The sequence below is a fragment of the Mirounga leonina genome, unplaced genomic scaffold (assembly GCF_011800145.1).
Source record: "Mirounga leonina isolate KUSES-001 unplaced genomic scaffold, KU_Mleo_1.0 Mir_153, whole genome shotgun sequence".
NCBI lineage: Eukaryota > Metazoa > Chordata > Mammalia > Carnivora > Phocidae > Mirounga > Mirounga leonina.
The window spans coordinates 11,895,783-11,967,871 of record NW_023270387.1 but is presented as its reverse complement, the minus strand read 5'-3'; positions in this window follow the sequence as shown (position 1 = coordinate 11,967,871).

The window sequence follows — 72,089 nt, the reverse complement described above, 5'->3', positions numbered from 1 at the left end:
CGCTATCTGGTGGCACAGAGACCATCAGCCACGGCTGCTCCTTGTTGTGAGCAGGAGGTCAGCAGTCTCTTGTCCCAACGAAGCTGGCCTTGTGCTTCTCCTCAGACAGGTCTGTGTCTTAACGTGGATGTTTTCACATTATTCTATTCGGAGAACCAGACTTATAGACGATGAGTGGCTCGACGCCGTATGGTTCTGAAACCCCATCCTGCCCTGAGGTGCCCGCATCATTCAGTGGTGGAAAGAAGACGGTGTGGGGAAAGCAGCGAGGTGCTCAGAGGTTGTCCACTGAGTACAACTTGTCCCTTGAGCCCCGTGTCTCAGCTCCTCCCCGCCGCTCTCCACTCACCTGGCCCAGGCGGGCCTGCCTCATTCTGTAGGGCTCCGATCTGTCCGCATTTTAACAACCTCATACCTCAGTCGAGATAGAGTCTGAAAAGTTTAATATCATGTCAAACGAGAGAGCCAATAAGACTTGACATTATTAATACGATGTCAAGGGTTTTTTTCCAACTGCTTAGGGAAAAAAACATTGTGTCCCATTAAGTGTAGCTCCTTGCACTGAGAAATATTAAGTGACTTTTCAATGACTAGCAGCTGGAAGTATTAGTTTTTCTTCATAAGCGTTGATGCCGTCGATTCCGAGAGGCCAATTGAGGACCTCTGACTAAGATGCTAGATGAGGCCATGCAATCAGAAAAGCTTTTAGGTTTCCCTGGGATCTCTCCTTAAGAGGGGCTATGTATGTGTATGGAAATGGGGATGTGAATTATTAAAAGATTTAACTACATTTGGCCAAGTGAGCACAAGCTTCTGTGCTCCCTCTGTCCATTTAGCCCCAGGAATCGGGGAAAACAGGGCCTCCTGCGCCTGTCCAGCTGCCCCTGCTCCAGCCCTCGGCGGCCTCTCCGTGTCCCACTCTTCCTGCCCCCTCGGGGGAGTGGGTGTCAGTGCTCACAGCTTTTCCTGGCCTCAGCTCCCACTGGGCTTCTGGGAAGGAGGTTGTCGGGGAGCTGTGCTGTAGGGGGGCTCTGTTTCCCTTGGCCTGGGCCATGGTCGCCTTTCAGCACATGGCTTTCCATGCCGGCTCCCCTTCCCAGGAAGGGCTCAGGCTTTACAATAAGCTGGCATGACTCATGTCTGAGTTGGGAGATGCTTCTCACAAGTGCTGGCTTTTCAGGAATGTGCAGGGGAGCTGCTGAAAAGAAAGCTCCAGAGGCTCGGACCTGTGCTTCCAGAAGAGTCTTCTGGCCGCTCACACCCAAAGAAGACTGCCTCATTGGCTCCCACCCAGACTGCCTGGAAGCCGGCCTTTTCCCTAAGCTTCCCTATGCCCAGAAAAGCTAATTCTGGATTAGTTACCCTCATTGCCCACCCCACCTCAACACCATTTACCTGCTCACCCCATCGCTTCTCTGTGGGATGACCTGTATGGTTCCCAGGTGTGACATCATTGCAGGGAATATGCCTGTGTTTCCATTCTCAGGAACCCAGGGGGCTGGCAGAAGAGGCCGTAGAGGGCTGGTGCTTATTTATGTAAGGCTGGGGTATTTATTGTAGGGTTGCATTCCTTTCAGGAGATCAAAAGAAAGGCAGGGACAGCCAATAGAACGGTGCTTATTTACTCTCTTCTGATGTTCCATTCGACATACTTCCCCTTGCCCTTTGCCCCGACCCATTCTGCACCATCTGGGGGCACTGGATGTCTGGGCTGGCAGATGGAAGGCAGCTTGTGCTTCTGAAATTTCACCCAACACTTGGGAGACACCCCTGGGGAGAAAGCCCTTGGGATGACCCTCACGGCACCTTGACACTCACACCCCAGCAGTGGCCACCAGTAGAGCTGATGAGAAAAATCCATCTGTGGATGGATTCCTCCACTCCACATGGAAGCTCTTGGGATTGGGAGATTTGGCCAAGGGCAAAGGAGGCTCAGCGAGAGGTTTGTCTCTTACAGCATAAATGGCAACAGCCCTTGCTTTCTGTTCCCACAGATCTCGGGAAGAGAGGATGGAAAGAAAAGGGGAAGAGGGACGAGGAAAGGATGAGAAGAGGGGAGGGAAGAAAAGGATGATGATTGTGGAAGGGACTTAGACCAGATGCTAGGCAGCATCTCCCAACTCACAAGATGGCGGTCTTGATGAGGCTGCAGAATCCCTTTGCTCTGAGCTCTTCTCTTCACCTCAGCTCACACCTACCAGGGCCACACCAGCCCCTTTCCTTTTCTGGGACATCATCCCAGAGGTTCAAATAGCTGACTCTGAGGTGATAATTCCAAGAAGAAAGGAAAGAAGTAAGGGAACCTTGGATAAGGAATTCGCTATTAACAGGTCTGCAAACCTGGGTTACCGTGGAGGCAGTGTGGTATCATAGAAAGGACAGGAGACTGAAAACAAGAGCCTCCACACAATGGGTCAGAGGCAAGTTCATCTCTGCCCTGTAGGCTTTGGTGTCACCCTCCATAAAATGGGGGAAAAAAGACCTGCCTGGACCTGCATCACAGCTGTTGTTATGATCAAGTAAGATAATAGAGACAAACACCTTGGGGGGTGCGGAAGGTAAATCACTTTTAAAAAATATGGAGGATTCCTCTTCTTATCAGCCCACCTTTCTACCCAGAGATGAAGTGAGAGTGTCCTCCAATGCTGGGAGGTAGAGCCAGATGATATTTAAGATCCCTTCCAACTCTGAGAGTCTATGAAGATATTCTCATCTTTCCTCCATTGGTTTCACTTAACCTGCTCTTCACCTGAGGCAGGACAAGGAAGCAGTACATGAGCTGGCAACGCTCCGTATACTTACAAGAAAAATTAACATTAGGGACCCATGCTACAGCGTGGATAGACCTTGAGGACTAAGTGAATTAGGCCGGTTACAAAGGAGAAATACAGTAGGATTCCACTGGTGTGGGTACCTAGAAGAGTCAAGGGATCGTGGGGATGGTTGCACAACGGAGTGAAGGTACTCGATGTTACCACACTGTACACTTAGAATGGTAAGTTTTGTGTTATGTATATTTCGCCACAACAAAAACAAAAACAAAAACTGGCATCAGGTCACACAGCTATTAAGTAATAAATTCTGGTTCAAAACTAGGACTAAGCTCACCCACTAAAATGCACTGTAACAACATGACCCGCCACAGTCCCTTGTGGTCGTTGGGAAGCCTATCCTGTGTGCCGTCTCAGGGGTGAGGGCAGCAAGGCAGGGTTCAACACTGGTGTGAGGGGCTGTCAGTACCCCTAGGTACTCAGTGATGTGCATTCCACAAAATCTGGAGTTCCGGGAAAGCGCTAAGCCTGCACCATCGCAGCTGGGTTGGCCCCATACCTTCTCAGGCCCAGCAATTGGAGCCGTTCTCCAAGGCGAGTGGAGAATGGAGGGAATTGTTTCTCACTCCCCCTTGCTGCAGCTCAACCTTCCTTCACCTTCCAGCTTTAATGTCTTAATCAAGTGGCAGATGAGAGGAACTGATCCATGCAAAGGACAGAAGGTTCGACAAGATGTGTGGAACCCACCGCTGCTCTCATCCCCCGCCCCGGAGTCACCGCCCCACCAAAGTGAAAGACAGGGGAGACAGAAAAAGAAAGAGAAAAAGGCGAGAGAGATTTTGTACCCTTAAGCCTCCACTGCTGCAGTTCAAAAGACCAATCTTTACTGAAAATAAATTTAAAGGAGAATTTTTGATGTATATTATGGTCTCTGGTGGTAGACAAGAGCGCTGCCGGCGGTATATGGAGTTATGCAAAGCCAAAGTGGGATTACTTAAAAGTGTCTGTAGTGCTTTGATTAACTGGTGTGTATTTTATTTTTTATATGACACAATCACAGGCCTACATTGATAATATCTTGCTATTATTGTTTGACACTTGAATCTTCCTTTTTCCTATGACTTGGAAGTGGCCTTTGTTGAGTCTGGGGTAGGGGGCAAAGGCTCAAGATGATCCCAAAAGGGATAAGATGAAGACATACCCACTCCAGATTTTTTTTTTTACTGCCATGTATAAAGGCCTCAGGACCCGTCACAGAAATCTAAGAATTGGGCAATCAGACGTGGTGACTCAAGTTGCTGGGCATGCACATGGGCTATAAGAGAGTCCAAACTACCTTCTGTAGTTCCTTGTGTCTGGAAAATATCCCTCCATGAATATATCCTCTGGGAATAAGGCTCCATGCCAGTTATTAAGCCCCAAACCCACCTTTTCATGTTTTGCTTTGTGATGTTGGGTTGAGACTCTGCAACTTGCATTTCTCCTTGGCGGGCAGGATCTTGTCTGGTCCTGCCAGTAGGAGGCGCTAGACGAGACTGGAAAGCTGGGGGAGGGGAGGAAGGGTTTGCTCCCTCCTATTCACTTGCTATTTCTGCTAGCGTGGCCCCAGGAACATGCTTGTTTCCAGTCTCCAGCTTCTTATGGCTCTCCCAGTACCAGCCTCGCCACACCCCCTCCGAGACCCCCGCCCTGCTAAGCAGTGAGTCCCTCTCCTTGGGAGTTCGAGTCCCAGCTGTGTAGAGCCCCTTCTCTGAACTCCAGATACAAGCAGCAGAGGGTCACACCCTTACCTCACAGTTCTGAGCCTTGGGGCCCCTCCATCAAGTTCCACGTGTATCAGCAGCACCCCCTCCTTCATGATCTAGATCCCAGCTCTTCAGGGTCCCTCCTGGGAGCTTTTAATTCTGACGGCCCCAAGCTCTGCCCTTTGTTCACCCAGACCTAGCTAACAATTGTTTGCTTCCATTGAACCATTCTCCTGAAAAACCATTCCTGTTGAAATGCCTAGCGTGGTTTCTGTCTTCCTAACTGGACCCCAACAACACAAGCCCTTTGAAGCTAAGCTGTCCTGAGCACAGAGGGAGACATTTCTCTTGTCCATGAGGCGAAGATGATGCAGACCAGGGCTTGGGTATGACTGGGATGCGTTCCCCAGGCTCACAACACCCAAGAGGAGAGGCCCAAGGAGCCACACCAGAGAATAATTCTGAGGGTAGGAAGGGCACTGATTCAGGTGGCTAGGAGACCTGCAGAACCTTCCCCACCCCACGTGGAAAGAAGCGAAGGTGGGACAGCACCTTTAAGAGGAGGCGAGGGAAAAGCCCATTCAGTACTTTGCTCTGGGAGCCCTTTCTGACAATGAAATGGGCCTCTGGAATGGATCTTCTTCGCCTGTAGACTGGGCAGGGCGACTGTTTGCCTGGCTGGCTCTCCCCAACCGAGTCTCCTGCCATCCCTGTGTGGAGCTCACAAGGCCAAACTCAGAGACTATTTTCCTCCTAATTTCCAGAGATCTCTCAAGTACCAGACTCTCTCTCTCTCTCCCCTAGCTCCTTCTATCCCTGTTTGATAGCCTCGGAGCTCACATACTCACCCTGGGGACTGGTCTGAACCCTGGGCAGAGCATTCTGCTGTTGATCCCATCATCCTCATCCACCGGTGTCTAAAACTAGGAGCAAAGTTACCATCCCTGCTCTGCTATCAGGGTCAGTATTTGAGGGCAGGAGCACCACACTCCATATTCATGGCCATGACCTTTCTGCCTCCCCAGGTATCCTGGCATGAACTTGGGGCTCCTGGGGGTCCTTTCATTTCTCTCCAAATTTCATTCAAACTCACAAGGGGGCCTCTGTTCTTAACACAAACCTATGGCATTCCTTTAGCCCCGAGCTACACGGTTTTCTCACTCACTCAGGTAGATCTCCTTGAGCAGTAGTGAACTTGGAAGACTGGTCTCTTACCGGCTCTTCGACTCCTGGCAAATGAATTACTCTGAGTGCCAGCCTCCTCCCTTGAAAATCCAGGTGAAGATTGTCTATTTCGCAGGGTTGTTGTGAGGGTCAAATATGATAATATATGTGAAAGCATTTTGTGCATAGTGAAGTCCTGCACGATTGGGAGGTAATATTATTGCAACAGTTGCTGCCCGAGCTGCTCACTACATTAGTATTATCTGAGTCCTCCTTCTGATACTTTAAACTCATTTCTTTTTCCTTTGTCTGGTTGGGTAATGGCTGTAGATGTCTCCCTGGGGCTCCAGCCACACTGATAGAAGAAGGCTGAGGCGACCGTGTGTCTCCAGCTCCCGATTCTCAGAACCCCCTCCAGGCCCCTGGCCTGCCCAGCTCCCCAGAGTATGGTCTGGGCTATCCCCGGGGGACCGTATTTTCAGGCCTATCCAGTTCCCACTGTGGGGCCTCCTCAGGCCAGGCTGACAGGAGCCCAGCCGGCATCTGCATGAATCATAACTGTTTATGGCCCATTATGCAGGTCAGGATGGCTGCCAGAGGCCAGGGCCCTGACCTCATAGATCTCTGGATTATTTATTGCCTTTGGCTTCGTGGGCTAATTTGGGTCTTTGCCCAGCCCTGGGGAAATGGCTTCATCCCCCTTCTTCCCCAAGGGCTAGGCGAATTCCACTCTTCATTTTTGATCTCATAGGAATAATTGATAGAGAGGGAGAAAAAAATCGAAGCACCCCAATGTGCTGTGTCCTAGACTAAGATCTGCAGTTAAACAACAAGCACATATTAGAGGCGGAATGCCAGCCTTCAGTGGAAATCCTCACCTATGGGAACAATGTGAGTCCCTTACCCTCAATCCAGTCCAGCCCACACGCTGAAACGCTACCAGGCGGGGGGGGGCATCAGATCCGGGGAAGACTGGGGAGGTAAACGTCATCAGGGGCTATTTCCTAGAGAATGTCCATTTTTCTTTCTTTTTAAACATGTGCTTTACAGAAAATTGGAAAACGGAGAAGTAAAAAGACGAAAAATATCACCCATAACCCCTATGTGAAGATAACCACTGTCTACAGGTTGATATATGTCCTTCTAGACATTTTTTGATGCATATATTTATATGCATACAATTTTAATAAAAATCAATTATTCTGGGTGTACTATTTCATAACCTACTTTTTTCACTTAATTTCCTATGTCAATAGATATATATATCTTCATTATTTTTAATGACTACTAAGTATTCTCTTGTAGGAATCTAAAAGAGAATGTGTAATTTTTTTCTTCCCCGCCAGTCCTCCACTATCAGACATTCCAGGCATTTCCGGTTTTGTGCCACCTTAAACAATGATGCAGGGAACATCCTGGCACTCACCTCTTCATGTACACTTGTGATTGTTACTTTAGGATAAATTCCTAAAACCAAAATTGCTGCAGTCCAAAAACTGACATGTTTCACGGCATTTACTATACTCTGTCAAATCCCCCCTTACATTTTGCACCAAGGTATACTCGTAACCAGCAGAAGAATGTCAAGTTTTAAATTTGGCTCCAAAGGTAGGGAGAGATGTGCATTGAACAAAGGCACAAAGGAGACAGATTTGGCATGGGGGAAACAAGTAGGAGGCAGAGAGATGGGGTGGGAAACAAGGCATTCCCTTTATACAACAACAAACATATATTTAACCCTGACTGAGCCAGGCAGTACGCGCAGGCAAGGAACAAAGACAAAAAGACCTTTGAGAAAGCCACAAGAATGGGAACTAGAAGGAAGATGGGTTTGGTTACCCAGAACCTCTGTGTTGGGGGGACAGAAAGTATTGGGGAGGTCCCCAACAGTGAGGGCCTTTGAAAACATGGCTGCGGGAGGGTGAGGGCCTGGTTCTGAACGTCCATGGAGTGACGTGGAGGGGTTAAGAATGAGGCCTGGAGTCACAGATACCTGGATTGCAATGGCAGTTCAGCCACTGTCTAACCATAAGACCCAAACAAGCAATTTCACCTCTAACATCTCATTTCTTAACTCTATTTCTTAACTGTCATATCAGGACTGTCATCGCTACCTCATTTGGCTGTTGTGAAGGTCAAATAGGAGAAGGCCTGGTAAGGGTTTAGCATGAAGTAAGTGCTCAGTAACCGTCAGCCAGCCTTCTTGTGTTGAAAGCAGGTAGGGAGCACATAGGTGTGGGTCTGAGAAGTTATACTCGTCCCACATTCGGTGACCCAGGCAAAGGCTGGGTCCAGACCAACCCACATCCTCCATATAGCCGATGGGCCCCCTTCCTGGGGACCTCATAAGGGTTGATGTGGGGTGGTCCAGCTTGTCTCTGAGAAGGCAAAAGAGCAAAAAGAAAGAAAGTTGAAGAAAAAACTAAGAACATCCCCACCCAAACAAGCCCATGAGGTTCTGAGTCAAGGTCACTGTGTGGTGAAACCCTGCCTATTCCCACCTGTCACAAGGGGCCTGCTGGCCAAGCCTAGCAGAGGTCTCTCCAGAGGCTCCCATCAAGTTTTTCATGCAACAGAGGCGACCAGGCATCCCTGTGAGCCTGTGATCTCCCTATTTGTCCAGTGACTACCTGTCAATCTCCCTCAGTGTCACTTCCGATAAACAACTTGGAGACAGTGACACCTTGATACATCAATTCCATCCGCGATTCCCCTGACGGGCCTCCCAGCTCCCGACTCATCGGGGGTGATTCATGGCTGGGCGTGAGCACTGACGGGCCCTTCCTACCTGGCCGGGCTCCGTGTTGGCCTCACGCCGTCACCGCCGACCCCGGGCTTCTCTTCAGACCGGGCTGGTTTGACCAGTTCTTACCCACTACCTGAGGAGGAAGGGGATCTGTTCATCTGTGCATCCGTCTGTCCATTCATCCATTCAGCAAATGCATGCAGGTCAAATCCAGTGTCAGCAGGAGACTCAGAGAGGAGGGAAGAGGTCTGAAGTCAGTATCACTAGACTTGGATTCTAGAACTGGCTGTGCACCAGTTTCCCCACGGCTCTTAGAAAGTCACTTAACTTCTTGTAGATGGTACGACTGCAAACCTCTCTGCTCCACCGATAAGACAATACGTTAAACACTCATAGAACGTTAACCTATGGGGTTAATCTAGGGGAGATCTTCTAGAGTGTCAGATTTAACTGCATTAATATTCATCCATTGAACAAATACTTATTAAGTGTTCATTATGCACCAAGCACTTCCAGTATTGGGGATCTACCAGTGAACAGGCAAACACAACACCCTGCACTCATGGCGCTTACGGTCTAATGAGAAAAAGAGATAGATAGTAAGTGAAATAAATATATACAACAGAGGATATTCTGTAGTGGTAAGCGCAAGGGAGAAAAATAGAGCTGAAAAAAAAAAAGCAATAGACAGTATTCGGGCTTAATTCTGACTCTTTTTTTTTCTTTAAAGATTTTATTTATTTATTTGAGAGAGAGCAAGGGAGAGGGAGAAAGAATCTGAAGCAGACTCCCTGCTGAGTGTAGAGCCCAACGTGGGGCTCGATCCCTCAACCCCAAGATCATGACCTGAGCCGAAACCGAGTCGGACACTTAACCAACTGAACCACCCAGACCCCTAGTATTGGGGTTTAATTCTAAGTGGGGTAGTCAGAATTGACCCCATGGAGAAGGTGTCTGAACACCAAGGAGGTGGCACTTGCATGAGGTGAGGGAGCGAGACACACGAGGTTCTCTGGGCAAAGTGTGTTCCAGGCGGAGGACAAAACAAGTAAAAAGAGCCCGAGGTAGGAAGGGCCTGCTGTGTGCCAGGAGTCGCGGGTTCCACGGGGCTGGCGAGGAGCACAAACAGGAGAGGAGCAGGAGGTCAGCTCACGCCAGGCCTCGTCGGAAGGGAGTTCGGATTGTATCCTGACGGAGATACTGGAAGGGTTTGCCCAGAGGCGTGATGGCGTCTGATACGTATTGTGTGATCTTTCTGGTGCTGTATTAAGAATAACAGAGGGGCGCCTGGGTGGCTCAGCAGGTTAAGTGTCCAACTGTTGGCCGGTTCGGGCTCTGGATTCTGTGTTTCCGCCCCCGCTCTGCTGCTGAACCGTCCGGCACGGGCAAAAGCAGAGCCATGCTGTGGCCCGACGGTGGTGGAGAGAACAGGCCCCATTCCGGCTCTATGTGAAGGTAGAACCAACAGGCGTTGCGGTCAGGTCAGACATGGGGTGGAGGCCGAAGAGAGGAGTCCCGTTTGTGTTTTTTTCAACCTGAGCAACCGGACAGATAGAATTGCTTTTAGCTGAGGGAGAAAAAAGGGAGGACGGAGAGCAGCAGGAGTTGGGGCATCTAAGTAGTAGGAGAGAGGAGTCTGGAAGAAACCGGGGACCTGAGAGTCTCAAGTATGCGCTCAGTGCCATAGAGCTGGTTCATGAATGCAGTTAAATCCTTCAAGTCTGAGCTTCCCCCTCTCTTGCTTCTGAACGCCTTTCCATTCGCAAGTGGGGAGAGCAAGCCTACTGTGATGCATCATTTGTTCATCAGAGTGGAAATCAGGTGCTGGAGGAACCTTGTCTGTACCTCCTCCTCTGTGCAGAGGTGACAGTGGAGATTGGAGGGGGATGGGGCACAGAGGGGACAGGTAACCCAGGTAACTCTCTCCCCAAACGGTGAGGGAGCGCTGGCTCTGGATGTTTGCAGAATTCTGCCCGTTCTTGCTCCTCAGAGGTAGGGACCCCCAAGACTTGCTGCAGTGGGGGTCTGGGCTCCACCGCAGGGCAGCCCCCAGTGACCAGGAGAGGGGCGATTATGTGGGAGCCCCACAGCAGCCGCGGGGAGCTGGAGAGAGCCGCGGTGTTTATTTGGGTGGCGAGCTGCTATTTAAAATCAGGCTTTGTTTCTGAAAATGAGACGCTGGGGCTACATTTGGTGGATAAAGACATTTTGTTGAACTTTCAAAATGGGGTATTTTCCATTTACACTTATTTCATGGAGAATTGTAAGAAAATGAGATTGTAGACGTGTCTGTGATATGCAGTAATGAGTGATGTGTCTTTGAAGGTAAAAATATCTCTAGGATATTCTTTTTCTTTTTCCTTTTCTTCTTCTTTTTTTTTTTTTTCTCTCCTCTCTCTTTCCTCCGGGCCTCAGGTTGGATGGGTTTAGGTTTTGTTTTGTTTTGTTTTTTTTAATATCGAAATGGAGAGTGTCTCTTGTGGGAGTATAGAGTGTTCTCTGCCCAATGTTTGTCTTAATAAAGGTTAAAAGAAATGAAATAATATTAAAAAAGCTCTCAGGAGACAGGAGCACCAGATGCTTCCAACTCCCTGGGTTGTTGGGGAAGGCGGCAGGATGGCAAGTCTGGGGAGCTAACAGGGCACATGGATCCTACCAGCACCCCCACCCCAAGGCTGAAAACCCCAGGGAACAAAGGAGCAAAGGACTAGTAAGAGGATGATGATGGGAGGAGAAAAGGACAAAGGGATGAAGGGGGAGCCAGCTCCCCTCCCGAGAAGACGCTGCCATCTCTCTCTCTCCATGTTCAAGGCCCTCTCCTTCCCTAGGGACTGGCATTGCAAAGGGTGTGCATCCCGGAGGAGTCAAATTCGACATCTTTCCCCCTCGTTGCTCTCTACCTCCTCTTAATTGCTTTGGAAGGAAACCAAGAAAAGAGAAACTAGAAAGAAGAAAAACATTCGGCTTGATTTTCTTGGATAAGAACTTAGATAAGAAAATCCATTGGTGTTTATTGAATAAATAAATGAATTAATCATTAGCCTATCAGCCACTATATCAAAGAACCGATACTTGAATCAGGAAATGAATCAGTGAATTTAGCATAAACTCTCAGATTTCTTAACCTCCTGGTCTTGAACACGAACCTCTTAATCTTTGTCTATTGACAAGGTAGCCTAAAATATATATATATATATGTATATATATATATATATACACATACATATATATATATATTTACTATCCAAGACCTGTCTCATGCAAAGCCTGCATTCAGCTATGTCCTCATAAAAATACTAGAAAGACCCCTATATTTTGTGCACAAGTACTTTGTAATAGAAACAAAAATTTTAAACAAGGGAAGGAAATATTTTCCAATGTCCTGAGTTCAAAGCAGACACTGCATAACCTGGCCACAGGGCAGGGTTAAATTTTAGAGCATTGCAACTTTTGAAGTTCCTTTCAACTGCGCTTTCCTCCTCAGCGTGTTTCAGATAAAACTACCTTCCAGCACACCACTTCTGACCGATGTCATGGGGTATGCTTTTCTTCGAGGTGAGCTCCTCTGGGGCCCCATCTATGTCTTCTTCTCCTTGGGATCTCCCAGCTCTCCAGTGCCCAGGACCTTGGTGACAACATGGCGGCCATTCACATATGCATCTCAAATTGAATTCAACCTAGTCATGTCCAGAGCTCCGGCTTGTCTCCCAAAGACCATGCTTCATTAAGCTACAGCAAATGTCAATCGATGGTCATTTGTAAATAGCAACTTTGTTGTTTAAGGCCAAATACTCTGGAGTCATCCTTGACTTCTCCCTGGGATATGATTCATAAATTCCACTGGCACTGGTAAACCAGCCTAAAAGACATGGCAACTTGCCAATTAACTGTTCCTAATAACGTGAAGTAGCCAAGGACTCGACACATAGATCCCGTTAAGAGAGAGCATCCTGCATTTTGATCTGAGGGCAGTAAGAGCATAAGGAAAAAAAATGAAGAATTATTTGTTTCTGAGAGCATAATTTATATTCAACAAACTGAGAAGGGGCCACCTGGGGGTCAAATATGAGTAGGAAGCCAAAAGAAATTCCCTGGCCTGGGAAGAAAGGACCACATGAAAGCAGAAAATGAGCCAGAGGTTCCAGATGGCCCAGAGCAGATCATTTTTGTGAGCTTTACTGGGGGGAGGATGGGATAACCTCCTTCAAGACTCCATGTCTGTGTAATGGGGGGCAGCGAGTGGGAGAACAAGGTGGGAGAGAGGTGGCAGGCAATGTGTGAGGGACACTTAGAGTGCCCCAACTCCTTTTCCATCCCTAAAAGCAGGGATGACCTCCTTCCTTGATGTCATGCCGTGTGGGTGAAGTTGGGCCTGAAGGCTAGAGAAAACCGAGTGTCAGAGAAGAAAGGGTGACCATCTCACCCAGCCCCCCATCTTTCAGATGGGGAGACCCAGCTCAGAGAGGGGAGAGGAACCGCCCTGCCTGACATCACCTCCTCTTTGTAGCACTCTGTAACTTCCCACCTCCTGAGGCCACCCTCACCCAGGGGAGCAGGGGGATGTTCCAGAAAAGCACACCACATCTCCATTCAAGTCTTCTTTCTTTTTCCTCCTGCCTTCCAAACAAGTCCTGGATTTTGAAAATATAGTCTCCAGCCCTGACAAGTTTGAACACTGGAAGAATGGGTGGGGGAGGCGTAGTGCGCGGGGATGAAGAGCCCTCCCTGAGGCAAGGGGTCGGTCCCTCCCTACTTAGAAAGGAAGACGGACAGCCAGTCTGGTCAGGGTTCCCAGATACCAGCCATCGAAGGAGCACTTGGAGAGCCTGATAAAAATGCACTCACTGAAAACTCCCGACTCCAAACATCCAGTATGTGAATCCATACTTCCACTGGCATCTTAGCTGGTCCCTACCCATTGTGTTGGGGAACCCTGCCCTAGACAGGAGCACCCAGATAAAACCAGGGCAGCCTGACCTCTCACCTGGTGTCTGGATGTGTGTGGGGGGTGGAGGTGGGGGAGCTGGTTTCTTTTGTCCATCCATACGGTGGGCAGGAGACCCCACTCACTGCTCCCACCTCCCCAGTGAGTCTGTGAAGGCAAAACCAATGGATCAGGAGAGACCCGGGGCTCCTCTGAAGATGCTCTATCTATCTGAGGTGTGATTGATTCAGATTTTAATTATTAATCAGTTTTATCCTTCCGTCCTTGAGAGAAGGCTGCTCCCAAACAGCCCTGTGCATGCCCCAAAGTGACTCCTCACCCCACGGTCTACCTTCGGCCAGCCCGTGCAGGATAGGGACCTCAGCAACTGACCCCCATTCTGGACCAGCCCTTGATTTAAGGCCACAGGGGAAGTAATTAAAGATAATTGAGGCTGCAGTTTCTAAATGAAGACATACTGCCACCGGGGCGGTAATTAATCACCTCCTCCCCCCTTCCCATCATTCCCTCCGCCCCAACCAGCATTTGGTCCAGCCCAAACTGGGGCCTTCCAGGCCCACGCACGGGCAGACTTCCAACTGCCCCTCGAACCTCGTCGTGGCTGCCATGCTTTAATTACCAGCATGGCTTATCCACAGTGCCCCCTGCTTAGCATCGTTTCCAATGTGCACTGAACGCAGCAGAAGGCACCCATGGCTTCTGACCACCTCACTTCCCCGAGTCTACTATGGAACATTCCAAAAAAGATAAAGGGCAATGCTCCCCAGTTGGTAAATGTCAACCATCTAGGTTTTCAGCACAAGCCCTGGGTTTTACGTGCCCTTCGCTATTCTAAGCTGATAACATAGATAACCCATCTGGTCATGGCCTGCCTTCCCTCCCAGGGTGGGCAAGGGATTAGAGCTGTTGTAACGCTGGGAGGCTCAGAGCTTGCAAAAAGCCTTGCGCTCTGAACAGGGGGACAGTTACTTAAGTCCGCCAGGCTCTGGCACCGCGGGGCGGTGGGCTCCCAAGTGGCATCTAATTACAAGGAGGCTGATGGCCTCCGTTGAAGGCACTGTCACAGGACCCAGGTCTCGGCCCGCTCATGTCCCACCAGCAGTTGCACTAAAACAGAAATTAAGCGCGGTGTCATGGCCATTTAGGGCATTAGGAACGGAAGGTGCTCGGGAGCTGCTTCCTGGCCCCTTGCCCACCTTATTAACAAGATGCAAACAAGGACCAGGGCTGGGAGAGGGAAACAGCTGAAGAGAAGAAGACCTTCTCTGCAGGCAGAGATACGAGGAGAGGAAAGGGGATGCGGGGAGCCTGTGTCCCAAATCACCTTGGCTGAGAAGGCAATTGGCTTGATAAATGAAGAAAAATCCTCAACCTCTGGATGAGACCGTTTAAGGAATATTTTCTAGGTTGCGAGGTTTCTCCAAGTCTTGAATTTCCACTCGAACCACCCCCGCCCCCAACAGGTGCACAGACGCACCAGTGGGGGATGGGGGGAGGCATCGGAACAAATCAGCATTCTTCAACACCCACTTCTCATCATTTGTAACTGGCTTGCCACCTTCAGGCTAGTGGGTCCCTGCAAGGCTTCGCCAGCCTGCCAAGTTCTCTCACTCTGAGTCTGGGGAAATCCTGGCCTTGGCCACCATCTTGCCCTGGATACTAGGGCTATTTCCTCAATAAAGACCACAGGCCCCAGCGCTGGAGGATCCAGCGAGAGCTCACCTGTCAGCCCCCGCCTCCCACATGCAGCCCGATTTCCTCTCTTCCGTCACCCTGACCTTTATTTCTGGGCCTTGTCCTGGCTAAATGACCGAAGGGCTCCTCCTAGAAAAGGTAAAGCCAGACAGGTTTGAGCAAGGCGGCAGAGAATGAATACCGTGGCCCCCCTCTGCCTCTTGTTCCCCTCAGCCCCGCTGAAACGTGCACCCCACTCCAGGGGTGCTGTATCACCTCCAGCCAAGACAGGCTGGGGCTGGAAGGCTCCCAGGAATCTCTACACAGCCAACCCAGACCTCCCATTTGCTGCCCTGCTTTCTTTTTTCTTTGCCAACAGCTGTAGCAGAGGTGAACTGGGACATGGGAAACACCAGCTCCCTTTGGATAGGGGGAAAAAATTAAAAAGCCCGTTTTTCTGTCCTGTCAGGTCTATTTAAGTATTTAATGGGGTGAGATAGTACCAATAAATTTAACATGGCACAATAACTCTGATGATGTGGGCCACAGACTAATAAGCTTCCATCCCAGGGACAGAAGAGTGATCTTGCCTTCGCTAGATCTTATCGGGTTTGATTGCTTTGTTCAGATATTAAAAAGGTTGAGCAAGGACTTTCGGGCACTGCCACAAATCTATGCGCAACCTCCCGGCCAAGAGAGATTGAAGCCAGGCCTCGGAATACAAGGCTGTTTATTTTAATTGACAATTGAGAGCAGTGGGATAGGTGTCGTGTGGGTGGGAGCCAGAGGGGGGCCTGGTGACCAGGTGGCTGGACTGTGTGCGGAGGAGGGTGGGGCGGGGGGGGTTCTCTTTCTTTTCAAAGCAAAGCTTCAAATCAGAGGGTCTATCCAATTGAGTGTCTGCTGATCTGCTACTGAGGCTTCAAAGAGTCTCTTCCCCACGTGTCTTGAGCAACGAGACAGGCCATTGACTCATGTGTCACCAGTGATTTTTGTCCTTGCCTTCCATGGGGTGAGGCCCGCCACAGACTTTTCCCAGCTATTCGTGTCCGGCCCCGGGTTGCTGCTCCCATCTGCACAGTCTGTCCTCTCCTTCTACAGATTTATGGGGCTTGTCGCTAAAGCTCTTTGAGGTCAGAGACCACATGCTCTGCTTCTAATTCCCCCACAGCGTGCAGCAAAGATCAGAACTTCAAGTGGGATATACATACTTTGGGCGTAAGTGCAGTAACTTTCCACTTGGCATAGAAGCAAACATTTCTAGGTTAACATTTATATATTAATATAAATGTATATTGTGTGTAGTATAAAAGATATAACTAGGGGCGCCTGGGTGGCTCAGTGGGTTGAGCGCCCGACTCTTGGTTTTGACTCAGGTCATGATCGTAGGGTCATGAGATCGAGTCCCGTGGTGGGCCCCATGCTCAGCAGGGAGTCTGTTGCAGATTTTCTCTCTCCCTCTGCACCCCTCCCCACTCATACACACAGGTGCTCACTCTCCCCCCGCCCAAAATAAATAAAAAATAAAGTTAAAAATAAAGTAAAAGCTATAATTAATGTGCCACACATCATTTCACAGATACTATTACTCAGAATGAGGTACATGTAGACTGTACTTTTAAAAGTCAAGTTCAGCTAAATTATTACATAAATAATCGTGCAGGGAGTATCCAAATGAGTAAAGTTTGGAAAACACTGTGTTAGCTGATTTACTAGTTGACTGGTTAGTTGGTTGACTTTTTTCCCCTCCAAGATTTTATTATGAAAAATTTCAAACATAGCAGAAAAGTTGAAAGAATTATATAGTGAACACCCATATACCCACCACTTAGACACTACAATTAACATTTTGCTATTTGTTCATCATGTACCTGTCCGTCTAGCCACCTCTTGTATCCTCCATCAGTCTAGCTGATGTTTTCTGGATACATTTCAAAGTAAATTGCAGACACCAGTACACTTCACCCTTAAACAATTCAGCATGTGTATCATTAGAGTTCAACATTTGTTTATGGTTCTTTTTGGGGGGAGTAAAATTTACATACAATGAAATGCACAAATCTTAAGTGCATCATTCAATGACTTTTGATAAATGCATACACCTGTCTAACCCAAACCGTAACTGTACGGAACATAACCATCACCCCAGAAAGTTTCCTCATGCCTCTCCCAATGAAGCCCCACTCCCATCCTACCACTGTTGTGATTTTTTCATTGTATATTCGTCTTGCCTATTAAAAAGTTCATATAAATGGAATAAACCATAATGAACTCTTGTGAAAGGCTTCTTTCACCATGTAGGGCAAAATATTTTTGATATTCATCCATGTTGATGCATGTGTCTGGGGTTGGTTCCTTTTCATTGCTGGGTTGTCCGCCTCCCTATCCATCCTCCTGTTGATGGACACCTGGACTGTCTCCAGGGTGGGGGCTATAATCAATAAAGCTTCTATGAATGTTCTTCTACAAGTCTCTTTGTAGATATACATTTTTACTTCTCATGGAAAAATCACTAGGAGTCATATTGCGGATCATAAGGTAAGTGTATGTTTCATTTTAGAAAAAAAAAACAAAACACCAGTCCTTGTTTTCCACATAGTTGTACACTGCCACTAGCAAAATATGGGAATTAGAGTTACTCCCCATCTTTGCCAACATTTGATATTGGTCTTTTTAATTTTAGACATTCCGGCAGATGTGTAGTGGTATCTCATTATTGACCATTTTTTTTCATGTGCTTACTGGCCATTTATAATCTTTCCTTAATGACGTATCTGTTCAAATCTTTCGCCCGTTTTTTGGGTGTGTTGTTTGTCTTTTCATTATTGAATTGTAGCAATTCTTTATATATGCTGAATACTAGTTCTTCTCAGTCTGTGGCTTGCATATTTGCTTTCTAAATAGTGTCTTTTGGTGAGCAAAAGTTTTCTATTTTGATAAAATCTAATTTACAATTAATTTTTTTTTTAAATCTATGGCTATTGCTGTCCATGTCCTGAGATAACTTTACCTACTCCCAAGTGATGAAGATTTCCTAGGTCTTTCCTAGAAGCTTTAGAGTGTTACCTTTTACATCCAGATCTATGATCTTGCTTGAATTAATTTCTGTATACGGTATGAAGCAAGGGTCAAGGTAAACTTTTTTTTTCATATAAATAACCAGTTGTTTCAGTAAATATCTTCAAAAAACTTTCCTTTCTCTGTTATATGGCTTTTGCACTTTTGTCAAAAATCAAATGACTACATAAGTGTAGGTCTGTTTCTGGACTCTCTGCTCTGCTACATGAATTGATGGCTTTTTAAGAACAAATTCGTAGAATGTTAGAGCTTGAAGAAAACTATAATTCTTTAATCTATTGGTTTGTAAACTTTCTTAGATCCCAGACACCCATTAAGAATCTGATGAATATTTTGGGCTATCTTTAAAGAAAAGGATTTCTCTAAAGAAATTGCACATAGATATAAATGTTTGCTCATGATTTTAGGGGGCTCATAGACCCTCAAAGCCTTTATCTCAACCCTCATCTTTTACAAAAGAGAAAATTGTGGCCCAGAGATGTGATTTGTGAAAGGCTGCAGAATTTAGCTAATGACAGAGCTCAGGCTAAAACACAGAGCCTTTAACTCTGCTGTACTGCCCCCATCAAAAACGAGTAAGTCATTGTCTCTATGATCCAAAAGCTGGTCTTATAGTGAGGAAGCCAAACATGTTCACAACTAACTATAATAAAAAGTATTGTCAGATAAGAACCAAACCAGAAGTATGTGCCGCTGGAACATAGAGATTCTGGGTAATCAGGGAAGGCTCCATGGAAAAGAAGGCATTTGAGCTGGGCCAGTGAGATGTGGAGAAAGGATGCTCCAGCCCAGGGTATTCCAGGAGGAACAAAAACTCTGGAGTGGAAAGGATGAAGCGCCTCAAAGCTAAAATCGAGTCTGTGTAGGTAGGAAGCAGTGGACATTGGCATATTAATAAAGGTATTTTGATGGTCATAATAATGCTGCTCACATTCCCGCTGATGAAAGACAAGTCAGCAGCTGGGAAAAACTTGCTCTGGGTTGGTATTGTTTTTACACTCCATCCCTGAAGCTATCACTATTATGGATTGAAAACTCCGTATTTCTTGGATGCAAAAATTCTCACCAAAATACTAGCCAATAGGATCCAACAGTACATTAAAAGGATTATTCACCACGACCAAGTGGGATTTATCCTTGGGCTGCAAGGTTGGTTCAACATCCGCAAATCAATCAACGTGATATAATACATTAACAAAAGAAAGAACAAGAATCATATGATCCTCTCAATAGAGGCAGAAAAAGCATTTGACAAAGTACAGCATCCTTTCTTGATCAAAACTCTTCAGAGTATAGGGATAGAGGGTACATACCTCAATATCATAAAAGCCATCTATGAAAAACCTACAGCAAATATCATTCTCAATGGGGAAAAACTGACAGCTTTCCCCCTAAGGTCAGGAACACAGCAGGGATGTCCACTATCACCACTGCTATTCAACATAGTATTAGAAGTCCTAGCAACAGCAATCAGACAACAAAAAGAAATCAAAGGCATCCAAATCGGCGAAGAAGAAGTCAAACTCTCACTCTTTGCAGATGATATGATACTTTATGTGGAAAACCCCAAAGACTCCACCCCAAAACTGCTAGAACTCATACAGGAATTCAGTAAGGTGGCAGGATATAAAATCAATGCACAGAAATCAGTGGCATTCCTATACACCAACAACAAGACAGAAGAAAGAAATTAAGGAGTCGATCCCATTTACAATTGCACCCAAAACCATCAGATACCTAGGAATAAATCTAACCAAAGAGGCAAGGGATCTGTACTCAGAAAACTATAAAATACTCATGAAAGAAATTGAGGAAGACACAAAGAAATGGAAAAACGTTCCATGCTCATGGATTGGAAGAACAAATATTGTGAAGATGTCAATGCTACCTAGAGCAATCTACACATTCAATGCAATGCCCATCAAAATACCATCCACTTTTTTCCAAAGAAATGGAACAAATAATCCTCAAATTTGTATGGAACCAGAAAAGACCCTGAATAGCCAGAGGAATGTTGAAAAAGAAAAACAAAGCCGGCGGCATCACAATTCCAGACTTCCAGCTCTATTACAAAGCTGTCATCATCAAGACAGCATGGTACTGGCACAAAAACAGACACATAGATCAATGGAACAGAATAGAGAGCCCAGAAATGGACCCTCAACTCTATGGTCAACTAATCTTCAACAAAGCAGGAAAGAAAGTCCAATGGAAAAAAGACAGTCTCTTCAACAAATGGTGTTGGGAAAATTGGACAGCCACATGCAGAAGAATGAAACTGGACCATTTCCTTACACCACACACAAAAATAGACTCAAAATGGTTGAAAGACCTCAATGTGAGACAGGAGTCCATCAAAATCCTAAAGGAGAACATAGGCAGCAACCTCTTTGACCTCAGCCGCAGCAACTTCTTCCTAGGAACATTGCCAAACGCAAGGGAAGCAAAGGCAAAAATGAACTATTGGGACTTCATCAAGATAAAAAGCTTTTGCACAGCAAAAGAAACAGTCAACAAAACCAAAAGACAACCGACAGAATGGGAGAAGATATTTGCAAATGACATATCAGATAAAGGGCTAGTATCCAAAATCTATAAAGAACTCATCAAACTCAACACCCAAAGAACAAAGAATCTAATCAAGAAATGGGCAGAAGGCATGAACAGACATTTTTCCAAAGAAGACATCCAAATGGCCAACAGACACATGAAAAAGTGCTCAACATCGCTCGGCATCAGGGAAATCCAAATCAAAACCTCAATGAGATACCACCTCACACCTGTCAGAATGGCTAAAATTAACAAGTCAGGAAACGACAGATGTTGGCAAGGATGCAGAGAAAGGGGAACCCTCCTACACTGTTGGTGATAATGCAAGCAGGTGCAACCACTCTGGAAAACAGTATGGAGGTTCCTCAAAAAGTGGAAAATAGAGCTACCATATGATCCAGCAATTGCACTACTGGGTATTTACCCCAAAGATACAAATGTAGGGATCCGAAGGGGTACGTGCACCCTGAGGTTTATAGCAGCAATGTCCACAATAGCCAAACTGTGGAAAGAGCCAAGATGTCCATCGACAGATGAATGGATAAAGAAGAAGTGGTATATATATACAATGGAATATTATGCAGCCATCAAAAGGAATGAGATCTTGCCATTTGCAACGACATGGATGGAACTGGAGGGTGTTATGCTGAGCGAAATAAGTCAATCAGAGAAAGACATGTATCATATGACCTCACTGATATGAGGAATTCTTAATCTCAGGAAACAAACTGAGGGTTGCTGGAGTGGGGGGTGGGGTGGGAGGGATGGGGTGACTGGGTGATAGACACTGGAGAGGGTATGTGCTCTGGTGAATGCTGTGAATTGTGCAAGACTGTTGAATCACAGATCTGTAACTCTGAAACAAATAATGCAATATATGTTAAGGAAAAAAAAAAGAAGATAGCAGGAGGGGAAGAATGAAGGGGAGGAAATCGGAGGGGCAGACGAACCATGAGAGACGATGGACTGAAAAACAAACTGAGGGTTCTAGAGGGGACGGGGGTAGGAGGATGGGTTAGTCTGGTGATGGGTATTAAGAGGGCATGTTCTGCATGGAGCACTGGGTGTTATGCACAAACAATGAATCATGGAACCCTACATCAAAAACTAATGATGTAATGCATGGTGATTAACATAACAATAAAAAACCTAAAAGAAAAAAAACTAAAAAAAAAAGAAAGAAAGAAAACTCCGTATTTCTGGGTGTAGTTGGCAAAGCAGTCTGAACCGTCCTCAGAGTAAAAAAGGGGGAGGAAGGGAAAGGAAGCAGTTGGGCAGAAAGAATTCATAGGTTGGTGTCAGCAGACCCCCAAGTTGAAACCTGTTTCTCAAATTTGCTAATTGTGTGATCTTGCACAAATCAAGGAACCCTTCTGACCTCCCGTTTCCTCATTTGTAAAATGGGGCTGATCCTAACACCTACCACATTAGGCTGTTGCAGTGTGTCAAAGAAATAAAATATGTGGAAGCATGTCACCCTGGGCAGAGAACTGTGCAAAGGGGAGAGTCTTCATTATTATAAAGTATTGCCTTGGGCCTCCGCTCTAGGAACCCAGATGACTGGTGCTGAGCAGTGACTGAGGGAGGCGGTTGGTGCCAGGGGAAACAAAGACACTCATACTCATAGGCAGTCCCTGAACAATGCTTTCCCTCCCCAGAAGCCAAGAGCTAGGTGGGAACTCCAACTTTACACACATCGATACGCTTCATGTTTGATGTTCCCATTCAAAGCCGTCCTTGAAGTTTATTTAACTGTATCTCTACTGTGTCTCAAATTGTTCCATTTTCTCTAAGCACACTGCTGACAACAAAGACAGAGGAGTCCCTCTGTCCACAGTCCCCTAATCAAATGTGTGCCAAGATGAGAGAACTAGAATATGCCAGAAGCTCCACCCCATCACAGTTCCATTTGGTCGGGAGCCCAAAGCAAAAGCCATCATGGAAACTGGCCTGCTCTGACCATGACAAAGAGAAGACTGGTCTGAGAGTTCACTGAATTGGGGTTTTTTAGCCTGAAAAAAGAAAATGAAGAGTGACTTAATAGATGTTGGTTGATGACCAGATGTTCACTAAATCCACTGAGAATAAAAAAGACAGCACTTAAAATTCAGCTTGGGGGAATTTCAATTAGGCAGCAAGAGGACTTTCTTAACAGTAAGTAGTATGAAATATCTTTGACTGAGGGGTGATGGAGTCTTTCTTTGAGTGTAGGGTCCCGTTCAGTTGTTTACTCATCTCTATTTTTAGCCCTTTACCTCATTCATTCTTTTCACAATCATTTATTGGCCAAGCTCTGCACCTGGTACATGAAACACCAATATGAGTGCAAATAATTTTCTGTCCTTGAGACACTCTCCCTGGGATCTTCTTGCAAGATGTAAAATTTCTTTGAAAGGTATACAACAACTCGTAACACCTTAATGCGAATACATTTTTACATTTCTCAAGTTACCAGACTTGGCATATATTGCAGGGGATGGTAGAGGCTGATGAGAAAGGGAGGGACATTTTTACGATTTGGGATTCCATTGGTTCCCTCTTGCCTGCTATCACAAATTACCACAAACCCAGTGGCTTAAAACAGCACGTACTTATTCTCTTACAGTCCTGGAGGTCAGAAGTCTGAAACCAGTTTCACTGGGCTAACATCAAAATGTGAGCAGGACTGATTCTTTCTGTCAGCTGCAAGGGGAGGATCCCTTTCCCTGACATTTTCAGTTTCCAGTGGCTGCCCATGTGGCCTGTGGCTTCTTCCTCTGTCTTCAAAGCTCATCATTTCAATTCTTCTGTCCTGCCTCTGATTTGGACTCCTCCTGCTTCCCTCTTATAAGGACTATTGTGATTACATCGAGCCCATCAATCTAATCCAAGATAATCTCTGCATCTCAAAATCCTTAATTTAATCACAGCTGCAGAGTCCCTTTTGCCATATAAGGTAATATTCACAGGTCTCAGGGATTAGAACATCATCATGTTGGGGGTGGGGCTATTTGTGAGCCTTCTACAAGGACAGAAAGACTAATATAGCGACTTTCCCTATTTGGTGGTTGTACCCAGGATTACCCCTGCCACTGTATACTGCTGAGGTCAGTATGGGCTATGGGAGAGCATCTTGCCCAATGTCACATGTAGCTAATGCTGGCAGAGTCACTGGATTTACCCTGTGATATGGCCAGCCCTGTCGGGGAGTATATCACATAGCTAAAGGCAAGGTAATGGACAAAATAACCCTTTCATATCCATTCCAGTGTGATAATGACAGCTAACACTCCTTAAGCATTTATTATGTGCCAAGTACAATGCTAGACACTTTATATGTATTATCTTTTAAAGTCATTATTTTCTAAGTAATCTGTGTCCATAATTTAAAAAAAAAATGTAGCACTAGAAGACTTCATGAAAAAATAGCAGTCATCCAATCTACTCCTCCTCACCCACTCTGTCCCATAGAGGTAACCTCTCTCGGCTCTTAGTAGTTTCTATTGGCATTTACCTCCAGCTTTTATTTTTTTTTTAAAGATTTTATTTTTTTTATTTATTCATGAGAGACAGAGAGAGAGACAGAGGCAGAGGGAGAAGCAGGCTCCCCACGGAGCAGGGAGCCCGATGCGGGACTCGATCCCAGGACCCTGGGATCATGACCTGAGCCGAAGGCAGACGCCTAACCGACTGAGCCACCCAGGCGTCCCTACCTCCAGCTTTTAAACAACATACTTATATTGATATTTCTTGAGTTACCAGTTTTAGACTGTTCCTACTAAATTCCTTTTACTGCATGTGAGGCATTTGCTCTCTAATACCCTGTCACCTTCCTCCTACTGTCTCTCCCCTATCCTTCTAGTATAATTATATCACAATTTGGGGTTAAATTAATACTCTGTGTTTATACTTTTGTGACTACATAAGTATCGTTCACTGCTGAGACAGGCAGTTTGCCATAATTATGTGTCATTTCTCATACATTGTTTTTCCTGGAGTTTGTAATTGCCTGATTTTTTTTATTTGGTGTTTTGTGTGAACCAATTTCTCTTTTCTCCATCCAAATCCTCCAACTGGTTGATCACCTAGCAATAATTTTCAAAACATTTATATTCACCTGTGTGCATAGTTTTAAGAAATAAATAGTAGTTAAAGACTCAATCAGACACTTGATTCCTACTCTTCCCACAGTCCTCCATTCTCCCATTTCAGTCTGGACCTTTCCTCTTGAGCCTGGGCACAGGGCTATTTCTCCAGGACTTTACTTTTGCCATTTTTCTGTACTGAATACCCAAAGGCCTTTCCTCAGAAAGTGTCAGGCTTTGGATTTGAACCCAAGTTTGTCTACATCAAAAACCCACACCCTTAGCTACCATGTTATATGGCTTCTATAAGTCAAGTATTCAAAAGAGTGGCTTTAGCATTTAAGCAGGAGATAGATGCTACCTGAAAGTAGTCACCATTGGTGGTTGTATTGCTTTTCAACTGTGAGTGCTTTTCAACAAAGTGTTAGGATTTGCTCTTCACACCTGGAATAAACAGCATGCAAACAGAGATTTTTTTTTTTCTTAACCTCGCAGACATTTCCATGTGAGTTTTTGCCACTTTGGGAATCCTTTTTTCCTACTGTAAGGCTTTGCTTGGAAGCAACATCTGGTGTCTGTGGGGTGTTTTTTTTTTTCTCCCTGATTTACTTATTTTCTCTACCTTTCCCTCAAGGTCTGGGAAGACTTACAGTGAGCATATAGACTGCCCAACCGCAGGGGCAATGTAGCTTCTATCCGAACCATCTACCCTTCTGCCCACCACCCCTCACTCCCTGTACACTCACATACACACACATACACACACACACACACTCCCTGAGCACTTGGATCCAACCCTGTTGAAGACAAGAAGAAGGGTCTGGTCAGTGTCCAGTGATGTGAGTCCTACCAACCTGTCTGGACTGGACTCATGAGGGTGAGGGGCACAAGGAGGAGGACGGAGACTGAAGAGTTATGAGGGAGATTAGAAGCTGCCCCAAATATTCCTCGATGCCATTTTGCACCTTCTCTTCTTCATGCTCCCAATTCCCGCTCAAGCAGAGACCTACACCACGAAGAAGCCAAAATTGCCATCAGATCCTACCATCTACGTAGGTGGAACCACAGAATCCACAAAAGGCATAAATCCTTTCAGAAGCAAAACCCCACTGATGCAATGCCACTGAAGTGGCAGGGCCACAGAGTTCTCTCTCCTACTTTTTCCCTTGCTCTGTTTTCCTTTTTCTTCTCCCTCCATTTTTGTTTTCTCACTCTCTCCCCCTTTTTTTTTTCTCTGGTGCTCCTTCCTTCAAAAAAAAAAATAGAAAGAGAGAAAGAAAAAATGAAACAAACCAGCCACCCTCTTGTTTATCTGTTTGTGCTCTGTGCGTGGAGCTCAGGGACGTCCCCAGAATAGTTCACTATGGCTTTTCTGTTTAGCTCGACTGCAGTATAGCAGAGGTAATACAATCATGTCTCAGCTCCATATGGTCTCAGAGGCTGACAAGCAGAACAACCTCTGCTTTGTTTGTGTTTTACTTATGGTATTATGTGATCCACGTGGGGCTGCTGAGCTAGGTTTCTCCCGCAGGACAGATCAGAGAAGGAGCCAGCCTCCATGTCGTCTCTCCCCACCCCCTTCCACTAACACACACACACACACACCCCACAACAGCAGCTCAGGGCATGGTGCAGACAAGGGGATGGTGATCTAGCCCAGAGCACACTGGGGGCACACAGGGTAGGCCGGGTTGTGCGGGTGAGAAGAAGAAAGTGAAGTAAGATTCATTGAAAGTGTGCACGTATTTTCCTCTGTATGTAATCCTCATTCGGCCTTTGGAATATATATGGTTGTCCCAATTTCTCTCAGGGAGAACAGAGGTCAGTAATCCCACTTGGCCTTTTCCCTGTTGAGTGGTAGGCCCAGAACTGAACCTTTATCTGAACCCTAAAGGCATTCAATCTACTACAATGTCTCTGTCCACAACGGGTGGGCGGCTGGGGTTCTTAAGAGCTCTTCTTTTCCTGACAAAGAGCTTACACGCTATGGGCAATGATGCAGGGTTGCTCACCACCCTCCCAAACTTGAAACAGAACATGGTTATGTAAGGTCACAGGGCTTAACATCATCTTTAGACACACTCCAAGCAGGCATGGGCCTCTAGCTATGGGAGCAAATGAGGCACCGTATCTCAAAAGCATTTCGAAGACGGTGAGATTTCAGGACAGCATCCTTACAAAGTGGTGTCGTCATGGCTGCAGCGACAATAATGGGATTTTACCTAAAAATGGAGAGAGGATGACTCAGTGGGGACGAGTTAAGAAGATATTAGAGATGGAACAATGGAAGAACCAAGCCACAAGTAATTACTGAGTATCTTCAAAGTGCTAGGTTAAAAAAAGAAAGAAAGAAAGCATGTTGTGGACAGATCCACTAAATATATAGCTTAGATTTTTTTTAACAAAAGAGAACCAAGAATAGGTACAGGAAGTTGTACAATTTTGGCATCTATGCCATATAAAATAATAACAATAGCTAATGCTTGTTCCATGCTCTCTCTGAGCAGATTCTAAGTGCTATTCATTCACTATCTCATCTCAGCCTTGCAATCCCCCCTGGTATAGATGCTCTTATTAACAGTACCTGGCACACAGAGGTGACCGATAAATATTTGTGGAATGAATCATCACCCCTCTTTCAAGGCTAGGAGACTAACCCAGAGAGATATTTCACAACATCGCTCAACTGGAGAGGGGTTGAGTGGTAATGTGAACCTGGACAACATAACTCTGCCACCTGCCCACTCAACCCCGGCCTGGCCCAGTCTGCATTTGGAAGCACCTCATTCTACTGCCTCTCCATGAGGCATTTGCACTGTGTTTCCCACCTGAAAGCAAGCCCGAATTCCTCATCAGATTATGTGATCACATTTCTGATTTGAAATAAATAATCACCCTAGGTACAAAAAGTGGCAAAGGGACCCTGAGTGGCCCCTGCAGTGAAGGGACCCTACTGTTGAAGAAATGAGAAAGTGGTGAGCCTCGCTTCTAAGGAGAAGCAAATAGTTTTACTGGAGAACATTGAGAACGGCCCAGGCCGTGGGCACCCATCAGCTAGGGAGACCGAGGATGGCACCTGTCTAGTGTGGGCCAGAAGAAGGGTTTGATAGGGAATCTCTCTGTTATCAGGGCCCAGGGGGGCGGGGGTGGCCCAGCTCAGGAAGTGTCATGGTCCTGGCCATGAGCAATGAGCATCTCCTCCTTCCCTCTTGGTCTTCAGACCTCAGGCCTCAATCTCAGAGGCTGATCCTACATCTCACCTTTGTATCTAGAAGCAGTCATCAGTTGTAACTGTGGCCATGGTGACAGCTAGCATTCATGTGAGCACATCATACGTGCTAGTGACTTCACATACATTTGCTCATTTGTTCTTCTCATCCCCTTCATGAGGGTCAGTTTTATGAACCCCAATTTGCAAAAGAGGAAACTTATATATTAAAGGTTAAAACCAAGGTTCCACAAAATAGCATCTGGATAGGAATAAATAATTATTATGGGTAGCATTGAAGAAGAAAAGGCATTTTTAAAAATCATGCTTGGGGGCTTAAGTGTGGGAGAAAGTAAGGAGGGAGCGTTCCATCTTTTCCCTCCGGTAGAGGGTTATGGGGTGGGTGCTATGTATCCGAACATCTGTATTTTTTAGTACAAACTAATTGAACCACCTGATTCTCCTCCACCATCTGTCTCTGAGACTCACTCTCCTCCTCCCCCCCCACTCCCCAGCAGCCAGTCACTATAGCAGCCTGGAGCCCAGAATAGTCCCTAATTTCAGCACAGCCAAGGAGAGATGGCTTTGCACTCTATGCACCCACGGCCCTGTGCTTCTGAAAAAGAGGGTGCCTGGCATTCTTTCCTTCTACAAATATTTATTGAGTACCTACTGTGTACCAGGCACATTTCTAGAAATTGGAACAGATGAGTGAACAAAGCAGACCAAAACCAAACCACAAAAAAACAAAAACAAAACAAAAAACCCCTGCCTTCATGGAGATTATGCTCTGCCAAAGAGACTTAGAGTGTTCAGAACCATTCATCCACTCACCTTCCTCAAAGAAAAGTCAGTCCACAGGAGCCCAGAGATAACGATAGAGCTTCCTAGCGCTAAGCAACTCAAACGGGACCTTTTGTGACATCCTCCCAGCGCCTGCCCTTCCTTTTGTGCCAACAGGGTAAGACAAACAGGGGTGAGTGCCCAAGTCTCCCTAAGTCAAACGCCGCCCCGTCAGCGCCTGTGGCTAGTCCCTCTCCAGACTTTGCACACTGAGCCCTTGCCTCTTCATTGGTTTGCATCATAAATGTGTAATGCCAGTCTAAGAAAAGCACCCAGCACAACCTGCTCTGCCTTGCATCCATAACAACCTTATCAAAGGGTTTTTTTCTGAGCACGGAGAACAGAGAGCCCTCCAGGTTTTGATTCATAGCAGGTGAAGGCTGGATGTGCTGAAAGCTGATTGAAATCAGCGAGGTCAACAAAATACAGCAGAGAGTGCACAATAATTGGGAAAGAAGCATCGCTTCCTTGTGGGTTTTTTTTTTGTGATCCCCTACACTTTCTAGCTCCTGCTTTTAAAGGGAAGCCTTTGTCTTACACACTATATTGCATTGCTGTGTGGTTTATTTGTATAAACTTCGGGTTTTACTGACCCACAATTTCCTCTCCCTTTGTCCTGTAGCCAACAACACATTTTGGTGGGGGGTAAGGGGTGGGGATCGAAGGGAGGGGGTTTTGGACTCTCTGGACTTTCATGTCTGGAGGAAACATACACACACACACACATACATGCACACGCACACACAAAAAAACATGCCCTTCCATTTTATTTTAGGAGAGGGAAGTCGACTCTCTACCCATAACCATTTGATGCTGATAAGAGTTACTGCTTATCAAGAGTACCATTCTGACCACCTCAAGGGCGAGTGACTAGAGTGCATTCAAAGTCTGCAACTGCACATCCTCACACCCATTCACACCCTCACCCTCCTCCCTTTCTAGAGGTGCAATCTAGACTGAAAGTTCTCTGAAGGCAGGAGCTTTGTCTTGTTCAGTCGACCTGAATCCTTAGGACAGAGCTCAGCACATGGCCTGGGATAGATAAATGTCAGTGGAAGGAATGAATGCTCAGCCAAGATTGCACGGTGTTGCCAAGGCTCTCCTGGACCTCTGCGACACAAGGAGACAGGAATCTGTAGGTGAGCTTTACCCGTGACAGGAAAAGAGCAAACTGTCCCATGGCCACTGCACAGAGGACAGGCTGAGACTAACCTAGAGCCTCGGAGAACACCAGCAGCAGGGACCTAAATGGGAAGTGACATTCGTCAGGCTCTCGGGTCAGGAAGTGCCTTCATTAGTGTGTGTGAAAGTGATGTTGGTTTGGAGCCTCATCTAGACTGGCCCAGGGAATTTTATCCATTGGATTCCATCCCTTCAGAAGGAACTCGGCGTCCTGCTCTCCAAACTGTCGGTCATTGTCATCCCATCTCACTATCTGTCCAAAAAAGTCTGCTGTCTATCCTCACCCCCTTCCCGTAAAGACAAGGCTTGGTGGCCTGGATCCCTGGCCCCATAGCAGGACTAGGAAGTTCTCACAACCACCTTCTAACCCTTGAGACTCAATAGTAAACACCAGAAATAAGATTCTTCTCAGATTGAAAGCCTTTCCTGCTGGCTTCCAAGGGACTCTAAGGCATGTGCTGCCCCCCATGTAAGGAAAGTGAAGGGGTCTTCATCACAGTAGAATGCTCACTTCCTCATCTGTCATTCGGAAGAAATTGAGTCAGGAAGCTCATACCTCAGTCTCAGCCAGATAAACAGCCAGTCTTGACAACATCTGTCATGGGGACCACTGCAAAACCCTCCTAATGGATCCCTCCCTGTGCTCTTTTTCAAACCGCTGTTTTGGAAAAGTTTCAAAACGGCAAATATAGAGTTGTCCCATGACCCAGCAATTCCACTCCTAGATATATACCCAAGAAGAATGAAAACATATGTCCACACTCAAACTTGTACATGAATGTGCATAGCAGCATGGTTCCTAATAGTCAAAAGGTGGAAACAACTCAAATGTCTACCAGGTGACGAATGAATAACTAAAACGTGGTCTCTCCATGCAACAGAGCATTATTCAGCAACATGGAAAGGGATCTTGAAAACATTAGGGTCACAAAAGAAGCCAGTCACAAAAAGCTACATATTATACACACAGGCAAAGCTATAAAGACAGAAAGTGGCTTAGTGGTTGCCTCGGGAGGAGATTGAGGGCATGCGGGGGGTGGGAGTGGATGTTAGTGCTAAAGGGTATAATGTTTCCATGGGGGGTGAGGAAAATGCTCTAAAATGGATCGTGATGATGGTTGTACACTATAAACGGGTAAATTGCATGGTATGTGAATTATATCTCAATAGAACTGTTACCAAAAAAAAAAAAAAATAGAGGGGGGTGGAGATTAAATCTGCACATTTTCCTACCAAAGTCTTCACTGGCTTCCCAGCAACCAAAAATAAAATCCAAGTCCCTTGGCCTGCTACAAAAGAAGTCCCTTGACAACTTGGTTCTACCCTATTTTTCAGTCTCGTCTTCCACTCCCTTTGACAGGTACCTAGACCCTGAGCCTCCAGGCTTCTCTTCTTCTGGAACACAACCCACCACTGCTGCCACAGGAACCCCAGCCTGTGCATCGTGTGAATGCCCACCTGCAGTGCCTTCTCCCTGCTGTCCACAAACGCTGGTTCATTCTTCAGGTTCCAAGATGAACATCGCCTCTCCCATGAAGCCTTTCCCAGCTTTTCCAGGGAGAGCTTCTCTCCCTTCTGGGCCAGCAAGACATCCTGTTTATAGTCTATTCTGGTGCTTATCACATTTTATTTTAATTACCTGTCTACATAGTGCCTTCCCCACTAGCCTGGACCTTGGGCACTTCAAGGACAGAACCGTTGCCTTATTTATCTTTGTACCCTTCTCTCCACCCCATTCCCACCACGTCGCTAAACAAAGGCGCACATGCATGCGCACACACACGCACACACGCACGCGCACACATGTGCACATGCAGAGACTTGCACAGTTAGCACGGCGCTCGGCAACCCATAGAAGTAGTTAACAAATGTGAGAGGGATCATAGTCAATGTCCCCAGATGTTAAAGGGAGAGGAAGAGGGAACACAAGCGAAGACAGACTCTGGCCCGGGAAGAACGAGGTTCGAATCTCATCCCCCTCCACTGTGACCAAGCAATCTTAGTTAGCAATTGCACTTCGATTCTGTCCCTCACAAAAGATATTACGTAGCTGGGTGGTCTGATCATCATGTTCAATAACAAGAGCCGATGGGTGACCCTGTGCATGTCACTTGGGTTACATATATTAATTAGCTCATTAATCCCTGCAACAGCCCTTTGAAAGAGGAATTGTTGAGCACATTTCACAGGTGAGGGAGCTCAAGGCATTGGGAGACCCGTCCCTCTGACCCCATAGCCTGAGCTTTCAACCGCCTCAGAAATCTGCGTGGGTAAACTGGTGGTTGCTCCTGAGTTTTTAACTTTCTTCCAATTTCCAGAGGACCCTGGAAGGAAATAGCACTAAGTACCACTCTAGGCATATCTTCCTGGCTTGAACTGTGCTCAGTTAAAAGTGTTCTGCCTTTCCAAATCAGTTTGCGAAATCCCGATTTTACTATGAAGCGAATGTACATGTGTGAACTTCCATTCACTGCTCTCTGCGCTGCCGAGCCTCACTCATCTTAGGGCCCCACACAAATGCAGCATCCTTTAAGACCTCTTCCTACACAATCTTTCTCTGTATCTTGAGGCCTTACATGCTGCGCCACTTCTTTTAACAACACACCTCTAAATTTCACCTTCCGTTCACAGACAAAATTGTCACTTTATACCCCTACTTCCCTCTCCTTTCTGCCCACAGAGCTGGTGACATCCTGTGGTAGACTCCAGCCCTGCCACTCTTTTATAACGACATTTGCTTACGTTGCCTACGGCCCTACCCAAGCACCAAGACAAATGCATTTGTCAGAGCGCTGCTGCCTGATCTCCGGCCCTAACCCTGCCCTCCTGGACACTCCTTCCTTCTTCCTCAGACCTCCTCTACGGTATTCCAGTCCTGTCCCGGCCCTCCCCACCCCCCACTCCGTCCCCACTCTCCCTCCCCGGGCCTGCCTGAGGCTCAGGTATAGCCCTAGACTCTCCTGCGTCTCAAGCTCCAGCCCTAATTTCTTTCCTTTGAGTGTCTCCAACTGCCTTCTGGACATTTCTACTTGGATAACCTCAGTGTCACTTAGCATCCAATCTATCTAGACCCCGTGAGTGCTACTTTGGTTTAAGATGAGCTGTGAGTATCTTGAGAAACTATACAATACCTCTCCCAGGTGTCCACACCTCCAACACTAACCTGATCTCTATCAGAATGTCACATTCTTGTTTATTCCACCAACCAGGTCAGCAGAGATGGAATGTTCACCTTTTTAAGGAGTTATCTGTATGTACACCTAGGTCTAGATCTTGGGATCAGGACTGGATTTTGTACCAGAACCCTTTCAACGAACAGTCAAGAAATCATTTTCCAGTGCCTACTCTGTGCCTGGCACTGTGCTGGATATTTCTTGAGATACGATGATTGCTACGTAAAACCTATCATCAAGCAGATTACAGCATGCACCATCTCAAAAATAGCATAGCATAAAACCAGACTCATTATCTTCCCCCATGGCTGACGATCATTTTAGTCACCCATGTTTATAACTGGGATTTCGGCCTGTTGCTTCTTCATCTGCACGCTTGCCCCAAACCTGATCCATCCTCAGCCCTGCCGGTCCCTCCCTCTTCCTTAGCATCCCTTGCACCCAATCTTCCCTATTCTCCATTGTGGCCTGGACAATTAGGCCCTCGTTACTTTGTGTCGAGCTATCTGCACTGAGATCTCCCCTCTGCAAGCCTTCCCGCAACCTCTTCCTCCTCTAGAGGACCTCTCAAACCTTCCAAATTAATCCTCCTCAAACATGATTCCAGGAGCTCACTCCCTATTCAAAATGGTCACCACCTACAGCAGCTTTCACAAGCTGCTGCTTGTGGAATCCTAAAGTCAGGAAAAACCACGTGGGCCTTGGAGTCAACACTCCTACCATGGTCTTCCTCCTTCTCTTGAATTCATCTGAGAATGAGGAACTCACTCCATCTCAGGCAATCTATTTGGTTGTTGCCCTATCGGGTTGACTTGACTATCTCCTGATTCCACCCATCAGTTCAAGCAATCCACTTTCACTCACCACTCTCCTCCATCACTTGTCTCTAGCTTCCTAACCATCCAGAGACTTCCTCTGTTCTCAAACTCAACTCCACCCGGGACCCCCTTCCCACCTCCATCAGCTTTAGTCCCCTCAGCCTCCATGTACTGGGCAAAGAAAGGAAAAGGGCAGGGGGCTGATCGGAAAAGGGACATTGGTCTCTGCGATGCCCCAAAGAAAAGTACTGCCTCTTCCTCCCCTCTCTCTCCTGGTCGATGTCTGATGTGTGTGTACATGTTTTGTGTGTTCCTATGCAGCTCAGTTCAGCTGGGTTCAGTTTTCTGTGTTTAGCCGGTGCTTCTGAGGACAAAATCACACATAAGCCATGAGACTTTTGCATCATGTTTAAATTGTTCACTAATACACCAACCACATTGGAACAGATCCACTTTTAATCAGGAAAAACTCTTCGAGTCATGTAATATTGCACGCACACACACAGAGTGCTTAAGAGCAACATTTAGAAATAGACCCTCAGGTTAACACTAAAATAATGAAAAAGTTGAGCTGGTGTTTACTTCACTGATGATTTCATGTGAATCTGCAATACTCTAGACCAGTGGGTCTTCACTGGGGGCAATTGTGTTCACCCGCAGGGAACATCTGTTAGTATCTAGAGACATTTTTGGTTGTCACAACAGTGGGGAGTACTCTGGGCATCTAGTGGTCAGGGATATTGCTCAACATCCTACTGCACTCAGGACAATCTCATCTCCAGAACAAGGAATTATCGGGCCCAAACGAGGGTAGGTTGAGAAACGCTGATGTCCAGCTGCTCAGCTATTGTTATCTTGTCCTCTGGCCTGCCGAGACTTGAAATCCTGTGTGGTGGGGACCAGTGAGAGGGCTGGGAGGCTGCCAATGGAACACCCACTCCCAGGGGACGTGGAGGTTTGTGGTGTGACCTTCCGTCTGCGCCCTGACCTCCCGTGCCCCAGGCCAGCCCACTGAGATAATTAGGTCAGAAAAGCAGGCACTCGGCAGAGTACCAGCTGCTGTGTCTGGGCCAAGTCTCCCCCGGGAGTGGGGGTGGGGGCAGGAAAGAAAACACAGGCAGGGAAGACAAACGACAGGGTAGGGAGTCGGGGGGGCGGGGGGTGGTGGAGAAGTCCGGTAAGGAAGTGTGGGTTGCATTGTGATGGCAAACCAGAAGATTCCTTAGCTTCCAGCAGCTAATGATAAAGCATGTCTCCTTACAGCTTAGCAAACCTTACAGTTTGCAAAGTGTGGTGCACTTGTTACCTCGTTCATTCTCACAACCACCCAGTGATGGGGTGCGGGGGGGCCATCACCGCCACTGGCGTGTTTGTAAAAGGGGAAACCGAGTATCAGGGAGACTCCAGACCTCAAGGGGAGCTCGACACTGGGTAGGTTCTCGAGAAATAGTTAAAAGAGGGAGAAAGGGAGGAACAGAGGGTGACAGAGACAGAAGAGGAAAAGACAAACAAGGCCCTGAATGTGGAGTCGCGATGACTAGAAAGTCTTCGAACGTAACAGATGCTCATTATTTGCCTTTTAGAAGATGACACCTGTATTGGGAAGAGGAGAGCAAGGTTTTCACAGAATGCACTGGAATGAAGTCTAGATTAGGAGCCCAGAGTCTCGGGGTATACCCCACTTCCCCCGTACCTGACCGGGGCGCCTCCCCATGCTGGACCAGGCTCCCCTGCAAAGGGGGAGGATGGCTCTTATCCTCTCTGGGGCTCCTTCCAATTCTTGAATCTCTTCCCATGGCCACAGCCTGTGGCAGCTGGGCAAGGCCTGGAGGTTTGTGGCTCCTGTTCTAGCTCATGCTTGTAAACACACTGTGATTCCCAAAGCCCTGTCACAGGCACCCCCTTTTAATCCTCACTGAGACTGAGGACCACAGAGCAGGAGGGAAGAGAGGGTACATAACCCCAGAAGGAGCGTTGGGTCAGGAATTGAGAGATGCGCACTCTCCCCCAGTTTGGCCCAGTCTCTTGCTCTGGATTCTTCCCACACAGAGCAGTCCAAGGGCTACTGTTTGAGATCAAAATAGCGTCTGGTCTCTGCACCTGGACCCAGAGGGTCCACATGACCCAGACCCCACCTATCATTCTGACTCGATCACTCCCGGCTTCGTCCCTCGCTCTAAAGACACTGGCTTGCTCTCTGTTCCTTGAACACACCAAGCCTACTTCCTCTCTGGAGAGCTCTTTCCCCAGATATTCACACGGTAGCTCCTTCCCATCATCGGGTCCCCGGTCGAACGTCACCTTCTCGGAGAACCTTTCCTAACCGTATCGGCAAAAGTAATCCCAGTGTCCCCACCTCCCCCTTCCTCACCTTCCAGCTTCTGCTGTTGCATTTTTTCTTCACAGATTTGGGAGGGATCCCTGCTGGTGTGCCCTCCCACGTGGAAGGTCTTTCCGTGAGAGGGGGTAACACCGATAGCCTCTCCCCAGCCTTCACTCACTTCTCTGCAGGGCCAGTGTGTCTTAACTGATACGGCTCGGCTACTCCCTCTTTTTGGGGGGCACCTGCTCATGCACAGGGCCTGAGCATTGGTCTGCTCCGGACTGAGAAGTAGGCTTCAGTGGTAAAGGCTTTGCCCCGCTGCGGGGCAGCCTGTGATTGACTGACTTTGTATGGGACTAGGGGTGCTGGTCTGTCTAATCCTGGGGTGTGGCGCCAGGAAGCCCACTGTTGCACTCCTGAGGCGCATCCTCCAACCTAGCTTTGATGGGCCATAGCGCAGGTGTTTGGGCCTCCGCTGGCTGATGCATGCATCCGCTCTCCAGTGGTGCAGAACTCGGGCTAGGTAGAGCTCGGTCATTAACGGGCTCTGCTAGACCACAACATCTACCTCTTCCTGAAATCGTCATACTTATTGGTTGATTCATTTATTTACACGTCTGTTGTCTGCCCCCCTGTGCGCGCGCATGCGCGCACACACACACACCTCCCTCTCCCTGCCATCCCCTACAGAATGTAAACTCCTTGAAAGCAGGAATAATCTCCGTTTTGCTCAATTATCCTGTGCCTGGAACAGTACTTGGTTCAAGCAAAATTCAAAAAAGATGTGTCGAATGAAGAAAAGAGACTTCTAGATGCTTTGGCATTGCGAGACCCCCCCTGACCTCGGCCCTGGGGTGAGGAGTCCCATTAATGACTCAGACGAAATTTCCAACTTGCCCAGAAGAATGGGAACTCAGAATTGGATTCAAGTTGATCTGAAGAAATGTTTAGAGCACTCCTTATAAACCTGAGGTGTAGATGAGATTCGTATCTACGAAATGTGACTTCTCTAAGGTCGGGAAACGGAGGCCTACCAAGGTTCTGTTTTTTTCTCAGGATTTCAGTCCCCACTCACCAGTCACCAAGCTGTGGATTGCGGCCACTTTGCTCTGTACTCTCCTTCTCCCCCTGCAGAGGCGAGTTCTCGCCTCTCTCATCTTCATTTGGAGAACCACCGAGTGCCAGTTACCCAGCCCTTGCCTTTCCCTGGGTCTGTCGGTCCCTGCCAGGTTTCAGCTCCATTCAGTGATAGGCCCCGAGGACCTTTCGGACTCTGCTAGGCTCTGAGTGGACGCTGAGTCCTGCATGGGGCACAGTCTAAAGGTGGATGTCCTAAATTCAGTAGCTGGCAGGCCTGGGTCCACCGCGTGCTCCCCAAGCTTCAGCTGGCCCTGCTCGTGAGGTCCCAGGCAGTGCAATGGGCCCGTGCTCTGCTTTCCTGCTGGGGTCTGGGGCTGGAGAATGACCCTGCACCCTTGCCCACTTGGTCAAGTTTCCATCATGTGAACCCAGCCCCAGTGGACTTTCTCGGGCCCCCCTCAGGGACTGTACCAGGCCCTCTCTCTGGGCCCCTGCCAAGGGTTCTATGGCAAACTCCAGAAAGCTTCCTGAAGCTCGGCTGCCTGACAGATCTCCAGAATCTCCAGTGTCTGCAAAGCCCCATTTGGATGTCAGGGCTGGCCTAGGGCCAATCTGAGTTCAGATTGGCCCCAGGCCAAATCTGGGGAGGTGAGCCCAGGATTACTGCCTCCACCGTGTCTCAGGCCTACCCCATGCACCTGCCAGGCTCGTCCTGAGTTTCCCCACCCCCCCAAGCCATCAGCCCCGGCATGAGGCCCTCCACAGAGCCACGCCCCATTAGGTCCTGCTTCCCCCCAGGAGGAGCCGCCCCTCCCTCTGGGGTGACCTCCTCCCTCCGGGGCTGGCTGGCCATTCTCCAAGAAGGGCCTCTTCCTGAGCATTCCAGCTATCTGCCTCAACTTCTCTCTCCTCCCTCAGGCCCTTCCTGTAAATTTCACATTTGAAACAAATACTGATTTCCATACTAATGCCCCTTGCCAGGGTTGTAAGACACACACAGACACACACACTCACACACACACAGCCACAGGAAACAAAAAGCATGGTCCTGCTACCACTTCTGGAAATGAATGAGGCGAAACAGAAAGCACAAAGAAAAAAAAGATGTGGCTTCTGGGCAAAACACGGCACCTGCTATTAGTTTCAGAGACTCTCCCTGACCCTGGCGCTGAGTTAAGAGCTCAGGTGGTGTGATGAGTGTTAACTGGGAAGGAGAGACCCAAGAGGGCTGTTTTTCCATTAAAAAAAAAAAGCGTTCTAACTTTTCCATCTTGTTACCAGAAATGGGAGTGCAGGACCGGGATCTGCCGGGGTTCTGGGCGGCAGGACTCCCAGCCTCCCCTCCACCCACGCCCTCCCCCCAACTCCCTTGTCCCTTGGCTAATAAGGAACCCTGAGAAGGCCTGTGCCCTTTGCTTATTATATTTGGCTCGGAAATACATTTTCTTTCTCACCCCCAACCTCAGGCACAGGCTTCTGGTATCCATTTGTATGCCTGAGCACATGGAGCAATTGGGTTTAATGTCATTTTCTGGGTAGCTGCAGGATGGGGAAGGTCACTGGGCACAGCAAGAACTTGGCTCCTGTGGGGGAGGAGATGCCCAAGGTCCTGGTGGCTCCCTGTCTCGGGCTCAGCAACCTTCCCCTGGCCACTGTGACAGGCCTCTGGGACACCTAACGAGATTGCACATCTTCCCTCTTCTCCCCTCCCATGGTGATTCCTGAATCCACCGAAGACCGTGTTCAGATCCCAGTTTATTGAGGCTTTAATGGAGCAGAAGAACTGACTCAGAAATTACCTACGTCTTGTTTTTCTCTGCAGTCGGCTCAACACAAAGGCACGAAAGGTATTTCCTCCCCAGGTCTCCACCCCTCCTTCCAGGCCTTCCCCAGGTTTTTGTGTCCTTGCAGCCTAAATTTCTTTACTGGGTTAACACCATTTACCTCTGTTTCAGAGCACAAAGGGGAAGTTGCCAGGTGCCCTTTTTTCTGGTACAACTTGGGGACAACCAAGCGATGAAATAGGATGCGTCCTAGAGTGGAGGATCTTGCTGGTTTGACAGGGCAGAGTTTGAAGAGGAGAGGGCCAGCCAAGCAGGAGGGAGGAGGAGAAGGAAGGGGCCTACAGTTTCTAGAGAGGCAGACGCCTGAGCCCCAGGGGACACAGCACCTCTGAGGAGGGAGGCCTTGGGTGGGGAGAGCCACCCGGGGGCCTGTGAGGACTGAGCATCCTGGTCGTGGCCTTGGGAGCCTCCACGAAGGCCTCCCAAGCCCATGAGCTGGCATCAACGGCACCAGCTTGCCTGTGTGGGCCTGGGCAAGGGGCACAGACAGCGTCTGAGGACCAGGCTGACGGCACCTCACCTCCACCTTCTGAGACCGTGAAAGCCCAAGTGGTTTGTGGCTGTTGTTTTGTTTTGTTTTTACTAAATTTGAGGATGCCCTAAAAGCATGCAGATATTGGCAACCTCAGGGGTCTGTCTGAGCATGTGTTGTTTACATGCTCACCAACCCACTGGCAGGTGGCAGGCTGTTTGCCTCCCATGAACTTCGCAGCAGTGATTACCCTCTGTGGGCAGGGGAAGATGGGCTCTCCACAGCTCCTACAGGCTCCCAGGAGCTGCTTAAGAAGGCCTGCAGCGGGAGCCAGCAGACATTTAACTGGACCCCTTATTAGTTTGATGGGCCTCATCCAATTACTGGACCTCTCCATATGGACTTCCTGACTCTCTGGGCTCCGTGGCTTTCTCTGCTTTGCCATCCTCTGATCTCTGGCTCACGTCTGTGTCTTATGATCCTATTACCGCCCAATAAAATCTTGGTGTTTTCCCTATTAGTCTCTGGCTTCCACCTACTTGCCTTTAGGATTGAATATCTGCTTTTTTTCCTTCCTATATTAAGTTGTAGCTACTCTTGTTCCCAGCCTTTTGGAGCCTAGCTTCATGTTGGAACGAATAGCTGTGTTCAACTGTCCTCCTCTCTTGAGGCTTTTGAGCACGTTCAACTGTGCAACCCCCTACCCAGTCCCACCACAGCCATGTACTGAGCTCAGTCACTTTCACGGATTCCTCTAGATCTTTGACCCCTGGCTCATAAATCTTCTCCCCAACCTGCGTCTCTGTCACCATCCCAAATGGCTTTAGTCTTCAAGAGATGACTCATCTAATAACTTAACCTCAAAGTTGTGTGATTTCCTTTCCTTCAACAAATCTAACCTCCATTCCATTTAAGTGACCCACCTCCATGGCAACACCCTAGAACTTGTCATCATGTAAAACTGTTCCATTGCCAAACTCTCAAGTTCAAAAAACCCACTTTCCAGACCCAACTCCTTCTCTTTCCATCTGTGACTCCTTAAGACCTCCAGTCTCTCAAGTTCTTCCCGTCTTCTCTTGACCAGACCTTCCTTCCTTTACCTCCAGATTCAGCCCTGGAGCCCTTTCTCTACCAAGAGTGGCAAACACACGACATTTTTTATGCTTGATGCTACTGAAAGCCCTTTATGTATACTAAGTCTCTTCATTTTTTCATCAATTTATAGATGAAGTTGAGTAAACTTGCCCATGGCTTCTCAGCCAGAGCCAGCTACATAATTTGCAAGGCCCAGTTCAATATGAAAATGCAGAGCCCGGGTTCAAACATCAGGTGGGAGGGGGGTATGCCCTTAAAAGTACTAATAGGTAGAGCTTTTCCCTTTAAAAATATTTTATTACTTTTAAACATAATAGGAGGAATCATCCTCCTAAGTAAAGTTAAAATTTTAAATTATTACCAAAAGTTTTACAGTTCATCTTTATCTTGTGCCATATGCCAGCCTTAACTGCAAATACAAGAGCATTTAACTTATATGCAGAACTATGGTATTTCATAGCTTGTACGTGCATTTGTACTTGACTCTTACCAGAATGGTGGGAACGCTGCACTTTGCAAGATGCACACATTCTATCAACGCTCCACACCTTCAACTTCCTGGTGAGTAAGGAAAGACAGAGGAAAGGGAACTCTGTGTTGCCCTATCTTTCCCTTTCCTTGGATGGCAGGATTTTCAGCGTACGTAGTTGGCCAACAACGCAGGAAAGTAAAGGGGTGAGAAAGGATATGGTAATGTTCCTTGGTTGATTGTGTTTCTTAGAATGCCATTGTCCCTGTGTCTGGTTGAAGGGAAAAGGTGGCCTTGTTTGTGCCGTCAGTGCCCTACTTGCTCAGTTACGCATGTGTTGCTAGGAAACAAGCACAGAGTTCAGTGGATCTGTGATTCACAATAGCTCAACAAGACTCAAAGTGAGGACAAATTAAGCACGTTCTGGAAGCTGCACAGCTTCCTGAATGCTATGTGCAAGTGAGGCAGCAAAGGACTGCGTATTTCCTCTGCTCGCACTCAGGCTCCGTTGTCCCATCAGAATGAACAAAACCCAAGTTCGCAGATAAAATTATTAAGAAATTCAAGACAGCGTCAGCAGAGCTTTTAACCAGGTCTAAGACTGCTCGAGCACAGGACCCTATCAACAGAACTTGTTGTGCACCCAAGATGCCAGCCCTGCCCTTAATTCGTAAGGGCTAGTGTTGGGATTTGAACCCAAGACCCAGATTCCAGAGTCTGGGCTCTGAACCACCACAACTACATGATCTCTCTTGAACAGGACTGCTTTTCTTACCTATTAATTTAGCTTTGTCTTCTTCACCAGTGCTTCATGTCAAAATTTTTGGGAATTATCACAGAACTAGATGATTGGAACCATCAGGCCACTTGCATTCCTTTTATCATGCTCCAGTAAGCTCCCTTTGCTGTTTCCATGGTGGCTATTCTGAACCATTTTTCAAAACTCTTCCCTAAATTTGAGTCTCCTTCTTCCCACTAAGCCACAGTTTTTCTATGTTGATACATTGCTTTCTTAATAGTCATGTACTTTGTCCAAATATATCAGAATTTACTCAGCCATTCACTTAATTGCTGCACACTTAAGTTATTTTTAATTTTTCTTTTAATACTACAACATTGCAATGAACAGCATTCATCCCTTGTTCTTAAGAAATGAACTTGCATCCAATTTTAAAGAAGAAAATGGGACATGACAGGTCTGAAATTTTTCTTTCCCAAATGGATATACATCCCCATCTAAGCTCCCACTTTCTGTCACTGGGTGGGTTCCCTGGGAAGCAGACTCTGAAAAGGACCTTAACATTCAGATAGTTCATTAGGTGGGTGCTTTCAGGAACAACACCTGCGTGGGGAGGGGTGTGATCAAGATTGGGCACAGGGAGAAACTGGGCTGTGGTGCAGTCATAACCAGGTCTCAGCCGACCCTGAAGACAGGTCTGGGGCTGAGAGGACCCTCAGAGCTGTCTGGGATAGAAGGATGGAGCTGGACCTTCTCGAGATATCAGATGCCCCAGGAAAGGGTGTGGCATTGTGTGAGGCAACTTTTCCAACTGAGGCAATTCTCAAAGAAGTAGGGGATGGCCAGCTGTGGGGAGGAGAAAGCCTGCAGGTCTGAAGGGCAGATATGGGCAGTTCAGTCCAGCATCAGGACGCCTTCCCTCCTATCCCAAGGAAAGAGATGATCTTCCTCTCTTCCAGCACAGACCCCTCCATCAGCCCAAGGCCAGTCCTACCACATGTGCTCTTTACTCCTTCCTCTTGTGTTTCCCTCAAATTAGTTCTCTCCACTTTTCCTCATCTCTTCAAATTTCTTCTCCAATAACAGCTTCCTTAACTCTGCCTGAAAACACACTCGAATCTCCTCCTGTTATTCGGCTCAGGTTCCTTCAAACCTAGTGTCCTCTCGTCTTCTGACCCACCGAGGTCCCTTGGAGACCCATCCCCACATGCAGTCTCCATTCCTTGATGTGCGTTCACCACCCAGCCGGGAGCTTCTGCCTCTTAACCTCTCCTGAACCTGCACCCGCTGAGATCTCTCCGACCCGCTCATTTTTATGCCCAGTAACTGCTCCTCAGCCCTTCAACTGCCTGAATTCTGTGTTGCACACAAGATTGCTACTTCTTGCTTTAAGACACCTCTCCTACTTTGGTCTTTGTCGCAAGATACTCCTGGCTCTTGTTCCACCATGGTTTCTCCATCATCCCTTCTCAGGCTCCACGAAGGCTATCATTTTCCAGAACTCAGTTCTTGTTTCTATCTACCTGCTCTTCCTGGTTGATTTCATCCACCCTCCCTGATAAGTCAACGACTCCCGATTCCTTCTCTTTGCTACTCACCTCCACCTAAGCTTCAGATCCATTCATTTTGTAAATATGATCTCCATCATCCAAGACTTCAGATCTTAAATTATTTTTTGAAATTATACAAATAACACTTGGTTTCCACATAAGATTAGGAAATACAGGTAAACAAAAAAAATGCAAAATGCAAAAACCCAAAATTCAAACTTCCAGAGATAATCACTACTGGGAATCTGATGTGTACCTATTTTATTGACTTTTTCTGTGCAAAATATTCAACTTTTGGTATAAAAAATTATTTTTTTCAAAAAATTGTGATTATACTTTACATATGACTTGGTAATTCTTTTTTTAAATTTTTGTCTTGAGAAGTGTTATAATTTGGGGCACCTGGGTGGCTTAGTTAGTTAAGCATCCGACTCTTGATTTCAGATCAGGTTATGATGTCAGGGTCATGGGATTGAGCCCTGATCTTGGGATTCTCTCTCTCCCTCTGCCCCTTCACCAGGTCACACACTCTAAATAAATAAACAAATAGACAAATAAATAAAATATTTTAAAAATAAATAAATAAGTAAAAGTATTATGATTCTACAACATTATCAAATGGCTGCACTGCATTCCACAATACAACTGTATTACATTTTTTTAAACGTTTCTTCTAATTTTTTTCCATTAACTTTGTTTCAACATTTTCCACTACCATAAACAACCCAGCAATGAGCATCCTTGTGGCTAAACTTCTGGGAACAAACATACAAACATTTTTAAGACCGTTCAAAGATATTGTCGAGTTACCCTCAAACAAGATTGTACCAATGTATACTCCCAGCAGCAGTGGGTGAGAGTACCAGTTTCCCCAAACCCTTGCTAAGAATAGATAAACAGCCTTGTTTCTAATCTTGCCTATATATTTTTTTCACCATTTCAATAGTGTTTCTTTATTTTTCTATTTGTTTATTTTCTACTTGCCTATCTTTTTTTTTTTGAAAATTACATTATTGTTTTCTTTGTACATTTTATTTTACAAAGTTGTTCTTTCAGTTATTTTTTTATAAGACACACTATTTCTAAGTACCTATAGGATGGCTACAACTAGATTTCCCCAGAGAACTTCAAGATCAAAATTTCCAAAACCAAATCGATTCTCTCCCCCATAAGATGCAGTTACCCCTGTATTCCCTCTCTCAGTTAATAGTGACATGGTCTCCCAAGTTAGCCAAGACAGAAACTTCAGAAATGATCCCCTCTCTCTCTTCCTCTTCAAATCCAGTTACAAAATCTTGTCCGTTTATTCTTAAATAGCCCTCGAGTCTATCCCGTCTTATCTGTTCTCCCTGTTTCTGTCTTAGCTTGGCAGTGCTCACAACCTCACGTCTTGATCTCATGGTCTCTTGTTTGAACCATCGCAAAAACATCCTAAAGGCAGCCAGCCGTCTCTTCTACTTCATCCCTCATACGGATACAAGAATAATTTCTGATTCTGGTGCAGAACACAGGAGAACAGTCCCCTCCTTACAACTCTGCAGCAGGCCCACACTGCTTTCAGAGTAACGTGATCATTCCTTAGCATTGCATGTGAGACCCGGCACGCACCGTCATTCCGAGTTACTGCCCTACTCATCTACATTGTTCCAGCCTTTGCACCTGTAACCCCTCCCACAGAGCCCTGTTGCCCCCAAATGCCACGCTTTTATACAATTTTGTGTCTAAGCTTTTTTGCCTAAAGCCACCCGATCACCACTCAAGATTTAAAACACATCTTCCCCTGGAAACCCCAAAGAAATAAGTCAAACATATAAGCTTTGGACCTTCCTCTAGCTGGGTACGGGAATGCAAAGCCAACCCCTTAGAGCTGGAAACCTGACTCAAAAAATTGCCAAAGGAGTCCTCCTTAGTACGGTATAACGCCTAAGAGACAAACAGCCTGCGTTCAAGTCCCAGCTCTGCATTTACTGGTTCTGTGATTCGGGGCGAGTTACTTACCCTTCTGCAGCTGGTATCCTCATCTTTGAATTGGTCATCACGGTTATGACTCCTTATACGTTCTCGTAAATTAATATATGTAAGCACTCAGGAAAGTGGCTGTCATGAATTAGAGTTAACCATTATTCAATGTTACTTGAAGAGATGCTATATTTGGGGGTAATTAATGTTGGTGCCATCGCACTGTATATGTAAGTGGTTATTTGGAAGAAATGATATAATGTAGATGCGAGCTCCTTTGGAAAATTTAAAGCACTATGGAATTGTCTGGTGTTGCTATCTTAATTTTAAACGAGGTTAAGTGTGTCTACTTCCAAAAAAAGTGAATATTGTGATCTAACTCATAAGATCACTAAAAGAATTATGGAAGATTTTTTTTAAATTATTTATATCCATTTCATTCCAAAATGGTTTTGTGTAGTTAACTTCAAGCTAAAACGGATACAAAAGCAAGGCGATGTAGTTCTTAGTAGGAGCACTTAAGAATGTAGACATTCTGGTGTGTAAATCCGGGTTTTCCCACTTAGTACAATGACTCTTCCAAGACATAAATATACTTGTCAAACACTGGGCATTCAGAAATGATCATTACTGTCATTTTGTTGAAAGAAGACCACATCAAGGTATTCTTGGCAGGAGGAATAAGGCAGATATTCGGAGGAAGCAATTAAATGTTAAGCGATACTGAGTTCGTTTAGAAGAAGCGGAGGACAAGGGCCACTCCTCCCAGGGAGCCAGAAGCTCAGCTGAGACTCAGACAGCCACAGACCGAATCTCCAGGCACACATCATTTCAAATGTTGCTGTTCAACCCTTAATTTCATCCAGCCTTCGATCATAGTTGATTATTTTTATGTCTGTTTCCTACATTAAATTGTATTTTCCTTGAAGTCACGGGCCCCACCTTTGGAAACAAGATACCTGCACAGCAGTCAACATTCAGAACCACACAGACATGCTTGCTGAATGAATGCAAGAAAAAATAGCATCTGCCCGGTGAACTCTTAGACACACGCTAAGGCCCAGGTCTCACTAAATAAACTGAATTGAGAAAAGAACGCAGTCTTCTTTCAGAGAGAAGTAATGAGGGACCTGGATAGAAAATCCTAATCGCAGAGAAATGTTTTCCAGAATCATAGATTCAGAAAAGCTGCCAAACCAGATTCCACATTTCTTTTTTTTTTTTTTTTTTTTTTAAGATTTATTTATTTATTTGACAGAGAGAGACAGAGAGAGAGGGAACAGAAGCAGGGGGAGTGGGAGAAGGAGAAGCAGGCTTGCTGCTGGGCAGGCGACTCGGAGCTCAATCCCAGCACCCCAGGACCATGACCTGAGCTGAAGGCAGACGCCTAACGACCGAGCCACCCAGGTGCCCCTAGATTCCACATTTCTACCCAGAGCAGGATGGTAACTGCCGCTGGGGTGCCGAGACCTCGGGCAACAGCAGAGACCCGAAAAGCTGAAGTTACACATGGGGCTGACCCCGTGGCCTGCGGGAGCTTGGCAGTGCTGACCCATGACCCCCAGCCTGGGCCCAGCCTCCCACATTAGTTCTGCAATGCACTCCTCGTGATAAGAGTCACAATCCCAAACCCGCTGGATGACTCTCAGATCCCTAGAGTTTCCAAGAGATGTTGGGTTTCCACTGCTGTGTCTCCCCTTCCTCTGTTTTACACCAAACCTGTGCCGCCTAAAAGTAGAACCTACAAGAACTGGTCAATGCTCAGAGGCACAGTGGCCCAAGAAAAATAACAACACATAGTTTCTGAAGATTCCAAAAGGCTTGGCCCTCCAGGAAGGACAAGGGCCTCTGCTCATTCCACAGCGGCGGGAGCATTCCTCACTGCGCGTGGGCCTCTTGACCCACCGTCGAGCTGGACTTTGGAGAGTGGAACCCTAATCTCCCCCGAGGATCTAGATAGAGATGTAAGGATCTTCTCGGGGGTTGCCGGCGGTTTCTACAGTTGCTGCTGACCAGGAGGCTGGGTGCGGGGGAGAGCAGGTGCCGAAAACAGGGAGGCATGGCGGCTGGCCTGGGCTGGGCCGAATGGCCTCCAAACCCATGCATCCGGGCGCGTCTTCCTTCCCCTTCTCTTCTTTGTTCCTCTTCTCCCCCTGAATGTTTTCTTCCCCGGACCTGGGGAGTCAGAGAAACCCAACAAATTGTTATTTCCTTCAATACTGTAGCAACCTGTGCTCCGATTAGCCCCGCTGGTTCTCATCGGAGGCATCTGCAGTTCCCGCCACCTGCCGGGGCCTTGCCAGGCCAAGCCCAGGTCCCGTCTCTGTGGGCTGCTGGTCTTGGCCCTCAGGAGTGTGTCGGGGGCGTGGTGGGGGGCAGGGGACGGCCACGGAGGGCGGCAGGAGGAGGAGGCACACACAGGGGGCCTTGTCCCCGGGGCTGGGCCGTGGAGCCAGCACCACGTGAAATCAAAGAAGAGATAGAAGGGGGAGGCGGTGCTGGGTCCCGGTGTGAAGAAAACAGCCTGCTCTGAACTTATCGAGTCTCGGGAAACAGTGTAATTTCTTCTCGGGGAGTGCTCTGATAGCCTGACCAGCAGGAAGTACTGGAAGACTAGCAAACCCCACAGAGAGAGAAGGCACAATGAGCCTGAGAGCACGGGTCGGGGCCTGAGGCTCGGGTTCCTTCCGGCTCCCATTTGGGGCACAGACGGCACCTTCGTGCCGGGCTTGGACCCAGCCTCCAGCCAGCCCCCTTCCCAGCGCCCGTCCCACCTTCCTTCCCTTCCCTGCCCCTCCCAGGGACTCTGTGCCTCTTTCTTTTGTCAGGACCCTAGAGAGGCCACGAGGCCTGGAGGTGACTCAGGCACCCAAAGTTAAATGAGAATTTCTGCCAAGAATTCCAAAGTACCCAGAGGCCAGACAGCACAGCAAACATCCAGGCCATTCACTGGTCCTGGGTAAGCCTCCACTCAGAACTTCCAGGACGAGGGACACCCCCTTAGGGGAAGTTCAGTCCCCGTCCCCTGCCCTCTGCACCCCGTTCTAATATCCACCAGCCCCCACACGTCCTCCCACTTCCATTTGGGCCCCCTTCTCACCTTTCTGGCCCCAGAGGGCAAGGAGCTGCCTCTCTTGAGTCAGATCTTTTCCACCCACAGACAAAAACTTTCTGCTTCTTTCAACAGAGCCCAGAAATCTGGAGAATTCCGAAGAAACTAGCCTCTCATGGGTGGGGCCAGCAGGGTCTGCTGTTCTGAGGGACAGACCAGGCTGACTCACGTAGTCCAGGCACACGCTAGGTGTCATTTCAGTTATCTGGGTCATCGTGTCCAGGAGGCCCTGGCCACAGAAATGGCCTTTCCTTCCCTGCCAAGTCATGAGGGAGAAAACGCTGCTGGCTGAGTCTCCGGGTTTCTCAAGGTGGACAGAAGGGAAGGACCTGACCGACCCCCTCGCCCTGGAGGCCCGAGGCTTTGCTGAAGTGGCAGCGTAGGCCCGTGAGTCCCTCTGTACTTCCGCAGGAAGGCAGGTACGGAACTCTTTCTAGGGGTAGTGGGAGGGAGTGATGTCATCATTCCTTATCTCCTGCCCCCGCGAGCTCTTGGTGGGGGAATCGCCCCAGTGTGGGGTGAAGGACTGTGGGGCCGAGCTGACAAGGAACTACGGGTTGGCTGTGGGCAGCCCACAATTTTTCTTAATTAGCTATGGCATCTTGCCCATCATCGAAATAAATAACAGGTGTCCCCTAAGGACACCACATGAGAGTCACCATTTATCGCCATTCTGAAAGGGAACTGACAACATGACGGGTGACATAGCAGAAATAATGAAGAAAAATGGCAGCGGGCAAGGAGAAGCCCCGACGGAGGAGCCTCGCCGTCCGTCCCCCGAGGGAAGCCCCTGCCCAGCCCGCCCCCCTGGGAGAGCAACACCTCCCAGGGTAGGCCTCTCCTCCTGGAAAGATTTACATCTTCCATTAGCACGAGGCAGGTGCCATGCGGTAGCATTTCAGGGTCACCTGCACTCCCTGCTGCCCCATCATGGGTCACTGAGAATGTGGGTCAGAGCCCCTGAAATGCCACTTGGAGAGTTTCATTATTTTAGGTATTTCAAGTTCAGGCAACTCTAATTTGTCTGTGTGGTTTATCTCTGCCAAATGTTTGATTGTAGGCCACCAATCCACCACCTGACATCCTCCTGGCCATGCTCCTTGTCTAATGGTTGGTTGCTGTTAGTCCAAAGGCACAGAGGGTCCCTCTCCTGCCGAAGGATTACCTGGCCACCTGTGCTCCACATCCCATGCCCTGCTGCCTGACCAGGAATTTCTCTCCATCAGTCCCCCCATCTCTAACCATTACCTTTAACTCATTATAGTCAATTCCCTCTGTCCATTCCCCTCAAGACTCAAAAATACTCGTCTCTTCCATTCAAAAGAAAAGTCAAGCCAGCCAGTCCTGCAGCCTACATTCCTCATTAGCTACCACGGTCCCACCTCGTGACTTTTTGGTCAGCTTTTCCAAAGCACCCTCACTTCTAACCCCTCACGGACCCCACAGCCTACTTCAGTTGACTATGGCCCCAAGATCACTGAGACGGCTCTTTTCAGAGTCACCAGGGCTGTTCCGTGACTAAACCCCATAGTCACTTTTTGGCCACGCCTTACTGACCATTCCTCTTTCTTGGAATTCTTTTCCCTCATGGCTTCCCTCTTCTCAAATTCTATTTCTATTTCTCCAGCTACTTCCTCTGACTCCACGGCAGCTCCTTTCCCACTGTCTCGCCCACGAATGCTGGGCATCTTCAGGGCCCGGGCCTCAGCCCCCACCCAGTCTCATTCTTCATGATCTTCCTGGGCAGACTCATGGATCAGTGATCTCACATGTCTTAATGACTCCCAAGTCTGAGTCTGCAGTCCACACTTCTCCCTGGAATTCTACCTTCGTAATCCAGTTGTCTGCTAGAAACCTCTCTGTGAATATCCTCTAAGCACCTCACTTTGAACATATCAGAAACTGAATTCCCCTCTTTCTCTTTCACACTCACGTGTGTGCCCACACACACATACTCAGCCAAACTTCTGGCTCAGGAATGGCCCCTTAACCTACCCTAGAAGGGAACATGGGAGCTCGTAGCCACTGAGATTTTACATCCCTTCGTGTCGTCCCAGGGGCTCTGAGAGTCACTGGCCGAACCTGGCTGGCGGGAACCTTGGGGTGGATCCAAACAGTCTAGTATGTATAGGTCCATTCAGACAAAACTGGGCAAGGGCAAAGGAAGTCTGAGGGATTCTAGAGATCAGAGATCAAGTGAGGTTGGCTCCCAAGGGAAGGGGTACAGCACTGACATCTCTATGTAGCAAGACTCTTGCGATGAGCAGAGGAATGTGGAGAGTTGGAACCAGTCCTGGGAAGGAAGGCAAATAAGATTCCATCTTAGAGATTCCATCATTGATGAGTTTCAGGGCAGTAGTCCCAACTGCAAGGGTTTTAAAGGTCATCCAAGACAGGCAGCCCAGAAAATAATAGAGTGAGAGAAAATTCCAGAGCAGGGCATTGAAATAGAAGTCTTGGCCTATGCACTGAATAACAGTAGAAGCACAGGAAATGCTCTGATTAGCCAGCTTCTAGGTTCCCCGAGGTCCTGCAAGCGCCATCTTGGGTCTAAGAGAGCATGATTTAGTTCTAATCTCTTGGATGGAAGGCACTGCCTCCGCGTAGACTGCCTTAGAAACTAGGAAGGCTCAGGTTCCCCTTTGAAAAATGGAGGGATGGGAGAAAATGAAGTTGGGATAACAAGTTAGGGAGACCGACAGCCTGTATTCTATACAAGGGTTCATTTGTATGCATTCTGCACTGCGGCGTCCGGGGTGATGAACTGGGTGCACTTTGGTTTGGTGTTGCATGTTTGAGCAGTGAGTGACTGGGGTGGCTGAGGGTGCTTTCTATGGAGCAGCAACAGTAGGGTGTTGTCCTTCCCGGGTTTTGGCCTCGTGCTCATTGACTCATTGACGGACCAGAAGGGGCTTTCTAGGGTTTCAATGGAGTCCATTGAAGACAACTGCAGGAAAAAAATAGCCTTGGGGATGTAAAAAATGTGCCAGAAGAATGCCTGCTAAGTATAGATACAGCATGGATCTTTGTGTGTTGATTGAGAATGTCTTTTGTATGGGGATGAGGCTGCACTCTAGCCCCCAAGCATGCCTTCTGATGGTACCGGGACGGGAGACTGGAGGGGCCTTGGAGGGGCCAAATGAGAAGTAGGGAGGAGGGGATAAGTAACACTTGCCTTTCCTTTACATTTACTGGCTGTTATTGGGTGTCAGACTACTGGTAGGTGCTAGAGAAAAAGTCCCTGCTTTCCAGGAATTTACAGATTTCAGGAAATGAATATAGACAAGAAACAGTCTAATATTATAATACTACATGGCAAATACAATAGTATGAGTAGTGAGGATACCTGATGTGGACTGAGCACTTACTATGCACCATTTTATTTGTGCGAAATGCTCTCAATGCATATTGTTTAATCCTCGTATCAAGTCTGTGAGGAAGACACTGTTATTACTTATTTCTGTGTTACAGATCAGCAAGTTGAGGCTTCCAAAGGTCAAGGTCAGGTAAGCCAACTGAGATCCCTTAGTTACAAGCTGAAGAGTTGAAATTCAAATGATATGTGAGCCTAAAGCGCCTTCCATCACCCCTCTACCTGCTGCTGCTTCCCTCATTAAGGGTAGAAGAAAACAGGGAGAGAGTGACTGAGTCTTCCCAAGCAGTTCAGGGAGCTACACAGAGGTGATGACCTGCATTGAATCTAGATAAACAAGTAGGTGTCCAGGGGCTGCAGGAGGAGACAAGGACATTCCAGGCAGAGAGAAAAGCAAGGACGAAGGCAAAGTCCATTTGGAGAACTATGAAGTGTGTAACTCCCATCACACCCACAGCCATTCACATGCTCACACACAGCCACAAAGGTATACACACTCACATGCACATGCACACACACGGGCACATATTCTCCCACATTCTTACACACAGGTATACACGTGCTCTCACACACACGTGTGCACACAGCCGGACCCATGCCCGCACACACATGCGCACACACACTTCACCAGGTCTGTGAGACATCTGCCTGAGGGATATATTCATTCCCAGTATTCTTTTCTGCTTTGCAGACTTCCACGTTGATGGTCCGGTAATAGTAGTAACACAACTCACTGAGTGCCTCTATGCTCCAGAAACTCCACTGGGGGCTCTCTCTGTGCCACGTTAAGGCTCACAAAAAACCAACAAGGTGGGTATTATGATCCCATTTGACAGATGTGGTTACAGGGCCTCAGACAGGGCAAAGATCTCTCCAGGAGCCCCCTAATTCATGGGTGGCCTTTAAAAGCAAGTCTCTCTGTTTCCAGAGCCTGAGTTCTTTGAGCTACCCAACTACCTCTCCCAATATCAAAGCCCCTAGAACAGACTTTGCCCCCTAGAGGGAATGCATGGTCAAGTGCGTGCCTGGAGAGCAATGGGCTAGAGCTGGGACCCACAGGGATGGACCCCTGCTGAGGCAACCCCTTCTCCCTTCAAGCCGTGGTGCCCATCAACGATTACCAAGATGTGGAAGAGTCATGAGAAGAATGTGGGTGCTTTTTATCACGTGGTGACAACAACCACCATCGTCATGGAAGTCTGGAGTTCCAACTGATCTTGAAGAGAGAACAGAGTTGTTGGCCAAGGGTTAGTGGATTGCAATCCAGTGACTCAGACAATCAGTAACAAGCTGGCTTCCTGGCCAATGCCCTTCCCACTGGCCATACTACCTACACTTCGAGCGTCATTTAGAAATCCCCACCATGGGTTCTTTTTATTAATTAACTGGCATGAGCAAATATGGAGGGTCTGAACAATTTGCATGTACGAATTTGTTTTGTTTCTCTGCACATGCTTTAGTTCCCAGGAACGCACAATGCTGAGTGAGGGCACGGTGAGATCCCACCTTAACAGATGGCCTAGTTGTAGCCCAGAGAGATTAGCTGAAGCAAGAAGCTTAGAATAACATCTTGAAGACCAGATTCTAGATCTCCTTTGTCCCAGATCTGGCCCTGCCAGGTTGGTGCACTTTTTTTCTCTTCCTGTTGTTTCTTCAAAAGATCAGTCCCCCTTGCTGCCCCAACTTTGTAGGTCTCACACCAGGTCGATCTCCTTTCTGAGTAACTATTTTCCTCCTCATTGTATCCCTTCCTGGATTTTCCCACTCTGTACTGAGCTGATTTATAGGCCAGAGTCGTCCCCTGGGCTGGGCAGAAAAATAGCAAGAAGACAGATTAATGATCCCTTCAGCATTGCCCAGGAAAATGCCAGCATGGGAGTGAGACTCTGGCTCAGCAGAAGCTGGAAAAACCTATGTGTGACTGCTCGGAGCAGGAACATACTCAGCTCATGCCAACAGCTGGTGTTCAGGACAGGGAGAAAAGCTTGGGAATGGTTCTGCCCACCTCCTCCCAGTGCCACTTTCCTTTCATTATGAAGGTAGACCAGAGGCCCCGGGGAAGGCAATGTGAGGATGGGAATGGGGTGGTACAAAGGGAGTCCCTAGAGAAGTTGTTCTCCCAAAGTTGACATGGACTATAGTTCCCAATAAAAAAATTTTTCTGCATGGCTCCCCCATCAGAGTGGGGGGCACAACACACCATAAATCCACACCATGGTCGTACACATTGTTACACACACACTCACACGCTCGCATTTTTCTACTCGCGTCCCTTTGCTCAAAGCCATGTGTTTCTGGCACCGCCCCCTCCTTGACTTTGCGCAGGGCCTGCCTGTGTTGGCAGGTACCGTGGTTGGAAAAGAAGAAAGACAACAAAACCTTTGCAGCCCCAGGTCCCCAGCATGCAGTCCCAGCTCCCTCAAAAGCCCCAGTGGGCTCAGATGGCTCCCCTCCTTCCTCCTTTTCTAATTATGACAGGCCCCAGGGGGCTAGAGCAAAGAGAGGGAAGGCTGAGCAGGACTACAAGTGGGAAAGGAGGTCACAGGAGGGAGGGAGGGAGAGAGGGAAGCAGCAGAAACAGACATTTTGTTCTGGGGAGAAACAAGTATGTGGCCAGGCACAAAGAGTGGTCACACCTTGCCTTTCCTGCATCCTCCTCCCCCATCCCCGGGGAGATGAGCCCACAGCCATCCCACAGCCATGTTCACTGCAGGACATGTAACGGGAAAGGGGAAACCCCTTCAAGTCTGAGTTTCAACCGTAGGCTGACCTGTCTTGGAAACGCGAGGAGGTATAATGTCATTTATTCTGCTGGCCCCTCTGCGAAGCTAGGAGATCTGAAGGGTCTTCGTCATTATTTCCATGAAGGGAGGCCTGGGGTTCTCCTAGCCCAAAGCATACTTCACAGCTATGCCTTCTTCGAGAAGGGCTGGCCTTCTCTTCTCTTCTCCGGGTTGGAGTATATGAACGACAACCTCTTACAAGTGACCAAACAGTGATATGTACAATAATCCCCCACTCTTTATAAAATGAACTAGCCGTCCCTTGATCTGATTGAACAAATTTCTACTAAGGGTTTTACTACCTGCCAGGCACTTTACTGAGCACTGGGGATGAAGGTCTGGATGGGCCCGATCCTGGCCTCACAGAGTTCATGGTCCAGCAGAGGAGGCCACACGGAGGGAGGGTGCTGTCTCAGGCACGGTGCAGTGAGGCCAAGGACCAGGGGAAGGAGGAAACCTTCTGCTCCCTCATCAGCTGAGAACAGAAGGCCAGTCCTGGTGGGGAGGAATTCTCCATAACATCTACTTCTGTTTTTCCTCCATAGCTTCTGGTCAGTCCGGTTCCCCAGGCCCCTTCTCCTCCCCAAGACTTAGAAGTAAGTGAAAATGTCAGGCCCTCTCCAGACCATAGAATTTCTTCTCCTCCCAGATCTGTTTGGTTGTGGTCATGAAGACTGCCCAGCCAAAGATTCAGAAATAGCAACTCTTCCAATTATGGAAAATGTGATTAAAGGAAGTGTCAAGGCCCTTCACATGTGCCTTTCACTTGCTTCTTGCCTTGCAACCCTTGCTTGGGCTGACAAGCATAATAGATCTACTTGATACATCTTGTGCTAAAATAAAATGTCTAGTCAAAAGTGCTTAGAATCCCTCAAGGCTGGAGTTGGCTAATGATGTCATTACTCCACAGGGCCTGGCGTTATTTTTAGGATGGCCATTTCCTCCCACATTAAGGCTCATTAGGATTTTTTTTTTCCTCTGTAGTACTCTACCCACACAATAGAGGTCACACACAGAGATGAGGCCTGGTCTGGGCCTGAGGCAGGTCACTTACCCTTTTGGGACAGCTGAGTTCAGAGGAAGGCCACTCGAAGCTGAAGGAAGCTTTTTTTTAAGAGTAGGAGACCAGACCAAGGTCAAAGGCTGTCTGGGCCAGGTGGCCATCAATATGGCCTGCTTACCAACACTGAAATGGCCAGGTCTATGCCATCCACACCCCCTTTACCTCTCATGCCTTCGTACCTCTCGGCTACTAGCCAATGTAAGACAGGTCCAGCCTGGTTAAAACAGCCTCACCAATATTCCATCATCCGCGAGACAAATTCTCTGAACTCCAGGGGAAGGCAACCTCTACTGCACAGGGAAAACATTCAGCTATCTTCATCAGCATAGACTCTGCAATCCGCTGGTTCGAGGTTCAGAATCTAGAGTTGCCATTCACCGGCTGTGTAACCTGGGGCAAGTTGCTTAATATCTCTGAGCCTTACTCTCTCCCCATCGCTACAAGGAAGATAATGCCAACCACACAGGACAGTCATTAGAGAACAAATAAGAAAATGTACATGAGGCACTTAGAGTCCCTGGCACCAGGAAAACACTTATTAAATGCAACTGTTGTTATTACTTATCATCTCCTCTAGTATTATTATAAATCAACAGTCTGCAATTTTGAAATCCAAAAAGCCCTGAATACTGAAAGATTTTTCGTAACTCATTTGGCAGTAAAACCTGACCTGAACTGACCTGAGTTTCTTTGTAGCTCTCATTTATCCCACTTAGGATGAATATTTGCTGCACAAATCTGAATGGTTTTCCCTTACAAGTTGCTGCTCTTGACTCCGCGGGGTTATTATATAATATATAGTAACTGTACCATATTCCTTTTCTAAAATCTAAAAAATTCTGAATTCAGAAATGTATCTGGCCCCAAGGGGTTTTGATAAGGGATTGTGGCCAGTATTCTTTTTCAAGCCAGGTAAATCTCACCCTGCAGGACCCAAGCCATGACTATTCTCCCTACCTAGAAAAATACAAAAAGTGTTCATTCCCTCACTGGCAGCCAGGCGGTCACCCATCTCCCTGACAAACCGCTGGGAGCCCCCAGGCAGGCAAATCTGCCCTCCCTGCCACTCACAGATCAAATCCGTTACTAACCTAGATTGCTGGTCCTTTGCACATCTGGACAGGAAGGGTGACGAAAGCAGCCTCGTCACATTTCTCTGAAGGTATTATGCTCCCATAGAAGTAGCCCTTATGTATAGAAGTGCCATGCTCTTTACAGACACCTTAAACCTCACAACAAGAACAAAGAAGGTATTATTATCCCTACTTTACAGACTTGTAAATGGGGACTTAGAGATGGTGGGAACACAGACAAATTCCAATCTGATTTCAAAACCACTGCTCTTTTTCTCTATGGCATTGCTCACTGACTCCCATAGAACCATAGGGAAAGAGAGAAATCATACTTTAAATTTATTTTAGTCCCATTGTGTGTATATATATATATATATAAAATGTATATTATATTAATAGTTATTATATAATTAATAGAATTAATAATTAAATAAATTAACATAAATATATAATACTGTATATAAATATAATATATTATTTTTAATGTATTATATAATAGAATATATTATATTGCATAATAATATAATATAGATTGTATTATATAACATATTTATATTAATTTATTTTAGTCCCATTATATATAATATATTAATAGTATTGTATATATTATATTTCATATTTTATATATTATAATATTATATTTTTAAGTGTGTAGCATTATTTAAGATCCAGGCCCTAAACAGGGGGTTAATTTGCAAGTTTGAGAAATAGTGAGTTTTTTTAGTGCCAAGTGATCTGTAAGGACCAGTGTTCTCAGAAAATAACATTGACCCGTATCACTCAGCCTCTTCCTTTAATCCTTCCCCAATCTCCTGTCCTCCACTTGGGGAAGGCGAAGTTAGGACGCCTTCCTAGGTGCGGGAGGAAGAGGTTATGTTTTTTGGGGGGGGCGGAGTGTTTTGCAGTGCCGTTCCTCATTTGATCTGATGAGATCATTTGAACATGAAGGCCAAGAAGGGAGATCTGGTAACCTTGGCCCTGAACCCATTGATGAGTGTGCAGAATTATACTCCTCCAGGACACAGCATGCTAAACGAGGCACAAGGCTCTATCCACGACAACTCGCCTTCCCTGGAGCCAAAAGTAAAAATCAAAGGCAGCAAAAAGATAAAAAAGCAAGTGTCCAAAACCAGAGAGAATAACTCATACTCCCTCATGACACCCAAGGAGACAAGGACCACAAAGTAAAGGTGTCATGCAGCCCACAGATTAATCTACACTATGCAGAAGTGGTCAGAGTCCTCCTTTCCCCCATAATAGGATGCCCGGGAAGCCTTGCAATGAATGCTTCCGTCAACAAGATAGCAAGGACTACGGCTGGCCGGCAGTGCATTGTTTATCGGCTACCTAGGGCTTTGCATTATGAAAAGATGTCTGAAAGAGACTTTGTTATCTCCTTGTGCTTCTGCAAGTCACCACTCCGCTCTGTGAGCAGCACTGATCCTCCTAGAATTCCTGACTTTTGATTTGAGGATGCGATTGTTCCTTAACTGACAATAGTAGGCTGGAAACCCAAGGGTAGCTGCCGGGCCCGGTGGTCACCTGCAAAATGAAGGTGCAGCTGGGGCTCCCAATAGGCCCCGGTGACTTCCAGGCAGCCTGCCAGGTGGCATGGCTGTCAGTGATCCATGAGGTCACCAAGGTATGAATCAAGGTTGGCAGCATCCGTGGGTGCCTCCGTAATATAGACAGTTCATGTAGCATGTCACAGGCCAATGAGAAAGTGACTTGTTTTGAAGGGTTTTTTTCTTTTTTTTTAATCCCAGTAGCAGAGAAAGCAATGATCCAAGAAATGGAGAGTGTGAAACAGAGAGCCCTATCCAGGTGGGATACTCCGGTGGCTCTGACATATGGTCATACAAGTGGCATAAATTCTGGCCACTGTACGCCAAATTATAAAAAAAAAAAAAAAAGTCTGATCCCCTTTCTTCTGCCCCACAGATAGCTAAGGCCATTCCCTTGCTCGACGTTCTCAGAAGCTACTCGAAGACTCACGAAAGATCTAAGAACCACATTTTACAGATCGAGAGGGATCGAGAGGGAAGTGACTTTTCCAAGGGCACAGAGTACATATACTGTGAAGAAGCAAGATGGAGGGCATCTCTTCTGATTCCCAGGCTAGTGCTCAGAAACACTCAGGTTTTCGAATTATGAAAAAGACGTGTCTATGCGAGAGAATGTTGTTACTTAAAATGAAACTCTGTGGAAGAATACGGATGACAGGTGGTATCTACTGACGAGTGCACAGATAGCTTGACATGAACAAAATCAAGCACAGCCCTGTGAGTAAGGGTGATGTTAACAGACAATTCTCCGTAATATATTTTCCATGAGCCAATGAGAGGATATGAAATATATATTATGGAGGTCTGTATTAACGTCATGTTTATTTACTCTGCGGCAACCTGATAGTCCTTGATTTTAATACGTTTCCTAGGCCTGAAGATGGTAGAGTTCGATGTCAGCTCCAAACTTTTCACAAATGCAGCCAAGGGTCCGTCCCCATCCTCCTGCTCCCCGCCTCACCCCCACCACACACGCCCCCATGGAAGGATGTTGAAGATATATATACACATCTGGGTTTTTAACAAACTGGGGACGGTAGAGAACTCCGCTCATCATTTGCCAACATCTGAGTTGCCATTTTGTTCTGGCATCTTTCCCAGAGGACCGCCTCTCCCTGCCCACCATGGCATCTTTCATACCTGCTAGTGCCTCCGTGTTTCTGAAAGCCTGCACGGAGTACTGCTCGGCGCTGAGCACCAGAGCAGACCTCCTTGGGGTCCTACGTACCTCTCCACTGGGGAGGAAGGAGAGGCCAGCCTCCACTCCCTGCAGGCCCCTACCGCGGCCGTGGCGGGCAGCGTCCTCCTAGGGCGCCCCCCTCACGTCTGGCACCGAGGAAGGCAAAGTTAGACTGACAACAACACTAACAAAGATTAATTCCTGTGTCTGATGAGAGTTAATTTCTCTGATTAGAGGACTCTCAAAGATGTGCAGTGACTAAATCCTGACTGGAAATACTCAAACGGCAGAGCGACAGGGCAAAGAGCCCGTCACACACCAGTGGCTTGCAGAAGACCTTCGCGAGACCAGGCACGTGAAGAGTCAAACAAACAGCCGGGATAAACATACAAGGGCAGGCGGCTCTGGCCAACGGCAGAGTTATCTATTTATCTGTTTCGTCCCATTGATTTATTTATTCTTTATTTCCCTTTCCAGAGCTTCTTGGAAGGTCTCATCTGAAACTGCACACACTCAGAAGGAGATGAGAGGTGTGGTGGGCATAACCCACCTGGAGAAACGCCATCTGGTCCGAGGGAGGCTGGTGGCTAACAGGGCAGGTGCACCGGGCCACCCACAAATCCCCCCCCTCTCCAAGAATCGGCTTTGGATCGCAGAGGAGGAAGACGTTGATGGACAGTTCGAACCATCCACGGCCAGACTGCTGCCTGCAAGGGTGTGTGCACAGGGGTAAGGCAGGTGGAGGGGCTGGTCTAGCAACAGTTGACATCAGGATGGTCTCACCGGGCTCTGAGGTCCGAGGGAAAGCGGGAGGTGGCTGGAGAGGTGTGAGCTTAGCAGGCAGCCTGATTTGGATGTGAATTCTGGCTCCGTCATTTACATCTGTGTGAATCTGGACAAGGCACAGAACTTCTGGAAGGTTCAGCCACCTCACCCAGAAGCAAGAGCAACCTGCCTAGGTTAGTTCCTTGGCATACACAACCCGTAAAAGAGCCTGGCGACAAGAGCTCCTCTGTCCCCGGGCCACGTCCCACCTTTGAGACCAAACAGGAGAAAGGTCCTCTGGTTTCATTCCAGGGAAACATGGAGGCTGTGGGGTCCGATACTTGTGGAGAAGTTCAGTGACTCCCAGCTGAGAGAGAAATATCATTTTCCTACTGGCACGTGGGGGCAGGGGGAGGGGAAGAGCCACTTCTCCTGATCTTCCACACTGTCCCTTCCCTTCCCTTCCCTCCCCCCGCCCCCCTGTCATTCACCCATCTCATACGCATATGGAGTGCTCCCCAGGGGCCGGTGCCCAGCCTGAAGTTGTCCATAATGTAATGCTCCAACTCCCTGTAGCAGAAGACTCCCCCCGCCGACACACACACACGAAGACAGTTACCAATTCCTAAGGATTTACTGAGAGTCTACTTTGTGCCAGGCACCATACTATCCCAGGATAGGGGGGGACTTCTCTACTCTCAGGAGCTCACAGCCCATGGATGGAAAAGGTGCTGCCTTTGGTCATCCATTAGGGTTTGGGCTATGAGCGCCCAGCGCTCCCCTCAGAGCGGGGCTAGTACAGATGTAAAGCTGCAGTCAGCACACTGCTAATGGGGCTTTGAAAGTCTCTGCTTTATTAGGGCGTCCAGGAAAGCCGATTTCAGCTGCAAATGCCTTCATTGCCTCCCAAGCAGAAATGGCTAATACCTGCTTTCTGGGACGCGCTCATCAAAAGGAGACTCTCAAAGCCCCATTAGCAGTGTGCTGACGCGGGCTATACATTCTGAAAGGGCAAAGTCCAGCGGAGTTAAAGGAATCCAGCCTATTTGTCAACAGGAGCCTGAGTCAGAGCTCCCCCCCCCCCTTACTTCCTCTTACCTGGGGGCCTCGGGGCCTGCAGTTCTCAGCAGGGGACTCCGCAGTCCTGCAACCCACACACGTCCCCCTCCCTCCTGAGGCTCACCAACCCCCTCCCTGCCCGTCTCAATTAATCCCACAACCCTGCTGACGCCTAAACACCCAGCATAGACCCGTCTGCTGCCTGCCAAGGCCTCTCCGCTCTGCCATCATCCGCCTCCACCCAGAGAAGCTCTCGGGCTCTGCTCTCCCGATCACCTTCCGTAGCGGCCCAGGCTCCTAGCATCTTGAAGAGGGGAGGGCCTAGAAAGTCAGCTGACCCAACCTGCCCCCCAGTAGGGGAATGTGTCCCTCGGCAGCATCCACACGTGGTCTCCCAGGAACAGCGATGGTTGCCGACACGGAGCGTGGAGGCAGGCGGACCCCAAGGCAGCGTGCAAGCTGTGGGACCTTGCTAGTGCGAGCTGGGCTAAAAGTCAGAGCTACCGTCACTACCTGGCAAATGCCCAGAAGATGTTCTTGCCTGAGATTTTCACTGGCCAGCTCTCCCAGACCCCAGACCTAATAATGACCTCGTCTCAACTTCTGCAATGACCCAAGCTCATGTGAAAAGGATGCCCAGGACCCAGAAATACTGGCTTTGCCCTCCCTTTGGGGCCTCCAAAGAAGAAAGGACAGGACAGGAGTTGAGAGTCTCTGGCCTTTGTTTATTGTCCCATTATTCACTAGACAAGCAGGGTGATGTGGACCACCAAGGAACAGGAGTCACTGGAGAGCCCAGCAACCAAAGCAAGATTTCAGCGGCACTGAGCCCGCCCTCCGATGCTGCAGGCATGTGCTAGCCCCTGGGTCCACAAGGCTGAATAATAAACTCGGTCCTTTACGTTGAGGTCTCCTGGCTTAGCGGGTAAAGACAGATGTAAATAGGAATTATATGTAGCCTGAAGCATGCCTGATTGGCCATATAAACAAATGGCTTGGTTTGCTCCCTGATCTTATCTGATGCTGCTATGGTAATTATCCTGTTGACCACTATCCCTTTCTCGGGATTCTCCACTTTTGGCTTCTCGTTTCACTTTCTCCTGGGGCATCTTTCCTTCTGAGACCACTCCTTGGTCTCCTTCACTGCCTCCTTTGCCTCTGTTCACCCCCCTAAATATTGGTACTCCCTAAAGAACCCGTTTTTTCTCCTCTTTGCTTCTCACTCTGCAGCTTATCTTCTCCCAGGAAAATACCTTTTGCTCCTAGGCCCTTACAGCACCTATATCCTGACAGCTCCCGAATGTTCATCTCCTACCCAGACTTTTCTTGAGTGACACCTGCAGAATGTGCATTTGGTGACCAACATTTCTTTAAAGTATCATGCATGTACCAATAATATTTTAAGTGCTTTACAAACATTAACTCATTTAATTCTCCTAATGACATAACACCCCTATGAAGTGCTATCATTATTCCCATCTTAAGGGTGAGAGAACCGAGGCACAGAGAGGTTAGGTAACTTGTCCAAGATCACGCAGCTAGTGAACGCTGGGGCTGAGCTCCAAACTCACATGGTCTCGTTCGAGAGGGTGCCATGCAATGCCGCCTCTCAAACTCCATGCACATAGCACGTGTGACAGTCAATATAAACTTGGTTTTCAAGAAAATTTCTGGAACAAAATAAAATGAATTTGTTTGGGGGGTTGGAAAAAGCTTAGTTATCATTTCCCTGAGTTTACCCTTCCATTTGTATAACCAAACCTTCCACTTTTGTTAATAGCCTTTGTATTCAGCCTTAAAAAAAGGAAAATCATGGCTTGACACATCAAAAATGTTCAGTGAAGGCTTCTGAATTATATTGAATCGAAGTGTTCCAAACTGAATTGCACTGAAGCATTGAAGGAGCTCAGTGTGAACTTCCGCTGGAGAACTGAGGAAGATCTGAGAGAAGAGGTGACATGTGAGCCAAACAGGGGAGAGCACGTTACATAGAGCCCTACGTCTTTGCCCCATAAGGGGCTCGCGATCAGGTCGTTTCCCACTCTCATTTTACAAATGGTGACTCTCAGGCAGATCAAAGGAACCAGGGATGGGAACAAGTTGGGAACCCAGGGTGGAGAGGAATCTCAGTCCCTTACTACTCAGAGCGTGGTCCCCAGCCTAGTAGGACCTGTGGCCTAGACATCACATAGAGGCCTGCTCCCACAGACCTGCTCAGTCAGAATCTACATGCTAACAAGATCTCTAGGGGTTTCTGTCTACCTTAAATTTGGGAAGCATTGACCCAGGACTGTTTGACACCGGCCAAGGGAACAGGATTAGCTAGCCAAACCTCAGACTCCTCATGATTTCATTCTCTCAGGAACCCCTCTGAGTTTTGGTAAATACATCTCTCTTTCAGCCTGCACCCTGGTCCTGCCAACCTCATGGAGATTGAGATGAATACGATGGCGTGCACACGTATCTCCACCAAAGCCTTCACCTTCAGCAGCTCAAAGGAGGCCAAGCTGCGAACAACATGGGCAAATGTTGGGCAGTTGGTTTTGCCAAAAGGAGGGACAGAAGGAAAGAGGATGGTTTGGTTCACGGTGTTAACCCAGCCCCAACCACTCATGGCTCATGGGGATACTGGCCCTGCTATAAGTCATACATAAGTGCTCGCAAGGGAATGACGAGATAAGGTCAGAACCAACGTGCAGGGTTAAGTGGTCCGGGGGTGTTGGTTACAGTCCCGGAAACTGCAAGTATTGGGAGGACCTTGTGATGGTTGGACGCAGGATGTGACCACAGAGGAAAACGCTGCTAATGAAAAGAGCCTTCCAGGCAGCTCTTCACCCAACGCTGACTCTTTTCCTTCCTAAACTCGTGGAAGACGATAAAACCCCTTCTTCAACAGCTGGGAAAGACATTCACAGACATTTCGTTGAGGCATTTTGTTGCAGAAGGCATTCATGGAATAGGCTTCCATTGGAAGAGAATTGCACCTCCCGAAATTCTTGCATTTGCATGAATATGTATGGTAGCAAATAGGAGCGGAAATAGCTAAAGGAGGAGAAATGCAGGGAGACATCTGTATACTCTGGAGCGAACAGTTGGAGGGCAACTACAATTCTGCCGTCGGCCTATCAGCTTTGCTCCAAGGTGGGGATGGGTCCAAATTCCACTGGCAGGAGACACAGAAGGAGGACCCGTGGCCAGTGCTGATCCAGCAGGACCAGAGAAGAGGGCTCCGAGAGGACCAGGACAAAGTGTCTCAGGGCATCTGGCACAGGATGGAACCACAGTTCCGCTGGTATACTAGGTAGAGCAGATTATAAATAGACCATATTGTTCATTCTACAAAATAAGTCCAGCACTGACTCCTTGTTGCTGTTCTTACAGCGTTTAGAGTAAAGAACCCCTTTACAGCAGGTGGATATGATCTCAGACAGAGCCAGTCAGGGAGGTAGCCCCCCTCAGAGAGAGTGGGTGTTTGGCCTGCCCCTTTTCATTCCCCCTCCCCCGCCATCCTGCTCAAATCTCTGGCTCTCTCCCCTCCTCCCCCACCCCCGTCTTTTCTCCTTCTCTTGGCCTTCTGCTGGCTCTCCGGGCTGTAAAAGGAAACCAAGATTTATATTTTTCTTATTTATTACAGGGAATTTTATGTTTCCTGGTCTTGGTTTAGAAAATGCACAGGTGAAATTGCTTTATTTATTTGTACATTTAAATAGACTAAATCTACTTGATTTTTACGTTCTATGTACAGACCCCTCCCGCCCTAGGCCCCAAAAGATGGCACTTGTTATGCCAAAATGGCATCTCCCCAAGCCTGTAACTAACACAGCATTTGCAAAGGATGTTTACAGAGACTGGGGTTGTAGATGCCTCTGAGTTTGCTCAGTAATCCCATCCCTTCAAAGGGTAATGTGAAACCTCTTATCTAACACAATGAGCTGGGGATTGAGCCAGGACATAAAGACAGACAAGGCAGGTAGCGATTAGACTGTGTCCACTGATTCTGGGGATAGCTCTGCTTGAAGGTCACAAAATTCCTACTTGCTCATCTCTTAAATCATCTGCTTCTGTCTGCAGGTGGTGACAGAGACTCCAAAAAAAAAGCTAAAATAGTCATCTTTCAAGGTTAACAAGGAGCTGCTTAGAAGCCCCAGCATGACTGTCAATAGCCAATCAAAGAGATGTCAGTGGCTCTCCTGAGGAAGGGGAGGCCACATATGGAGAGGAACCAGCTGTTTGGCTTCCTATGTGGGGGCCCAAAGCTGAAGGCAAAGGGGATGGGCTTTGCCATTCCCCCAAGCAGAACAGACCAGAATGGTCCCAGTGGGATGTCTGCAACCAGGGAAAATTTGCTCCAATCTGGGGCTCATTCAGTGAAATCCATTGTCCTCTCCCCATGAGGAGGGTTCTCAATTAAATTTCTCCTGAGGTCTTTTTCCTCCCCTAGTGATCTGTTTCTTGCAAGACTTCTTTTTTTTTTTTCTCAGAGACTACAAGGTTGACTCAAGTGAATGTTATAATTCCAGTTTGGGATCAGATTTATGCAATGCCCTTTGCTGAACATAAACCTCAGTTTCCTTATTTGTAAAATGAAGGAGTAGGCAAATACAAAAGGGCAACACAGTAACTCATTCCTGCAAGAATACTATCAGGAATTTTTCTTGAAGGGGAGTTATTGAAACTAATGAAAATGAAAAGAGCTTTCCTCCAGACTCCTCCAAATCTTCCCCCATCAAGCTCAGTGCAAGAAGAAGGGAAGGGCGAGCGACAACTCGGGGCAGATGACATCAGACTGAGAGACAGCGAAAAGAGAGCAGAGCTTCTCAGCTCCTTTTATTTCCACCTTTTCTACCAAGGAGACTAACCTCCGCCCAGGAAGGGCAGCATAGAGTCAAGTAGCAACAGACTAAAGCCCGTGATGTGTGGACAGAGAGCAAGAGTGCCTGTGGATGAGTTCAAATTGCCTCCAAGACAGGCAGGACTGGGACAGTATCATCTACAATCTTGGAGAAATAGGGAGAAAGAAGAGGTGCCAAGTGACTGGAGATAAGCATGTTCATCCCAGTTTTCAAAGAGAGGTAAGAGCTGCATTCTGGAAACCATGAGGTTTCTGAAGCTGCTGAGCTTCATATCAAACCCTCCTGCCGCCCGACACACCCACAAACACACAATTCTAGAATGCTCTACTAAAGAGAACATTGGGAATAGTTAGTCAGGAAGGAATCATCAGAAGCTGGCCTGGATCCATTAACACAAAATCATTTCAGGTATAGCTGTTCTGATAGAATGTCAACTTGGGAGGAAGAAAAGCAGGGTATTTTTTAAAGTATCTTTTAATAAAGATTGTGTTTAAAATGTCATTCATTCACTCATTGATAAACCACTACTAGAATGTAAGCTTCATGTAGACAGGGAGTTTTGCAGGGATTTTGCTTACTGTTACACCTAGAACAATATTTGGCACATAGAAGGCACTCAGAAAATATTTTTGAATAAATTAATATATGTGCATAATCAAAGGCTGGAAGGAGTCATAGCAGAAGTTAACCGAGATTATCTATTGGAAAGTTAGATGTTGGGGGCCTTTAATTTTATTTTCAGTACTGGGCGGGTTTTTTTTCTATTTTATTGATTTTCTATAAGAATCATAGGTTACTTTTACAATCACAAAAATTAAAAATATTATCCTCTCTCTTTGAAAGACTTCCTTGTGATAATTCAGCTTTCTTCTTTTTGGAAGTATTACCAGACTGGTAAGATCAGAGGAATTTGGATTTCCATGAAGTGTTCCCCAAAACCTCTCATGTTATCCTTTGACTCAGATGGAGAGTTGTGGGCTCAGAGATGGCTGAACTGGATGGATTTGTTCAATGACTTAAACTCAAATAGTGTTGATTAAAAGATCAGAGCCAATTCCAAGGAAAGTCTCCAGTGGTATGATACAGGGATCTGTCTCATCCAACATGTTCTTCAGAAGCTTGGAGGAAGGCCATCCTTGAAGAAAGACCTATTTGCTTAAGTTGTAGGCAGCAGATAGCTGGGAAAACTAACTGACACATTGGAGGACAGCCTTCAGGTTTAAAAAGATCTCGACCGTCTTTAACTATGAGCCAAGACCCACAAAGCTAAACTGGATAGGTCCTATGCTCAGGTTCCAAAAAAGATCAATACCCCAGATTCTAAAGGGGAAAAAAACCTGCTTAAGGATGGTTGTGTGAGAAAAGACCCAAGCAATTTAGCCAAGCCTCCAGCTTGTGATGAATCAACAGTGATGAGGCTGCTCAAAAAGCTAATGCAACCTCTCAGGTCACATGAATAGAGTTCTTACGTCTCGACTGAATGTCGATTCCTGATTTAGCGCTCTGTGATCAGTGACAGCTTTTTCCAAAGTGTCTTCTGGAAGATATTCCATGTTGAATGGGAGCTTGGTGTTCATATGTATTTGGGAATCACTTTATACTGGGTTCCCCTCCCGGAGATGCGCAGACATCTCAGCATAGTAAAGGTGATGGGACGTGTTGAAATAGAGGTCTTCCTGAAGTATTTTACCAGGAAATGCTTTGGGTCTTTTGTTTTGTTTCTGTACGACACCTGTTAACTATCAGACTATGCTTCAGGATAGGCCGGCCCACCATGAACAACTCTTGGCATGAACTCTATCTATGTGTCTTTGTCCTCCTCAGCAAATACCACAGGGCAGAGCACATGACAGGCACCCAGGGCATTCCTGTTGAATGAATAAGAACATACCAAATACTACAGTAACACAGACTCCCCAAATCACATCTTGCAAAAGGCGCACAGACACCTGGGACACGTGCAGAGGAGAGCTAACAGGTTGGCAAGTTTGGAACCTTGGTTAATCTAAAGGAGGCTTTGTCAGGAAAAGAGAAGTGTTGGTCAGAACAAAATCCAGGTGGGAGGAAGATGGGCTAGACTGAGGCTGGCTGGGATCTGGAAGTGAGAGAGACCTGCCAGGAGAGAGTAGGGCGTCAAAAGTAAGTAGCAAAGTCCCAGAATCAAACATAGGTAGGGAAGTACCGTTAAGAGTCTCATGGTCCTGGAGTACATTTCTTGATGACAGATGCCAGCAAGATCATTGGATCCAGTGGTTCTCAACTCTGGGTACACATATTAAACCCCTGCATCATTATTGTTATGGTTGTTGTTGTTGTTTTTAATGCCAGTATCTGGGCCTCTTCTTGGACCAAATAGATCAGAATTTCTGGGGGTTGGACTTGGTACTGTCAGAACAGGGACTAGGACGAGGTAATCCAGACTCCTGGGGCACAAAATGTAAGGAGAGATCACCCTTAGGGTCATGCAAGTGGTGATGGACCCCTAAGCATGATACCTTCATACAATTTGCCCTCTAGGAGCCCAGCTTGCTTCACCCAGGGCTCTGTCCTGGGTCTTGGTACTCTTGCCAATTTCCCCCAGTGTACAACCACAAATACACTCAAATTCATTCAACTCACAGGCTTGGAAACAGGGAATCAGAGGTCATGCAACAAGTTAATGTCAAAGGCAGGGCCAGAAAGGACCAGAGGAGTCTGGCAGCAGGCAGGGGGCCAAGGAGAAGCACTTGGCATCAAATACTGGAGACTTGTCCATAGGGACTAGGGTTTGGCTCCAGTCCTGGGAAGGCTGTGTGAGGGAACACAAGGCCCCAGTCCGAGGTCCTGGGTCTTGGGCAGGAAGCTGAAGCGGAAATCTAGAGAAGAAATCCAGCCCCAGGCACAGGAGCTGGCCCACCAGGCTGACTCGGTCTCATAAGCAGTCACAGCCCAGTGATGGGGCTCTGAGGGTAGCATAAGAGCCACAGCCCATAGCTGAGGAGCCCTCTGAGCCCTGTCCTGCAGTCCCAGGGCCTGAGCAGAGCTGAGCTGCCAGGGTAGGGCTCTGCAAGACAGTGGGAAATACGAACATCTGAATGGAAATCATAGGGAAGACGAATCGGATTTATTCCGAGAGATTTCAGAAGGCAAGGTTCAGGGCAACAAGAGAAATGACAACTTTGCCCCGATATTGGGCATTGCTACCAACTGGAGATTTCCCATAATCGAGTACAGCAGTGCATGTAATCAGACAGGGAGTATTGAGGAAGGTGCGTCGATGGGGGTCTCTGGGGGGAGGGTCCTCTTTGCATTGGATGACTGCTCTTACCTTTCAACTCGAAAATGTCAAATCCCTTCGCTTTATTTTTGTCTTACGTCAGGGAGTTCTGCTTGGCTTCTCCAGGATGCTCTATCCATCCAGGTGCACAAGATGGCAAGAAAGACCATGGGACACCCGTACAGAATCAGGTCATGAACGGCTGAGGTTTGAGTAAACCGTGCAGTCTATCTACAGATGATGTTCAGGTTTAAATGACATCACTGCTCCCTTCACTCCCGTCACTTCCCTTTGGTTCCTCCCTTCTGTTTCTCTTCCTGTCCCTGTCTACACTGACCCAGATCAAATCAAATCAAATAAGCCAACATTCATGGCATGCTTCGTGTGAGCCAGGCGCTGTGCTAGATGCAGGGCCTCACCTCAGGAGCGTGTGACAGAGAGATGGTTGAGCCCATGGAGTCAAGGTTGAGGGGGATGAAGAAAGCCAGGGCCTTGGACAGACTTCCTGAGGCCACAAACCCTCACTCCCATCCGGTTAGGCTCAGTGTGGAGAATGAAGATGTGGAATCCTCTAGATGCACTCCCTACCACTCACTCCAACCTCCAGAGGCCAAAGCCAAGACGGGGATGGATCCTAGAAATTCCAGAATGTGCTCACAGGGCTCCCATGACATAGCACAAAAGAGAAGGTTCTCGGGCCAAGGAAACCAGGCAGCTTCCTGAGTAGACCGTGTGGGCAATGCTGAGCCAAGAGGAAAGATGACCTCTGTCCATGCTCTTCCACTGAGCCTGACGTACTCTTGATGCCCTCCCTGTCTCCCCACACCAGCCCCCCACCTCAGAGCCTCTTCCCCTTCCTTCCAAAGTCCCTTCCTACAGAAAACATTCTCAACTGTCAACCTCAAGGAAGTTGGTCATCTCTCCATAAAGTCTTCAAGTTTTCCTGGGAAACATTAACCATAGCTGTATCCAGGAACCATTTATGGGATTGTCTTCTTTCTAGACTATAAGGTCCTTGGGAATAAGGATCTAGAATGAATATATGAATGAATGCTGTAAGACGGGGGAAAAAAAAAAAAGGGAAAAAAAGCAGCAGCTAGTTGGAAGCAGGAGAAGCAGGAAAAATGAGGCACCAAAGCTGGGGATGCGGCTGGAGCAAACAGGAAACCAGCAGAGCAAAAACTGGGATCAAGCATAGATCAGATAAAGAAGGAGGAAGAGCTACAGGGGTCGGAACTGTTAAGACAAGGTTTGCAAATGCTGGATTTCAACAGTATCCCTTGGAGGGATGGTTAGATGCTCCCTTCCTGGGTATAGGGCAAGCTTTAGAGAGGAGAGTCCCACTGGACACCCTTGCTTCCAGCATAAGCAAGATAACCTTCCCATGGCAGAACTATCCATCCAGTATAAATTAGGCTGCACATGGGTTTATGGGACATCTGTCCTCAGACCACAGGGATTTGAGATCCCTACTTAGCAAGGCTGCCATGTCTCGTTTACAGCTGCCCTGGCCTTCTGTTGAATTTTTTTTTTCAACCATAGCTAAAGGGACTCCATCAACCCCTCTCTCTGTACCCTGGCTATCTGATACCTTGATTACCTCTTGATCATCCAACTGAGATCTCTGGAGGAACTTAAAAGATTGAAGAAGGATGGTGTGTCCCCAGGGGAAGGCAGAGTCGTATCTTAGAACACAGCTGGGCACAGACTGATTAACTGCATTAGGACAGGAAAGACAGCAGGGGTTCTGAGATCTGGGATTAGACTCATCTACTCAGGTGGGGCAAGACCAAGGTGAGAACCCAGTGGCCAATCCAATGGGAGGAGCACAGAACTTGAGAGATATAGGAAGAGGCCACTTGAAAGTGGGGCAGAAAGTCAGCTTTGGGGCTCCCATAGGAAATATTGTGTATTACCTGCTGGGTAGATGAGCACAGGCATGCACTTGAGAAAAAAGTTAAATCCAGAGAGCATTCAGAAGTTCCGGGAGGCAGGAAGCCCCCTCTGGGGATGTCTGTTTGCAGGTAGCGAGGTCAAAGGGCAAAGCACAGTTCCCAGGGGGGACTGGAGGCCAGATCAGGACACTTAAGCAAGGACGGTCCTCAGCCTCTCAGGGCCTGAGTGCCAGGAAAATAACCACAGCCAGGGACTTAGGGATAGAGGTATATGTCAGACTAGCCACTTGTCAGAATGAGTCACAAAATTAAGGACAACAAGTAAGTAGCCAGGGTGACAAGAGCAAATCAACACTTGGATGACAGCAGCTAGGATTCTTCCTGCCTGAAGTCAGAATTGATCTTGGGGCCTGGGCAGAGCTGAGCCTGCAGATCTGGTAGCCAAGTGCATTTGGCTTAGGGAGGAGACGGGTGTGAAGCTGGGCACAGGTAAGGCCTGACAGACAGAACACAAGGGATGCCCAGTTTCTGAGAGCCTGCCTTCTTGCTGCAGGTTCAGGAAAGATGAGAAATGGGCTGACCTGGGCCTGGGGGAGCAGCTGCTTCTTGCCAGGAGTCGG